The sequence below is a fragment of the Panicum virgatum genome, chromosome 6N, assembly GCF_016808335.1.
Source record: "Panicum virgatum strain AP13 chromosome 6N, P.virgatum_v5, whole genome shotgun sequence".
Classification (NCBI taxonomy): Eukaryota; Viridiplantae; Streptophyta; class Magnoliopsida; order Poales; family Poaceae; genus Panicum; species Panicum virgatum.
In genome coordinates, this window is record NC_053150.1 from 16,306,551 (window position 1) to 16,376,777 (window position 70,227).

Here is a 70,227-nt window from a genome sequence, read left to right on the forward strand (position 1 = left end):
ACAGTGCAGTCCCACAAACGGTCACCAGGAAGTAGACGAAGTAGTCGTTCTGGTCGCCGGGATATAGACGATGTAGTCGTTCACACCGGGATGTAGACGAAGTAGTCGTTCTGGGAACGAGCAGTCGCGTCAAGACGCTCCCCAAAAATCTGATTGCCCGCTATCCCGTGCAGGACCTTCAGCGAGCAGAGGTTCCGGAGGCCTACTCTCGCTAGAGCTGTGCGCGCAGAGCTAGCGATGGAGATTGCAGAAAGCAGCTGAGGGAGAAGGGAGAGGTCTCCTAAGCAGGAGTATCTGAAGCAAGTGCTGATGGCGTGAGGATAAGTGGAGGAGGAGTGGTTTATATAGGCATGTAGGTGCCTCAGATTCAACGAAGCTGGACGTTATAATGGATTTTGATTAGCAGGCAATTGAATCACAGGAATCTCATTAACCGCCAAGGTTTTATTCTGTGTCATTATTCACTTATAACTGTCAACGTTTTATTGTCTCTGATTTATTGCATTCAACAGCAAAACGTTCTCTCATCTCATCACATCGCGCCGCACGTCACGTCACGTCCGGCCGTGCCGCGCCATGCCCACGGCCCGGCAAGCGAGCGCGCGCGCGTGGTTCACCGACCTCCTCTTACCGGTTTCACAAGTAGTATACACAGAGTCAACCATTTAAGTCGGTTGAGATCCTCCTCAATTTCCGATATAGAATTAAGCGATTGATTCCCTAATATTTTAATAGACTTTGCATTTTTTTATTTACATTGAATAGAATAAATGGACCAAGCTCATAATTTCAACACATTCTGTACTACCCCGACGGATACGCCCAGGACAACATGGACTACGTCGCCGTCTACCTCGAGATCATCAGCGAAAACGAGGCGAGCGTACACTGCAACTTCAAGCTGGTTCACCAGGACACCGGCCGGTCATTGTCCGTGTCCTCACCACAGATGGTGTTCAATGAGAAGTTCACCTACTGGGGCCTCCCAGAGTTCATGAAGAAGAGCGATCTCGTCGCCCGGGGCTACCTCAAGGACGACTGCCTCGAGATCGAGTGCGACCTCACCGTGATCAAGGTGGGTGAGATCGACGTGCCGCCGCCGGACCTGCTGCGGAATCTCGGGGACCTTCTGGAGTCGCAGGTGGGCGTCGACGTCACGTTCAACGTCAAGGAAGAGGCTTTCCACGCCCACAGGATCGTGCTCGCGGCGAGGTCGCCAGTGCTCATGGCGCAGCTCTACGGGCCCTTGGATGACAAGAGGAAGCGGAGCGTAGTGGTCGAGGACATGGCGCCTCGTGTTTTCAAGACGCTGCGCATGCTGCACTTCGTCTACAAGGATTGCCTGCCCGCCATGGACGACCTCGATGGCAGCGAGTATGAAGAGATGGGGAAGCATCTGCTTGTCGCTGCGGATAGGTACGGCATGGAGAGGATGAAGCTCATGTGCGAGAGCATCCTCTGCAACAGGCTATCTGTCGAGACAGTGGCCGCCACTCTAGTTCTTGCCGATCAGCATCACTGCGGCAAGCTCAAAGATGCTTGCATTCGATTCATCGAATCCTCGAATAGAATGGATAATGTGGCAGCAAGTCAAGGCTACGAGAACCTCAAAAGGGCATGTCCTGTTCTTACAGCTGAATTGTGGGAGAAATCCGCAAAATCTCGCAAGCTGTAGTTTTTGCTTCAGTCGTTCAAGGTTAACATACAAATGTTTGTTCTGTTAAATTCCCATCAGAATAGTCTTTTTTAAGAGATATTATTTTAATTTTGATGGTATTACATTTATGCAAAAGTTATGTCTGTTATGTGATGGTACCTGACGGCCACACTACTGCTGTTTCAATATACAGGCCATGCAAAATGCTTTTAATGCTTTCATTTCAATTATGAAAATAAAAGGTAATTTGCTGTTTAAATATATACCTGGTCGATGGCCAAATTCATTGTGATGTGATGAAACAATACCACATAGAAAGATTTAGTGGTCTCCAAAAGGAAGTTGTGTCAAAATTTGACATTATTATAAATGAGGTTTCAGAACAAACATGTGCAACTTTTAACACAATTTAATCTAGTCTCATTGAGCCCCATTATTCTACATTGCTGTTGTGAAGAGTACCTATGTAATTTTTTGCAGTACGTATTACAACTTTGAGATGAAGTGCATCATTCTAAGTTGACAAGATAGTAGTATATGTTTGTTATCCAGCCGTCCTATTTTCTGCATCTTATGTTCTGTTCTTTATCCAATGGCTAGAACAAAGGTGAATCAGTTTGGTTCTTAATGCAGAGGATTCTGGAGAAAGGAGAGAGATGCTTATTGCATTTAAAATAAGAAAATTGTATAACCAATTACTTTCTAGTAACGGCAACCACATAGGCTGCTTAGGTCCATGTTGCAGTATTATTAGTATAACGGGCAATAGATAGGGTGATCAGTCTACGCACAACATGGCATTTGTCCATTTAGTTTCTTTCTTGAGGAGATGTTGTAATACGAGGTAATCTTTTTCTATTAATCATGTGTTCATTGCGGTTCATTAGGTTTCTTATAATTTCCATGATGGCGAAAGCTGACTAATCACTAAAATTGGCTAAGACATTTTAGTTTGCTTGCATGACATATATTATTTTTCACAATATCAATATTTTGTTTTCATATTTTTCTGAATATATGTTTCCACTATTTTTTAGAAGATTTTATTTGCACAATATTTTTCACAACATATACCATATATTTGGTGCCACATATATTCTTTGTAGACATGGAGGCAAGTAAACTTTGTATCTATAGGACTCAGTTCTGGGAAAACAGAGCTTTTGGAGTCTGCAGTTTTTACAACCACTGCATTCAGTCGGCTTCATTTGCTGTATTTCCATTTGGTAATATCTTTATCATATTACCTTCCCAAACTTAGATTTGTAAAACTAATTAGCATCGTTAGTAAAGTCTAGGGTTCAGCCAAAACAGCAAATTTCGGCACACAGCCACACAGGTCTGTAGTCCTTTCGGTAGAGTTTGAAAAATTCAGCAACCAACGAATACAGGACCTGCTCCAAACATAGCCAGACCTCAACAAAAGACATTCAGCAAAGCTATTAACGTGTTGTTGTACATATCTACTACAGAATCAGAATACCCTCAGTTTGATCAAGATTTAAAATTGAGCAGATTGCACTCCAGGTCCCAAACTTGTCCCGCATATTCACCTAGGTCCCCAAACTCTCAAATTATCCATTTGGGTCCATAAACCATGTTAAGTGATCCATCTAAGGTCCCAAACACGCCACGCGAGCTTCCGACACTGACGTGGCATGCCATGTGGTGCCATGCGGGTTTTTTAATGTTTGCTAGCATGGCACCATGTGGCATGCCATGTTAGCGTCGGAAGCTCATGTGGCGCGTCTGGGACCTCAGATGGACCACATGGTTTAGGGAAACAAATAGACGATTTGAGAGTTTAGGGACTTACGTGAAATTGCAGGACAAGTTGGGGGACTTGGAGTGCAATTTACTCTTTAAAGTTTAAGCATTACCAAGACTGCCTGCATGCCTCTACTGCTGAACTGAAGATTAAGACTGGGTTTTGAAAATTCAGATCGCTTCTAATACGGCTACATGGCGAGTAAAAGGAGAGAATGATTCAGGATGCTGGATCTGGACGCCTCCCCAGCTGGAGCCCGTCCACCTGCATATCCATGAAATGTGTGTGGTGGCGGTGGCGGCATTCCGTGACATGCTCCGGGTCATCCTCCCAGACACACTATTTTTTCCAGGAGGTCCTCGTTGAATACTCGTGTATGGCCAAAAGTCTCCTGTTCTTCAGAACGTTGTAGGCTTGGAGCTCTTTGTCTCCTCAGAGCTTGATGTGGGAATCATCAGGTGCCTCCTCCACTTGTGCCTCCACGGGCTCCTCCTCTTGTGGATGCGAATCGGCCTGCTCGTTGTAGGATTTATCCGGTCCTCTGGTGGAACTCGGAACGGGTCCTGACGAGCGGTGCGAGCTTGAGCTCCCATGAGATCGTCCCGAGCTCGAGCCAATCACTTTCTTGAGCACGCCTATAAAACTCCTCTTCATGGCTGCAATCAACAAACACAAGGACACACAACAAAACTCAAAACGATTACATGAGTGTTAGCAAAATAAGGGTCAGCCGTCCGCGAGTTAGTAGTCCTTGCGGGGTTGGTTGCCTCTCACAAAATCGTCTTTGTGAGTGATAACACTTCCACAAAAATCAGCCGTCCGCGAGTTAGTAGTCCTTGCGGGGTTGGTTGCCTCTCACAAAATCATCTTTGTGGGTGATAACACTTCCACAAAAATCATTCTTGTGGGCAAGAACACAACACGAACCCATTCTTGCGGGGTAGTAGTACCACCACAAACACGTTCTTGCAGCGAAATTGGAAGGAAACACGAAATGCAATTGAGATGAAAAAATGAGAGACATATTTTTTCATTTTCTTATGAACTTGGAGCAAGAATTAGAGCAAATGGAGCACATGGAGATAAGAACAACAGCAATCACTTACATCTTGGTTTGGGGTAGCATGAGAAAGCACTGTTGTTTGGTATTTTAGAGTGTCACGAAAGAATCCGCAAGCGCACAGATACCTCTATAGCTTTCACCTAGGAGTATTCTAGGATATCATATCCACTGAGGAACGTAAGTATATTATCTGAGGTTTAGGTTCATCCATGGACACGCCACCGGATATGAATAAGGGTATAGAGGATTTCTTAAGGTTGAGAAATTTAGATAAGATAGAACTAGTTCAGCTATTTACTTCGGGCTACCAACATCCTTTGGATAAGACCACAAAGCTCTGGTAATACGGCTACTACAATATACCTGAACGGGGAGAATTACGCTGAGTAAACAGGGCTGTCACCATGGGTAAAGTCTTGTCTAGACACCATGTCTACACCGTCTTTTACTAACTCTAGCCTCGGCCAAGAACATCCGTCTATATCAAGAGTCTTAGACTAGAGTAACCCACTATATATTAGTGAACAATCATCCCATAAACAACTAAAGACTAGAACTAAGTTTAACTTAAATAACTAAAGCACAAAAGAAGTCACAAACACTTACTATAATTGATAAACATCCGTCGAGGTACAAACTGGAGAAGAGTTCCGACAAATCCGGCACTTCCCCGACTTCCTCTTACTCTCTCCCTATTTTCTACACTCCTAGGCAGCCTAAGCTCCTAAGGAGAGCTCTCAAGCTCAATGTGAGAAGAGATGGTGAACCCAATTCTCACCCCCTCCCCTCATATTTATACGACAGGGCCATGGCATGCTCTACCGCGAGTTGGAGCTCCAGCACCTCAAAGTGCCTTTGTACACCAATGGAGGGATGCCACGTGGAAGAGGAAAGGTGGTGGCGCCAATGCTAGGTTGGCCGACCGAGTTTGGTCACTAACCGACCTCCCATTTGGTCTGGTGACTATCCAATGGGCCCTCATGTTAGTTGCCTGTGCCCCGGCTGTTCTATGTCGGTATGCTAGCTCTTCTAGGCCCATGGATTCTCGTGCTCGCACCAGATTGGTCGAGAAGGTGTTGCCACGGATTAATGATGTGTTTCATGCTCATGGGCTTTGTTTCCTTCTCATGTAAGGCTGCCAACTGGGCCCTTTGATCCTTTGCTTTCTTGTCATTGTCTGGGAATTTATGCCTTGGATTATTCTTGGTAGTTTCTTACGTTCTTTTGGCCCAAATTCACCCGCGCATATTTTCAGACCAATATATGTGGAATTCATCAATAAATCATCCTATGCTAAGATATTACATAAAAGAGAAGATACAAAACCATACCAACTCTTCATGAAGACCCTAAGACATTGAAGAACTACTCAACATCTGAACTCTACTAGCTTCTAAACCTTTACAAGTGATGAGAGGACTACATCTTGGTGTGTCTCATTTGGAGCCTCTCCCCTCATATTTATAGAGGGGAGCCATCATGTTCTCACCCGGGAATTGAGTGGAAGCACCCCAAACCGACATAGTCATCAATGGAAGAGTGACACTTGATGGCTAGAGATGAGAGGAGCCAAGGTCGGCTCAGCCGACTAGGGAGGTCGGTCAACAAGACCTTGGTCCCAACCGACATCCCCTTTGGCTGGGTCACTGGTAAGTGGGCTTTGATGCTTCTAGTTGGTGCTCAGTTTGAGATAGATCGGTTCACTTCACTGGTGGACCCTCCAATCCATGTGATGCTTGCGTGGCAGCATGTGATTGAATGGGGTTTTGCTCCTTGGATTGAAGGGTGAGATTGCACATCATTTTTAGCCAAAAACATGCACTCATAAGTTTCTACAAGGACATGTGGAACTCGGTCATTAATTTGCATCATGCGTGTAAGAAATGCATGTTCATCCATTTATTTGCATCATGCTCAAAAATGGTCCGTAGTGATCGTCAACAGCCACATCTCAGAGCCGGTGAATAAGCAGGCTACTAGGAAGAATCTTGAAGCTCCAGGTAATCAAAATTCCTCTCTGCAGGCTACTATGAAAACAAATCTTTTCTATATTCCATTGCAAAAAAATAGGGGTGTCAACCTAGGAAAAAATCAACCTGAAATTAATAATAACCTTTCTCTGATGAGAGACAAAGAGATAGCTCAAAAGGCTTTATATGATGGTGCTCACAGAGAAAAGGATCTAAAGAAAGATGAGGTTGTGGTAGATGAAGGGGAGAAGCTTCCCAATGTGGTGCTTGAGGAGATGAGGAAGAAAGTAGTAGAGGGTGGTGATAAAAGTGCAGACAAAGGTGCCCTCCAAGAAGAAGGGGAGGGCATCCAAGAAAACAACTAAATAATGAAATTCTTGCTCCGGAACATTAGGGGTCTAGGTGGTGGATCCAGAAGAAAATAGTAGGTGGACTTGTGCCAACAATATAAGTTTGACGTCATATGTCTACACGAGAGCATAAAAGATTCTTTCATCAGAAGAGAGTTGGGCCGTTTTAGTAGAGGGATGGACTTTCAATGGCACTGGGTCCCACCAAGAGGGCATTCGGGTGGTTTACTGATGGGCACATCCAAAGGGGTTGTTGCAATTCTAGGGGTTAGACCAAGGTGAATTTTTCCCTAGAGTGACCGTATTGAGCCTTAAAGACAAATTTGTTTGGGCTTTGCTCAATGTTTATGGGCCAGTCCAAGATGACAGGAAGTTGTAGTTCTTGGCTGAACTTAAATTAAAACTACAGAATTGTGGTGACCCACTGATAGTGGGAGGAGACTTTAACTTGGTTAGGAGATTATCAGATAAATCCATAGAAAATTCGATTTTAGGTTTATGGATGCTTTCAATGACATGATAGACACTACTGAGTTGAGAGAACTACATAGGAGTGGCAGTAGATATACTTGGTCCAACAAACGGAAGATACCAGTGTTTTAGATAGAGTTTTTGTAAATAATGGGTGGGAAGATAAGTTTAGTTTGGTTACTGTACATGCTCCTACAAGGATAGGCTCAGACCACAACCCCCTCATTGTGAATACGGGAGAAGAAAGGAAAGATGTTGTTAGATATTTCAGGTTTGACCCAAGCTGAATAAGTCAAGATGGATTTAAACAATGGGTAGAAGATAGATGGCCTAACAGATTCATACACAATTGTCTGGACCATTGGCATATCACTTCTGGACCTGACCATATGTCAGGTCGGGATGGGTTCGGGCTAGGCCAAAAATTTTGCCCCATGCCCGCACGACACCTGGTGCGACGGCCCACAGGCTGACCCGAGGGCTCAAGTACTTAGATCAAAACTAACGATCATCCCACCACGCCCATCTAGCCTCCGCGCCTAGCCGGGCCCTTGCCGTCGGTGCTTCTAGCAGAGGAGATGGGAGGGGAGGAGTTGGAGACGGGCCATTCAGATGGGGCTGCCGGGGGAGATGTATTTTACATGGGGTGGCCATTCTTCAAAAAGTGTTACACGAGTTGAGACTTGAGAATGAGAAAACAGAGTGGGATGATTTTAAAGTTGGATTTTGTGAAAGCATATGACAAAGTCAGCTGGACTTTCTTAGAAGAGGTGCTGAGAGGTAAAGGTTTTGATGACAAATGGATTAATTGGACTATCCAGGCTGTCAAGAGGTGTAGACTGTAGAGTGGCGGTGGACATTAATGTTTTCTGTTCAGGTTGCTCTGGCTAAGTTTGGACTAGGCCTACAATTGTTGGTTGCTGAATTTTTCCGTTTGCAGAAGCAGACTTAAGGTGAATTTGCTCGGCCGAAAGGACTACAGAGTACAGAGCTGTGTGACTCTGTGCTGAAATTTGCTGTTTTGGATGAATCCTAGACTTTACTGACGATGCTAATGACTTTTACAAATCTTAGTTGGGAAGGTTATAATGGTAAAGATATTACCAAATGGAAATACAACAGTGAAGGATCCAGTGGTTTTGAAAACTGCAGACTTTGCTCCAAAAGATCAGTTTCCCCAGAACTGAGTCCTACAGATACAAAGTTTAGTTGCCTCGGCTCCATGTGCACAAGGAATATATGTGGCACCAAATATATGGTGTATACACCTTGTGAAAAATATTGTGCAAATAAAATCTACTGAAAATAGTGGAAATGTATTACTGTTATAAAAAGGTGCAAACAAAATCTTGTTATTGTGAAAAAACTTCATGCAAGCAACCTAAAATGCCTTGGCCAATCTTAGTGATCAGTCAGCTTTCCCCATCATGGAAGTTTTAAGAAACCTAGTGAACCTCTAGGGACACATAAATCAAACTAATCAACCGAAGAAGAGTATCTCATCTTACAACATCTCCGTAAGAAAGAATTCGACAAATCCCCTTATCGCCCAATGTTTCTATATAGTTCAAGTCGTCCCGCTGCTAACAAATAACATAAAGACAAATTACCATATGTCGTCTGCTGTACCAATAATACCGCAACAAGGACATAAGAAGATTATCTGGTTGCCGTACAAAAGTTAGAAATACTGTAGAGACGACAGTAGTGAGGCACCAAAGATCCATAAATGATGTGGCCGTCAGCCTAACTTTTGCACAAATGTAATACCATCCAAATTAAAAGACTAATCTGATGAGAATTTAACAGCACTAACATTTGAATGCTAACCTTGAACGACTGAAGCAAAAACTACAGCTTGCGAGATTTTGCCGATTTCTCCCACAGTTCTGCAGTAAGAACAGGACATGCTCTTTTGAGGCTCTCGTAGCCTTGACTTGCTGCCACATCATCCATTCTATTCGAGGAGTCGATGAATCGAATGCAAGCATCTTTGAGCTTGGCGCAGTGATGCTGATCGGCAAGAACTAGAGTGGCGGCCACTGTCTCGACAGAAAGCCTGTTGCAAAGGATGCTCTCGCACACGAGCTTCATCCTCTCCATGCCATACCTATCAGCAGCCACAAGAAGATGCTTCCCCATCTCTTCATACTCGCTGCCATCGAGGTCGTCCATGGCGGGCAGGCAATCCTTGTAGACGAAGTGCAGCAGCGTGTTGAAAACACGAGGCGCCATGTCCTCGACCACTATGCTCCGCTTCCCCTTGTCACTCAAGGGCCCGTAGAGCTCCGCCTTCAACACCGGCGACCTCGCCGCGAGCACGATCCTGTGGGCGTGGAAAGCCTCTTCCTTGACCTTGAACGTGACGTCCACGCCCACCTTCGACTCCAGCAGGTCCCCGACATTCTGCAGCAGCGGCGTCACGTCGATCTCTCCCACTTTGATCACGGTGAGGTCGCACTCGATCTCGAGGCAGTCGTCCTTGAGGTAACCCTGGGCAACGAGATCGCTCTTCTTCCTGAACTTTGGGAGGCCCCAGTAGGTGTTCTCATTGAACACCTTGTGTAGTGAGGACACGGACACTGACCGGCCGGTGTCCTGGTGGACCTGCCTGAAGTTGAAGTGTACGCTCGCCTCGTTGCTTTTGCTCATGATCTCGAGGAAGACGGAGACGTAGTCCATGGTGTCCTGGGTGTATCCGTCGGGGTAGTACCGGATGTACCACTGGTGGCCGCCGGCGGCGAAGGGGGCGGACCGGACGAAGTTGCCGACGCCGAAGCCCCTGTGCAGGACGCCGCCGACGACCTTGAACGAGTGCGTGACTCCTTATCCTAGCTTTATTGGGCCTAATTGCCGCGGAGCGGACTACAGCCCATTGTATGGTTTGATTGAAAGAAATAACTAGGAAAAAACTAACCGACGTCGTACTTCGGCCCTAGCGTGCGACCGCGTGTCAGCCCACCTCTGCGCGTCCGCGGCCCAGCAGCACATGTGCTATCCTTATCTAATTTGGTCTGGCTTCTAAAGTAACAAACGGGGCGGGGAGGCTCGGGGCAGCCCGGCCACGTCGCCCAAAAAAAATCGTTGGCCCTACGATGCCGATCGTCTGGCTGGCGGCAGCCTAGAGCATGCGGCCCTTGCGGTGGCCCCGCATGCGGCCGGCTACGCACGCAGCTGCCTGCCTGCACAATAATTGTTGCAAGTATCTTGCTTTCCTGATCTAATTCAGTGGTATAAATGATTAAATTGAATAGACAAGAATAAAACTTTGGATGCTATTTTAAATTTAAATAATTACATTTGCAAATCACAAAGTGGGTACTTTCCATGGGAGAGAATCGAAAAAGGGCACAAGAATAAAACTGGTCAATCTAAAAAGGCCCTCCGTTCTACCAATAACCGTGTGACAATGTTTTTAGGAGTAATCAAATAGAGTGTTTGCCTCAATGTGTTATGGTGTCACACTAATATGCACAATTAGAGGGAGCTACAAGGTTTGGATTAATGCATATCACCGTCCCAACATTCATATAATCCAAAAAGGATATAATTGTAATCTTCGGTTAAATTTCATAGATTTTGGTCATATGCACATTAATTTGTGCTGATACCTTTAGTTCATAATCATTATATTTCTAATTTCACAGAGAGATAGATGCAGAACCAAGAAAGCCAAGAGATGACAGCTTTTGTGGTTGTGAACCTGGCAGATGAAGGCGGCATCAACAAATTCGTACAAAGAACAGTGGCAACATAACAAATGGGGTATTGAGTTATACCGTTATGTTATAGATAAAATAACAATAACGACTATGCTATTGAGCAGCCATTTCATATGAGTGTATATGCATTATTTGCTCAACCGAAAAATTCTGTTCAGTAGACATTATCTAAGAAATCCAGGACGCTAACTAAAGGTTATGTCCCTACTAAGGAAAGGCAACACGCGCATAGGCGCGCACAAATCACTAGTACATGTACTGTCTAGCAACTCTATGCCTGCGCATGCAGCACGCGTAGAAGAGGAAATGGACTTTTTTATAAGAAGCTATCTAAAAAAATATTTTATCTACTTTATACTACCTCCATTTTCTAAACTTGGTGCATGAGACAAGATACTCTGCTTTGTTTCTTGGTGAGGACCAATGGTGGTCACCTTTGGATGAGGAGTGATTGACAACGTTGTGTATATTTGATGTATCTCTTGGCTCGTGATGTACAGGCGTATGATGCGAAGTGGCAGTTGACTGCATGTGGTGAAAGTCAAGCGAAAGGATCATGTCAATGGACCAAGGGCGGTGACGGGTGAACGCGAGTAGGCTTAGACTGAGGGATTCGAGGAATCCAGGTGGAGTCACGGGCGGTCCACGTCCTTCTCGCCAAGTCAAGGAAGAAGGCGATGGCAAGTTTAAGTAGGCTGCCCGTGCGTCGGGAGCGCGAAAGATCTTGAAGGCATCGTGGCACTTGGTGGGAGGTCGGACAAGCGTCGACATCAGAGGTGGTAGGTTTACTGGTTTAGGCCTCAAAACCGTGCGGAGACAGGTTTACAGGTTTGGGCCTCAAAACCAAGAGATGCATTCGGTGCGGCCGGATGGCAGTTACAGAGGGCACATGGCGTCATCGCAAAGCTTGCGTCGAGACGATGTGAAGTCGTGAAGGCGGCGTGTCCGTCTGGTGCCCCAGTAAAAAGTTGGATGAAAATGCCCCTGAGCGTGTAATAGGCATAATTAGAGTGTAGGGGCAAAACTGTCTTTCGGTGGAGGTTCGGTGGTACGTAAGAGAAGCGGGGGGCAGTCGTCCCGTGCTTTCCCATTCTCTCTCATTCTTCCCCTTCCCTATTTCTGGTTAGGTGTACTGGATGAGGAGGTGACCCCGGTGTCAGTATGCATGTTTACGTACGGCACACTATGACACCAGTGTTAACGTATTCCGTTGGACAACTGGCTCATTGTTGGACCCGAGAAGAGTTAAAATTTCTTGGTTTTGGTCGTCATCCCTCCGCCAAATACCTCGCCGCAGCGCAAGCCCAGGGCCGGTTCTATTTCTATATAATGGTGCTAGTCCACCCCCCCCCCCCCCACCCCTGTCCCGTTTTTGCTTCCTCGTAGGCAGCAAGGCATCAGGGCCTCCTCCCTGCCTGAGCCTGACTTCCTGCTCGATCGTCCGGGTTCGGTTCTTGGTTGCGGCGTTGCGCCGACGAGGTATTCGATCAATTGTCTGCCTGGTGCCACGTGCTCCCCGGCTGCGGTCCACCGAGATGGAGGGCAAGATGCCAGCGGCCGGCCCGTCCCCAGCGTCGGCGGAGAGGAGGAGGGCGGCGCCCTATGACGACGACGACGACGCTCGAGGTGGGTTGGTGTGGGTGGGCCGGCGGTGCCCAAGAAAACTCTGTCCGCCTCGCTTTTGTTCTCGACTGCGTTTCTTGGTTACATCTTCTTCTCATGAGGCGATGTGTGTTCTCTCATGAACGGTTTCTTCCAGACGGCGAGAACGCCATGCGGGACGCGGTGGTGCCGCCGCAAGAAGAGGAACCGGACCACCAGGTTCCGGGCCGCAGCAACGGCGGCGTCGACGGCCTCGGGACTTGGCCGGTTCGTCAGGACTCGATCCCTCTGCAGAACAAGAACCAAGGTGCGTGGGTGCCCAAGAAATGCCTGCTCTTCTCGATTTCAACTTCATCTGCAGGGAATGACCGTGTCACGGATCGCCCGGTTTCTCGCAGCCACGCACGGCGTGAGCGACGTTAGTGAGGAGGTGGCGCCGCCGCAAGCAGAGCAACTGGTGCTGGGGCATGGCAATGGCGGCGAGAGCGGCATCAGCATCCCACAGCAGCCGCAGACCAGATACTACTTGGTGCCTGTGAGTAATTTTGCTACCCTCCCGTCGCCATTGCAGATCAAGCTATTTGGGATCTTCTTCTTGGCCTGATGATTGATGGCAATGGCATCTATGCAGGACGAGGACTTCCATCAGGGCTGGAACAAGCTGGTGGATGTGACCTGCGAGAACGTGGAACTGCGAAGCCAGCTCGCGGCTTCCCAGGAGAAACACGCGAGCCTCCGCGAGGAGCTCCGGCAGGCGAAGGAGTGGGCTCTCACATCGCAGGCTGCTGTGGCGCTCGTCCTGTTGGCGCCCCTCAGTGAGCGACGCCGCGCTGGCCTGGATGAGGAGGTGACCCCGGTGTGCCTGCTCTGCCGGCTCAGCCCGGCGACCGTGGTGCTCCGGCCGTGCGAGCACAGCTGCCTGTGCAGGCCCTGCTCGATGGCCCGCCGCATGTGCCCGTACTGCCATGCTTCGACTACCAATTGATCGATCTCTGGTCTAGTTGGACTCTGATTTCGTTGTGTAAGGCTGTAAGCTGATTAGGCTCATGGATTATTCCTATATTTTCAGTGCTTCTTTGACAGTGCTGGAATGTTTGGTCTGATTGTTACCTGGGCTTCAATATAATTGTATTCAGAAAGCATGCATACCATTGGCATGCTCAATGCTGAAATGTTTGGTCTGATTTTTACCCGGTCTTGTTGTTGTGATTGTTTCCTGGGATTCAATATAATGCTTGTTGTTCTGATTGTTACGTCACCTTCAGTCAAATATGATCTAAGAAGCATAGCTTTGGTGAAATGACAGCTTTGGTGCACAAAAGAAGCAGAGCTTGTTATGCATCGGACGCACAGAAAGTCTGAACTCTGAAGCAACAAGGTTGAATGCTTCAGATTTCAGAAAGAGAATAAATCAGAATACCCATCTTGCCATTCCACATTCAGTTATAAACATGAGTAGTACATGATTAATTTTGTTTTCAGATAATTCTGAGACTTCGGTGCAAAAGCACATAGGATATTTGCACCTGCATGAGTAACTGTACTATCACTGATAATGGTAACTTGGGCTTAGACTGATTACATCATGTTATCTTCAGTTCAAGTCATTCACGCGTTAACGTCGAAGCAAGTTTGCATCTATCTGTTACCGTTTCCACGGCAATGCAACAAAATAAAACACTCTGCATATATGTTCAATTTGTACACATTTAGACATTCCAGACATGCATGTGTTTTCAAGTGGTCTTCATGCCCGTGAGTGGATCATCTCAACATTGCCAGATATATCTGAAGTAAGTTGAAGTCATTGAAACTGAATTCAGGGTTGCAAAACATGCGTAGGCCCCATTGGTAAAATCATATTCATATATATGGGCCAACAAAAAACACAATTCTTGTCAAACCAAAATTGGCTGCCCAGGCTTGCCCATCAGAGGATATTCCAGGCCTGGGCTGTACGTTATCATTTTACAATATATGAAAAATCTCCATGGGTTTGCCAGGCCTGCTGACCAATAATTACCTAAGACCCTTGTAGAGTTGTAGTAGTAAATTGGGCTAGATCAGGGCACAAATGCTCATGTATTCCAGTGTAGGTCTCTATTCAAAATCTGAAAGAAGGAACCTCCTGAGCTATATATGTAGGGTAGTAGAAAATACTATGCCAAGCTTTATTCTTTACTCGTTAGCCTTAGAAGGACAAGGATTTCGAAATCTACACTGTGCTTGTTCAACCTTTCAAAAGAAAATAATTACATTATCATATAAAGTTTCATCAAAATTATCTTTACAACGGAAATAATCAAAAAGAGTAAATGAACTAGCTTTGAAGTCAATACTGTACTTAATTATATATTCAACCTTTCAGACACATAATTCATTGATCACTCTTGAGAGATGCTCTCTCTACACTTTGCGAAACTTACTTGACTTCTCCAACACCTCCACCAAAATCAAAGGGCGTTTGCTGCGAAGTTGCTGGTAGCCTTGACTTGCCACCACTTCCTTCATCTTCTCCGAATCCACCATAAACTCGATACAAGCATCTTTGAGGGTGCTGCAGTGCTGATCATCTGCGAAGGCCAGCAAATCCGCCACGTTACACGCATTGAGCACCTTGCAGAGTCTGTGCTCGCACAAGAGCCTCAGCCTCTCCACGCCATACCGGTCCGCAGCCATGAGTAGGCCGCAGAGCATTTCGTTTGCATCATCTCCATCAGCAGCAGCCAGGTCGTCTCCGGAGGTAGGCCAAGAGTCGGTGTACATGTAGCGCAGAAGGGCCTCGAAAACATCGTGCTTCATGTCCTGGACATGGATGAGCTCGGCGTAGAAGACCGGTGACCGCATGGCGAGTATGATCTTGTGGGCACGGAAAAGCTCCCCCTCAACGGAGTAGGTGACATCGGATCCATCCTTGGTCGCGTATATCTTGCCAAGATTGTCCATCAGGTCGGAGGCCGGGACCTTTGGGTTTGGAGGCCGTGGGCATCTCCGCCGCCGCCACCGGAGCCTTTGCGAAGACGGTGATGGTGCATTGTAACAGAAGGCCACCTCGCGTGAGGTAGCCTGTCCCCGGAGGCGCGTTCAGCTTACTCTTGGGTACCCACTGGGTCAGCTTCGCGTAGTCCTTGCTGTCGGCGGGGTTAGTAAACTCCACCGGCGTTGCCTTGGTGGTCCGCTTCCACGGCGGCATGGCGGCCGTCGGGTCGAGGAGGCTGAAGCTGATGGACGCCGTGACCGTGACGCCCCTGGTCTCGAGCTGCAGGCAGAGGTCCACGCTGTTGGCGTCGTAGGCGCTGTAGTGGTAGTACAGGATGGACCAGGTGTAGCCGCCGGCGGCGAAGGGCGCGGACCGGCGCATGATGGGCTCCGCGTAGAGGATGTCGTTCGGTCTGACCTCTGACGTACCCAAGGACCTCGAAAGTCCTTGTCACCGTCACAGGCTCCATGGACGGTGGCTTGATGAAAACCAAGGCTTCACCGGTGGCCGGCCTGGGCGTAACCCGGGGCCGTGGAGGCGGCGATGGAGAGAGATCTAGAGAAAGGATGTGCCCCTGCTATGCTCGATGCGATGCGAGACGGCGGCACATGTGACGACAGAACATGTAGGACAAGGATAGGCGTAGCCGTAGCACACCCAGAGAAGAGTTCGATTCCGCCCTGTGCTTGATGTTCTCTTGCGTCTGGTTTGGGCTCGACATGATTTGCGAGTAGTATGGCACCTCGGTCCATTGTGCCTGAGTGTCCTGGTCAACATGCGAGACAATGTGGTCATGCTTTGACGATTTGTGGGCCCACCTGTCAGCGATATTTGGCCCGTGTCGCTGGATGGTGACCCAAGCTGAAAAGACTCTGGTACCCTGGTGGCCTGGTGCCCTCCCCTTCGCCGCCGCCGCCAACTGCTACACAAACGTTAATTTGTACCGGTTGCAAAACTTTTGTTGTCCCGATTATCTAATTGAGATCGTGAATGCAGGACAAAAGCCTCCACCTTTTAGTTCCGGGTTGACCAACCGGAACTAAAAATAACTTTTGATCCCGGTTGGTTACGACCAAACACTACCAAAAAATAAAAAAAAAACTAAAACCCCACGCCGTGGCTTGCCACCGCCTAGCCACCTTGCCGTCGCTCCCAATTTCCTCTCCTGTTTGTCCTCGCCACCATGGCAATTCCACGGAACTCAACCGAAAACAAAGAAATCATACAAGTATTGCCACATTCATCATTAAGAAAATACATGTGCGTCTCTTTTTTCACTCAAACTCAAACTCAAACTCAAACTTTATAGCTAGTGCTACTCCTCCTTTGACTTGAAAAAAGAATAAAAAACCAGATCTTCAATGAAACAAAACACATCACATACGCCACACCAACTTGCGCTCAGTCGAGTGGCCGCTGCTCGCTGCCGTCCTGAATCGTCACCGCCGCATCTCAGCACTGCCGCTCGCCAGGCCCGTTCCGCCCAGCAGCACCGCCCGTAGCCCTGCAGCTCCACGGCTAGCCGCTGCTGCTCTCTAGCCCACTGCTCCGGCCGGAAGCGCCGCGCCGCCCTTAGCCTGCCACTACCGCCGGCCGTGCCACGCAGCGTCGTGCCACCCCGGGCCCGCCGCTCCAGGCGGCCGTGCCTTGCAGGGGCCATTATTCTTCAATACCATCCCCTATCTAGAGGAAGAAAAGAGAGGGAGAGGTGGACAAGAGGGAAGAGGATAAGGTGGTAGGAGGGGATGGCTGTTGGGGAGGTGAATCCACCAAGACAGCCGAGAGGAGAGGAAATAAAAGAGGGAGTGATAAATATTCAAGAGGGAGAGCCCGCCCCCTTGATGCCGGCGACCCCAACACCGACGATGGCTTCTCCGATGAGGACGCCGCCCTCTCCGCCCATCAGACGCTCCTCCTCCACGAAGCTGTCGTGCTCGCAAACCTCCACGCCTAGGCGGTGGCCGTTCAGAACATCCGGGCCCTCGTCCCGGTCGTTCTCAACCTCACCACCGGCAACTACAACCGGTGGCGCACCCAGTTTCTCCTCACCGTCGGAAAGTATTCTCTGCAAGATCACGTCTTGTAGGATGACTCGGCACCCTCCTTCCCTGACTGGTAGCGCATGGACTGCGTTGTCAAGTCATGGATCTTCGGCACCATCATCGACGGTCTTGTTGCCTCCATCTCTGCACGAGACTCCATCTCCAGGCTCGCCGTGGAATGCCAATTCCTCAACAAGGAGACGCACGCCCTACTTCTCGAGGCGAAGTTCCGCAACTTTGTTCAGGGCGATGTGTCGATCGCCGAGTACTGCAAGGAGATGAAGCGCATGGCGGACATGCTTGCAAACTTGGGCGAGATCATCACCAACCGCACCCTCATCCTCAACGTCATCTGCGGCCTGAACGAGCGGTTCAAGACCATTGGGATGCATCTTTGGCGGGGATGTCCCTTCCCCTCCTTCGTCGACGCAAAGGCCGATCTCCTCCTCAAGGAGATGACGATGGAGCACCAGACGATGTAGGCGGCGGCCCTTCGGCCTCCACCACCTCCTCCCGGGCCCCTGCTTCAGCAACCAGCGAGTCGGGCTCTGGGGGCATCGCGACGCAGGGCGCCACCTCTGCCCCGCCGGCCAAGAGCCCCAGCAGCCGCGGCGGCGGCAAGGGCTCTGACAGTCAGGGCTGCACCAGCCAGGGCTTTGGGGCCAAGGCGCCCAACCTGGCGTCTCCTCCAGCAGCGGCCAGAATCGTTCCAGCATTTCCTGGCCGTCCTTCTACAACCCGTGGACTGGCACCTTCCAAATGTGGGCCGGTCTGTGGCCTCTACTAGCGCCCCTGCCTACGCGCCCTCCCCACCAGGCTCTGCTAGTGTAGCAGCACCGTCAGCAGCCGGCGATGCCCCGTGCGCCCATGGAGCCTGCTGGACAGTGGTCTGCATCGCCCCCTGGCTTCTTCCCTTCCCCGGTTGGTCTCCCGTCCTGGGACCAACAATCCCTAGCATCGACATTCAGCACCATGACGCTGAATCAGCCCCTACAGACCAACGAGTGGTACTTTGATTCAGGTGCAACCTCTCACTTGTCTCCCTCCTCCCGTTCCCTTTAACAATTTGTTCCATCATGGTATCCTACTCCTTTTTCAATTGTTGTCGGTAACAGCTCCTTGCTACTTGTTACATCCACTGGTAATGCTAATCTCACTCCGAATCTCCACTTAATAAATATTTTGGTTTCACCTCAACTTATTAAGAATCTTATTTCCGTTCAATAGTTTACCATCGATAACAATTGTTCGGTTGAGTTTGACCCGTCTGTTTGTTCTGTGAAGGACCTTCTATCTCGGAAACTGATCGTCAATTGCAATAGCTCCGGCCCGTTGTACCCCCTCCGTCTACCGGCCGCCTACTCCCTCTTCGTCACTACTGAGTCTACCCTCTAGCATCGCCGTCTTGGTCACCCTGGGCAAGAAGCGCTCTCCCAGCTTGATTTGTCGGGGCTCGCTGCCTATCGTCACGACACTAGCTCCTCGCTATGCCATGCTTGTCATCTAAGGCGTCATTTGCATCTTCCTTTTCCCATGTCAACATCAAGAGGTACAAATAATTTTGATATCATACATTGTGATTTGTGGACTTTCCCTATTCTTAGTGTCTTGGGCTTTAAATACTAATTAGTAATTCTTGATGATTGTTCACACTACTTATGGACGTTTCCTTTGAAACTTAAATATGACGCTTTCTCGACGATTGCTCACTTCTTTGCCTATATGTCTACTCAGTTCGACAGCATCGTGAAAGTAGTCCAGTGTGACAACGCAAAAGAGTTTGATAACTCTAGCTCCCGCACGTTCTTCCTCACTCACAGCGTCCACCTTCGCATGTCATGCCCATACACTTCCTCCAGAAGGGTAAAGCTGAGCGCATCATTCGTTCCACTAACAACGTTGTGCGCTCCCTTCTGTTCCAGGCTTCCCTTCTGGCCTACTTCTGGGTTGAAGTGCTGCAGACAGCCACCCACCTCCTTAACATCTCACGTCCAGCACGCCGCATGCCGCCCTCTTCGGCACTACGCCTGCCTATGACCATCTTCGTGTTTTTGGTTGAAAGTGTTATCCTAACATGTCTGTCACTGCTCCTCACAAGCTGTCCCCTCGGTCTGCCCTTTGTGTCTTCCCGGGTTACTCTGCTCAGCATAAAGGATACCACTGCCTTGATGTCTCTTCTAGTAGAGTCAACATCTCCTGACACATTATCTTCGATGAGTCCTCGTTTCCTTATGCCGAGCATGGTTCCTCTCCCTCACTGGCCGATTTTGATTTTCTGGACACTACTGACTATGTGCCAGCGCCTATCAGCCCTATGCACAAACTTTTGCCTGCAGGTTCTGATGCACCACACCACGAACAACCACGTGTGGCTGCGCTCGATGCTTCTCCAGCTAGTTCAACAGCGCTTGATGCGCTCCCAGCCAGCTCCTCCTCGCCCGGCGCGCCCCTGGTTGACCCGGGGGCTGCATCCTCACCCGCACTGCCACGTGCGGCTCCTGCCTCCTCCGCATGGCCACGCACAACTCGTGGACCTCCTCCAGGTTTTCCAACCCGATTGATGTCGACACCGGTGCTTGGCGCGGCACCGAAGGCTTCTTTGCCTCGGCCGACACCGGCGCCCGCGCGGCGCTGGCCGCTTCATTGCCTCGACTGGCTGCCTCGTTGCCTGTGTGCGCTCCACTGCCGCCCCAGTCGGTCACGGTGCCCTCTGCATGCCCTGACCGGCTCTTCCAGCAGGTGTAGTCCCACCGGGAGCGCCTTGCCATGATGCCATCCAGCATGTCCATGCCCCTGCCAGCAGGTGCAGTTGCCATAACATGTGTGAAGAGCGGCTTCCAAGTACTGTCTCAGTTCATCGCCGCCCCGCTGTCTCCAGTGCCCAAGACCTTCCGTAGCGAGCTCGCCGACCCCAACTGGCACGCGGCTATGGAAGAGGAACATGCTGCCCTTTTGAAGAACCACACCTGGGATCTCATGCCACGTCCCCCACGGGCCAATGTGGTCACCCACAAGGTCTTCAAGCACAAGTTCAATGCTGATGGGTCTCTGGACAAGGCCCATTGGGTACTTCATGGGTTCACTCAGTGACCGGACGTGGATTACTTAGAGATGTTCAGCCACATCGTCAAGCTTGCTACTGTCCGCACTATGCTCTCCCTGACTCTCTCTAGTCTCTAGCCCATTCACCAGCTCGATGTGAAGAATTCTTTTCTGCACGGCACCTTGACAGAGACGGTCTACTCCATGCAGTCAACATGGTTTCGAGGACTTTGCTTATCCGGACTTTGTTTGTCAGCTCAACAAGTCCCTCTATGGATTGAAGCAAGCCCCGCGCACCTGGTACAGCCGATTTGCTACTTATCTACTATATGTGGGATTCACTAAAGCTAAGTCAGATATGTCACTGTTAGTCTACAAGCATGGTTCTGATGTCGTCTATCTACTGCTCTACGTTGATGATATCATCCTTACCGCCTCCTCCACTAGGCTCCTTGATCGGATTATCACTACTCTTCAGCACGAGTTCTCCATGAAGGATCTTGGTGAGCTGCATTACTTCCTTGGTATGCAGGTTCAGCACCGCGGTGATGGCTTATTTCTCTCCCAGCAGCAATACAAGGTTGACATCCTGGATCGTGCTCACATGGCGAATTGCAAGCCTTGTTCGACTCCAGTGGACATGAATCCCAAGGTTTCTGCTGCAGATGGTGCTCCAGTTGCTAATGTTTCTGAGGTTCGCAGTCTTGCTGACGCTCTCCAGTACTTGACCTTCACACGGCCTGACATTGCTTACGCCGTCCAGCAAGTCTGTCTTCATATGCATGATCCTCGGGAGCCACACCTTCAAGCTCTGAAGCGCATTCTCCGCTACGTCAAGGGCACTCTTCATTTGGGTGTTATGCTACGACCGTCTTCTTCCACTGATCTTGCGGTCTACACTGACGTCAATGGGGCCGGCTGTCCTAATACACGCAAGTCCACCTCGGGCTATGCTGTGTTCCTTGGTGACAGTCTCATCTCATGGTCCTCCAAGCACCAGTCCACCGTGTCCAGATTCAGTGCCAAAGCCGAGTATCGCGCAGTGGCGAATGGTGTTGCCGAAGCATCATGGTTGCGCCAGCTTCTACAGGAGCTCCATGCTCCCCTGCGCCGTGCCATGTTGGTCTACTGTGACAACATTAGTCAATCTACATGTCTTCCAACCGAGTCCAGCATCAGCACACCAAACACATTGATATTGATCTCCACTTTGTCCGAGAACGAGTTGTTGTTGGTGATGTTCGTGTTATGCATGTGCTGACGTCCTCCCAGTACGCCGACATCTTCACAAAAGGACTCCCTTCTTTGGACTTCACGGAGTTTCGGTCCAGTCTGAACATGTGCAGTGGCTAACGATCAGACTGCGGGGGCGTGCTAGAATGGAGTATTGGTCCTGTAGGACCGGCCCATGCCGGCTGTGGCGCCCCGGCCTGTTTTGCCGTGGTTTGCGCCATAGGGTTTTATGGTATTGATGATAGATTAGGCAAGGATCCCTTGATTGATGCTGTTCTATAAACCATCCCTAGGGTTTCCTTGCCTATATTGTACACCTTGTACTCCCTATCAATCAATTCAGTTTTGCCTCCCTAATCTCGCTTTCACTTGATATAGCTTATTTTCTATTCTTTCTGGTTCATGCCTAGAGTTTAATTAATTATGCTGGTTGTAGAGAACTTAAAAATTAGAGGGATGATCAATATTACAGGAAGAATCTAGGACCTGCATACAATATTATTGTCGTGATAATATGAAATTTAGGACCCTTTTATATGTGACTGCAAAGGATGTAAGTTCAAACAGTACAGACTCAGTTTGAAGAATGTAGTTGCTGAGTTTACTAGCTACATTATATGGTTCAGGTCTGGGAGAGGAACACTTGTGACGTAAGGGGGTATTTTGTTTGCTCTTTTCTGAATGCACATGTGGAAGTCATGGAGAGTCCTTTTGGAGTTGTCCAGTGGTCTGTTTCAAGCTGAGCACTGTTTTTTTTTTTCTGAAAGAAGCTGATGACCTTGTTTTTGTGTAGTCATTGGATGAACTCTTTGAAAATGTTTGGTTTATTCGGTTACTGGAAGTGCAAAGAGGTATTTTGCTCGAATTAGGACCACTCTTACTAAGCAGATGAATGGGGATGACAAAGTTCATTTTTGATGTATCAAATGGTGATGTAAAATTCATGGACATGTTTTTTTTCAAACAATTTTACCTTTCATATCATAAAATTCTGGCATCTCACAATATTGTTGTGCACCTCCACTTGATGCAGCTTCCACTAAATGGTACGTATGCAAATGCAGCCTTACTCCCCCCGAAAGATGGCTGTTGGTTGTCACCCTCTAGCAACAATTCAAGATTTATATGTTGTTTGTAGTAAATAATAGTAAAAATGCATATGCTTCTTGCACCCAAGATACTGAAAGCTATGACTTGCATGTATAGTGTTGGATTGGATAGCTATTTGTTCATGCTTAATTTGATCCTGTTATATGAACTTGATGCTTGAAAATTTTTAGACCCGTGGCAACGCACGGGCACGGACCTAGTGAAAACAAAAAGTAATTTGCTACTCTAATATATCCATGAACGGTGGCCAAATTCATTGTGATATGATGAAAAACTAGAACATAGCAACATTTAGGGGTCCTACAACAGGAAGTTGTATAAAAAATAATTCATCATAAAAGTGAGCGTAGAAGTTTCGAGGCATGTAGTATCTGGACCCTTACTAGGACTGACTTTTCAGAAAAACATGAGCTTTCAGAACAAACATGTGCATCATTGAACACGGCTTTATCTAGTCTGAATTTAGCCACATTATTCTACATTGCTGTTGCGAAGAGTAATATGTAATCTTTTGCAGTACGTACTTGTTATACCCTTTGAGATCAAATACAGCATTCTTACTTGATAAGATGTAGTATATATTTGTTATCCGGCTGTCCTATTGTTGTGGTAGAACTAAGGATAGCACGAAGAACCTGTTCGTCGCCCTCCTTTTGGAGGCTCTGATTACTTTTAGGGTTCTTCTTGCTTGCCTCTAACCGATACATGATAGTCTCTTTTATAGAGATAACTAACTTGACTCCTAAGCAATATCCTAACTGAATCAATCTAACTTATCTCTTTCCTAACAAACCAACCAATCCTATTCACGGCACTGTTCACGTGCTACAGTACTCGTGGGCCAAGGCCTGTGGCTGGCCCACTTACCATAACACTACTTCACCCCTTCAAGACAGCTCATCCTCGAGCTGTGAACGCAGAGGCGGAGGCCATCCACTCGCCACAGATGGTGATATGTGGCTTGATTGGAGGCGACGGCGAAGAGGACGGCGTAGGCTCAGGTGTCGCAGGGGTGCCCCAGGTTGTAGAGGTATTACTGGGCTGGAGCAACAGCCATGGCCCCAGCAGTGCTGCTGACGAAGCCACCGATGAGGGTGTTGTGGTCATCAGAGCTCCTGTAAGCAGGCCGCAATGGGCGATGAAGAGCTGCCGGCCGGCGACAGCAGGCGGACGGGCGGTCGTGGATAGGTGGAGGCGCGCACAGACGCGTGGGCGGCCGCAGACGAGCGGAGGTGCGCGCGGATGGCGTGCTGGCGGCCACGGACGGAGGTGCGCGAATGACGCGCGAGTGGCCACGGATGGAGGTGCGCGGACAGCCATGGATGGGGGCGCGACGGTGGGGGTGGATCCATCGTGATGGAGGATGGATGCCGCGATGGACGGGGATGCCACCGACGAGGATCTGTGTCGTCGAGGACCGCGGCAACTGGCGGCGACGGATCCAGGATGGGCAGGGGCTGCTGCTTCCCTCCCACAAGCGGATCGACGGCGGCGGCCGACGTTGGTGTAGGCGTCAGTGGTGGCATCATCGGCGGGGCCCCTGGTGGAGATGGGGCCGGCGCTGACGTTGTGGGTGCCACCGGTGCAAACGGAGAAGGTGCGGCCTACACTACTACAAGTCTGGATTTTGCGAGATACTTAAAAATGGCCTCTGAGGCGTTCATATTGGCCAAACGCCTCTATTAATACCCATTATTAACAGAGGCAGTCATTTTCTATTAACTGAGGCATTTAACAAAACCGCCTTTGAAAATAGATTAATAGAGGGGGTCACTTGTAACGTGACCGCCGTTAATGCCCCTATTTTTAGAGGCGAGCACATTATATATGTCCGCCATAGTTAATGATCCAAACCCAATAAAGAAACCCTAACCCGTTGGCCCACTGCAACCCAATTTCTCTCCCCACCCTCCCATCTCCTACTCACTCTCTTTCTCTCCCTCACGTAGTGGACGGAGCACAGCGGCCCTCTGCCTCCCACATCGAAGCGGCGGCCGAGCGAAGGGCAGCGACCGGATCCGGCGCCGCCAGGCCCCAATCCGGCTGCCTTGGGCGAGGACGGCGGCCATCGCGGGCGAGGGCGGCATTCAAACTACGGCCGCGCGGCAGGCGGTGGCCGGATCCGGTGGCGCCGGGCCCGGATCCAGCGACTGCGGGCGGGTGACGGCCATCACCAGAGGGCGTGCGGCGGCGGGCACACGGCGGCCCCGGCGGGGCGAGTGGCGCCGCCGGGCGGCGGCCCCGGCGGGCCTGGCAGCACGCACAGGCGGCCGTGCAGGGCCTGTGCCAGCAGCTCGTGCAGGCGGCGACCGCAGCGAGCGGCGCAGTGGCTAGCAGCACGCAGGGGTGCTTCGTGCGCAGGGGTACCGGCGGCATCAGAGCAGCGGTGGCGGCGTTGCTCCTCCGTGCTCAGCACTGGCTCTGCTTCCTGGGCGAGGTCGACGAAGGCGGCGACGGCGAGCGGTGCGGGGCCGGCCTTCGGCGCACGCAACCCGGCGTCCAGCGGCGTGGCGAGTGGCAGCCGGTGGCGGCCGGGGCGGCGGGAGGCGGTTGGGCTCAGATGGGCTTTGGCGGGTTTTTCTTTTTTTTCTTTTTTTATTTGATTGACAGAGGCATGCGCACAAATGCCTCTGAAAATCCTGATTTTCAGTAACCCTAGCTCAGAGGCGTTTCAAAAAAACACCTCTAAAAATCAAATATGCATGCCTCAGAAAAGATTTTTTGTAGTAGTGCGGCTGCAGGACAAGATGAGACTCTGGCAGTGCAGCTGATGTCGCCGGTGGCTGCGGCGTGGGAGGAGATGCCAGCAGGGCTCCTAGCGTCGCTTGCAGGGGCGGAGTAGACGGCACCGGCGGGTCAGCAGGCGGCCGCGGTAGGGGAGGTGCAGTCGCTGTTGTCGGGGCAGAGAACATCAGGGGCGAAGAGGTCGGTGTGTCGTGGCTGCCATTGGTGAAGCAGGCTTGTTTGGCGATGTTGCTGTTGGTGACCCGGCCCTGTCAGGGCTATAGATGCAGCTGCAACCCCTGCCGTCTTTGCTGCTGTTGGTGGTGAAGATGGCGATGTCGTGGTGGTTGACACTCCCCCTGATGTCAATGAAGGGGGTGATATCGCGGTCATCATGGCCGGGGACGTCGAGGCCGGAGGTGCTGGTGGCAGTGTCGTGGGGGCCTTCACCAGTGCTGGTGCTTTTGGTGAGGCCACTAGTGGAGAAGATGCAGCAGCCAGGATCTGGGACGGCGACTGTGGTAGAGATGGCGCCGCTGCTGATGGTGCTGCAGATGCGGGTGCCGGTGGGACTGCTGGCGACAACAATTGAATTAAGGTATCCCGCAGCCTCCTTGCAGATGCATCCATGGTAGACCCAAATTCGAATTGAAGGTACTTCACGAATCCCGGCCACCCTTGTAAACCCCAGGATTCCAGCATCACGGTGTACCACTCGTTGGCATACCCAGTCAAATGATACACGGCAATCCACTCTTTATTCTCCTCCTCTATCTGGTTGTCTTGGAAAAATTGCTCGCTCCTCTTTCCATCAAAGAATGGGATCTGTGCAGCCTTGATTATGGGAAGGTCGGCTTGCAGCTTGCTGCTGGCTCGCCACTCCTGGAGATCAAAGTACCTGTTGTCAGCCATTGGTTAAGGGCTTTGGCTAGCAGATGCGATCAGGGTGGATCTTGGGGTGGAAATTGGGTGGGAGAACAGGAACAAAATCAATCTAATCCTGTGGTACTGTTCACGCGCTACAGTACCACATTGCTGCTCTGGTGGGATTTTGAAAGGAATCAGGTGCTCGTAGCCTAAGAGGGGGAGGGGGTGAATTAGGCCAACTAAAAACCTTAACCTCAAGTTCCAACTATTTGCACAGATATACTATCTAGATGTGCAACTAAGGTTCATCTAATGAGAAAACCCTCATCCCAAAAGAGTTATGCAACCTATAGCCAATCCTATCAAGATTCTACTCTATGAAAATAAAGGCACACAAGATTGCAATAAGTAAATGCGGAAGCTTAAAGGAGGGATGAGAGAAAACAAACTCTTTGACATGAGGATTTATCCTGTGGTTCGGTTAGCCACAAAGGCACACCTACATGCACGTTGTTGAAGCACTCACAAAGAGTATTGCTTCTCGGCCACCAAGTCTCTTGGCCCCGGGTTCCACTAAGGAGCTTCACCAAGAAGGGTGGGGGTCTCCACGTCCCCCGCACAAAGATGTCGTCGCCGCTCCACACCAAGCCGGAGAGTCGATGACGTTGCCGGCGAGTCACCAAGACTCCAAGGATGGCCGGCTCACCGAGTACAAGTGGTGGTTCTCTCCTAGAACCAAAGCACAAAGCACACAACCTTGCTCACTCACTCACTCAAGAGCTAAACTAGTACTAAACCTAAGGATGTGATCAATTTGCTCTTTGGTTGGCTTGAAGATGTTCTTCAATGTGTCTAGGGTCTCTCTAAACTCCAGCAACACCAAAATGGCCGGGGTGAGGCGCTTATATAGGCCACCAAGTCGAACTAGCAGTTTTGAGCCGTTACAGCCTTTTCTGCGTAGGCGTCGAATAATCCGACCCTATCCTGATCAGGGCGTCGGATCATCCGACCCCATTGAGTTTTCCACCGTAGCTGTTGCAGTTTAAACTTTGCTACTGACGTCATTTATCCGACGCGTTAGTCCGATCTGTTCTAAGTCCTGCGTCGGATCATCCGGTGTTGAAGGCTTGATTTGAATTCCAAGACAACGTCTTTGATCATTGATCCGACCATTATTCCGACGCTCCATAAATGCCACGTCGGATTATCCGACCCTGAAGGATATTTTCCATCTCTAGAAAACAGGCTCTCTGGTGAATGCTCCGAGCATTAGTCCGACGCTCAAAATCCATGCGTCGGATCATCCGATCCCATATGCAATTTTCTAGAGTGTTAAATAGGCTCTCTGAAGAATGACCCGAGCCTTTGTCTGACCCTTATTCTAGTGCGTCGGATTAACCGAGTTCTTTGGTAGGATAGTCCGACCCTGTGGTGTTAGGATTATCCGAGCCAACTGCCATTTTCTGTTTTCATGTTGCACTTGTCCAACTTGTCGCAGCAGTCATTTGGACACTCCAAATATATTCTCTCTGCTTTTTCACTGCGACTTGATATCTCTGCAGTGGGTTGGACACCTCGTCTCGACAGTGCATTGGACACTTCGTCTCGACGGTGCATTAGACACGTCGTCTTGACGGTGCATTGGACGTCTCGAATATTGCTTGGACTCTATCCATGGGACCTAAAAAATCCAACAAATACGATCTTGCAAACTCGTAGTCCCATTGATTGTGTTGTCACTCGATCACCAAAATAACTCGAAATGGCCTAAACGGGGCCATGTTCGTTACAGATTTGCGGCGGCGGCGGAAGCAGAGTCGCATTAACAAAGGCTTTGATACCAAATGTTATGGTAGAACTAGGGATAGCACGAAGAACCTGTTCGTCGCCCTCTCTTTGGAGGCTCTAACCGATACATATAGTCTTTTTTATAGAGACAACTGACTTGACCCCTAAGCAATATCCTTACCGAATCAATCTAACTTATCTCTTTCCTACCAAACCAACTAATCCTATTCGCGGCACTGTTCACGCGCTACAGTACTCGTGGCCTAGGCTTGTGGACGGCCCACTTACCATAACACCTATTTTCTGCATCTTATGTTTATTGGTTCTTAATGCAGAGAGATTCTGGAAGGAAGGATATGCTTATTGTATTTAAAATAAACAAAATTGCATAACTATTACTACTACAACAAAAGGCGTCATGGAGATCATTTTGCCAAAATGGCTTCACATGGAAGTATTATTTAAATGTTGTTATAACGGCAACCAGATAGGCTGCTTAGGTCCTTGTTGCAGTATTATTAGTACAGCAGGCGATAGACATGTGCTAATTTGTCTCTACATTATTTGTTAGTGGATGACTTAAACTATATAAAAACATGGGGTGATCAGTCTACGCATAAGATGGCATTTCTTCATTTCTTTCTTGAGGAGATAGGAGGCTGTATTGGCGAGATCCAAGGGTTCACAGCAGCCCAAAAGAAAAACTGCCTGGAACCGACATAGGTGAACATGTAGAGTATACTAGGGCGCGTCGAGAGAACCATGTCGAAGGAACTCAGCAAAATGACCCCGTAACTTCGGGAGAAGGGGTGCTCTCCTATCTTTTGATTAGGAAAGCGGCACATACCAGGGGTTAGCGATTGTTTATTAAAAACACAGGACTCTACTAAGTGGTAACATGATGTATAGAGTCTGACACTTGCCCGGTGCTGGAAGGTCGGAAGGAGAAGTGTGATAAGCTTTGAATGGAAGCCCCGGTAAACGGCGGCAGTAACTCTAATTGTCCTAAGGTAGCGAAATTCCTTGTCGCATAAGTAGCGACCTGCACGAATGGTGTAACAACTACTCCACTGTCTCCGACATGGACCCGGTGAAATTGAATTCTCTGTGAAGATGCGGAGTACCAATGGCTAGACAGTAAGACCCTGTGCACCTTGACTATAGCTTCGCAGTGACAACCTTGATCGAATGTGTAGGATAGGTGGGAGGTGGTGACATACAACGACCAATCCTAAGCGAAGCGCCTCGCTATGAGAATGACGCTTCGCTAACGCTCGGCTAAGTAGTCGAACCCTCGCTGACCATTCGCTTTGTCAGTAGCGAAAGCACTTCTCTTTGCCCCTTAACTTAATCTTAATAAAGTATTTGGAAGAGAAAGAGATTCTTGGTTTTATTGCTCCCGCTTCCTCATCTGCGCTCGTCAAGCCACTTAGCTTTCTGGGAGGTGAAAGAGGAAGCGGACATTGAAGATATCTATATACACAGGAACGCTTATTCCGGACTGCGTTCCGGAAAAAAATAGCCAACTTGACAGAAAGGGCAGGCACTCTCGACTCAGAGGTAGGCACTCTTGTCTTTCAACCCCACCGTCACTTTAAATTTGTTGTAAGATACTCCCGTCACTTTAAATTTGTTGTAAGATACTCTTCTTGTGTTGATTAGCTTGACATATGCATCCATATCTGTTCCGTTTGTTTCTTAAAATTTCCATTGTGTCGAATGCTGACCAATCACTAAGATTGGCTAAGATATTTTCACTACTCCAGCGTCCACTATCACCGCTGGTTCAGAATAGTCATCACCGCCGATTTGAGGGGGGGGGGGTGCGTTGGATTTAAGGCAGTGGTGATGGAAGGGGCCATCACCGCCGGTTCCCAACTCGGCGCGGTGATGTTCCAAAACTATCACCGCCGGTTCAACAACCTGTGTTGACCCAATACAAAATAAAAAAAAGTTGCCCTTGCTGCTGCTCCGCATCAGCTCCACGCTGCTGTGCCGCTAGCTCCTATGCCGAGGAAGAAGGGTGGAGAGGGGGCGGCGGTGGAAGGCCCCGGCGCCTGCCACGGCTGCGCCACCCGCGCAACTAGCACCCACACCAACTCGCTATCAAGCACTTGCGGCAGTAGGCCATGCGCATGTGGATCTGGCCGCCGGCGGTCGAGCTCCCGCACCAAGCTCCCACGCCAGCCCATAGTCGTGCTCCCGCGGCGGCCGCAGTCGAGCTCCCGTGATGAGCTCCCATGGCGGCTCACGGTCGAGCTCCCACGCGTGGACCTCCCCGCCGCTAGGGAGAGAAGGGAGGGGAGGGGAGGGGAGAGGGAGTGGGATGGCGGTGGGAGGGGAGCTGCGCTGTCGCGTCGGCGGTGGGAAGAATGGAGGGGAGAGGTGAGAAGAAGAGAGGGAGCGTCGATGGAGAGGAGGGAGAAGGTCCGAGAGAGAGAGAGGAAAAAATCTAAGGGAGAAGCGAGATGAAGGGAAAATATTTAAAATAGGTGAAGAACGCATCGGCGCCAGATCATATTACCACCCAGCGAGAGCATCACCTCCAGATCCATTTACAACAGGTGGTAATAGACTAATAGTCTATCACCGCTGGTTTGATTTGAACCGGTTGTGATGGGGCGTTTGTCCGTAGTAGTGTTTAGACTGCTTGCAAGACATTTGTCACATCATCAAGATTTTTTTCATCTTTTTTTGAATATTAAATTTCCACTATTTTTAGAAGATCCTTTCGGCAGAGCAATTTCACCTTAAGTCTGCTGCTGGTGCAGCAAACGGAAAAATTGAGCAACCAACGAACATAGGGCTGCTCCGAAGTTAGCAAAAGTAATCCGAACAAAAAAAATTCAGCAAAGCTGATAGTGTTGTTGTACATATGTACTAAAGAATCAGACACCCTTGGTTGGCTCAAGATTTAGAATTTTAGCCCTTGTTTAGATGCAAAATTCAACATTCCAAATCTATCACATCGAAAGAGAATCTTACATGCATGGAGTATTAAATCTAGACAAAATAAAAAATAAATTACATAGTTTGCTTGTAAATTGCGAAACGAATCTAATGAGCCTAATTAGGATGTGATTAGACACTAAATTGCTACATTAATTGCTATAGTACACATGCTTTAATGATAGATTAATTAGACTCATTAGATTCGTCTCGTAGTTTACAGATGAGTTCTATAATTAATTTTTTGATTAGTCTATGTTTAATACTTCAAATATGTAAAAAATTTATTTCAAAATCTTTACTGACGCAACTAAACAAGGCCTTAAGAACTATCAAGCCTACCTTCATGCCTCTACAGCTGAACTGAAGATTCAGACTGAAGAACAGTACTGAAAATTCAGATCGCTTCTGATACTGCTACACGCACATTGAGTGGAAGGCGACAATGATTCGGGAATGTTGAACAATCACTGGCATCTCCAAAAATGTCCAAACAATAGAGTCCTAAAAAACCAAGTTTTAGGATCTTGCCGAAGATTACTGGGAGTAAAAAAGATTACTTCAGCAAATAGTTCCCAAAAACCTATCTCAAAAAAGTTTAAATGGTGCTACGTCATCAAGATGTCAGCCCTATACTACTAAAAAAATAATTTGTAGCAACACCTTCCTTTTTAAGGATGGACCAAAATATCACCTATTCGTGCAAAGGAAACGGATCTACTGTAACATTTTATCCACCCCTTTAAAGGATGCGCTCGCATACCAATTTCAATCTTTATTCCCATTCTGTATCGGTCTGCAGCCAAGAGCATGTGCCGGAGTGAGCTCGCCCGGGAGGAAGTAATTAAGGACTATAGTGGCTGGGATAAATATACAGGAGCGTAGCGGCCATGGAGCGGAGGAGCTTCGTCGGTTGCGATTAGTGATTTGGAGCGGAGGCCAAGGTTTTGTTTCCTTCTTTGGAAATGTCTAATTTACAATTTCAAACTATAACAATAAATTAGATTTCAACCTTAAATTATACAATTGGATAACGAATGTCATCAAACTTTCAAAACCGGGCAAGTTTAGCATTTTGGGTGATTTCAAATGTGATTCTTCATTCGATGAGAATTAGAAATATTCAAATTTAAACTAAAATATCATAAGCAATCTATTTTAAATCAATGAAATATGAAACTAGTATCAAAATTTTTCTAGAAATATAACTGATCTATTGGCACTATACTTCTCGGTTATTCATATATAAAGGAAAACCTGTTTTTTCATATTCCTAGTATCTATTTGCTTGTACTTATCTCAATTAATAAATCAGATTCAAATAGGTTATTACTTAAGCTACATTTTTAGAAAAAAATGGTACCTATTTCATATTTTTTCTGATTTATGAAATAATTTTAATTTTTAGATCTAATTATAATTTTCTAATTAAAGGTCCGATTTCAAGGGTCAAAGTTGTCTGATTTCGATAGTTGGATGGTCCTTGTTACCCGATTTTATAATAAAAGATTAAATTCGAACTTTTACGATGGTTCGAAGGTGTAAACTGAATTCACTACTAAAAAACATTAATCATGATCTTTAAAAAAGCCTTTGGAGGCTGACATGATTTCGAACCTCCTCGGTTAATGCCTGCGATTAACAGACGCTCATTTTTCATTAACCAAGGCGGTTAAAAAAAGCCACCTCGTAAAATCTATTAACTGAGGCATGCGCTTTAAAATGTCCGCCTCGGTTAATTGACATAAACCGAGACGGTTGTTCTTATGTAAACACCTCGGTTAATACATTAACCAACGCGGGCAAGCTATAAGGCCGGCCTCGGATAATACTAGCCCATATTAGAGCCCAGACAGCCCAACTCGACATGATATATCGCTCGGAGTATATGCAAGAGTTAGGGTTTCCCTCTCCCCTCACTCCTCCCTCTCTCAGCCGCGCCCCTCTCCCTTCTCCTCTCTGTCTAGGCCAGCGGCGGCCCTCCTTCGGCGCCCCCCCTCCCCAGACTCCCTCGCTGCGGCCTCCTTTGCTCGCTGCGCCGGCCCTCCTCTGCTTGCGGCAGCCGGCCTCCCCCTCTCCCTGCTCTCCCTCCTTTTAGGAGCTCCCTCGCCGGCGCGTCTGTACAACACAGGGAGGGATGGTGGAGGAGGCCTGCACGAGCGGCGAGATCCAGCGGCAGATGTCCGCACGTCGGTCGGATCGATGCACAACGGAGGTTGTGCGCGCAACGATGGGTGCATCGGCTTGCGCGTGGCGACGCGGGGTGCAGCTGCGGCGCCGGGAGGGAGGGAGGTGCAGGGCGGACCGGATCGGGCGCCAGCGCGGGGCGGCGGCGGCAGTAGCGTGGCTGAGCATGGGGCGGTACGGTGGCCCGTGGCTGGGCTCGGCAAGCCTATTGATGGGCATGGCGGGTAGGCAAATGCCTCGGAAAATGGTCATTTACCGTGACCTTTGTTCTGAGGCGGCTGTGAAAAACGCCTCGGTTAATAGTTTTTGCCCACCTCACATCAGTTAATAGTTATTAGTTATTGTAGTAGTTATTTTTCTTTTTTTTTTGCTGCAGAAGAAACAAAGCTTTTCACCATCCGTTTGGCTCCCCTATTCGCCAGCCGTACGTACGAGCCAGTACTAACTAACAGGTAGGCCCACCAACCATGTGGGCTTAAATATTTATAGTCACGCTACAAGTGGGTTCACCGATAATGGCAGCTCCACCTCCACCTCCGGTTCTCTCAGAGCAAGAGCAATAAGAGGGGTTTTAAGCCCCTTCCATGTCATCTAGAGACATCACTTGAAGACATATGCTACAATAATGTGTCTCTTAGATTGTCTTTTGTGAGGTATAGAAATATTAAATTTTTACATATAAAAATAAATTAAAGTTCATGAAATACGTGCGCAAGAGACAGGGTGGGCTCCAAAATCGACTCTTTTGTTTTGTTTCTCGTATTGGAGGCGTCTCTTATGCAAAAGCTCATAGCACTCTCTCACCTATTTCTCTCTCATCCACGTAGGACTGTTGCTGACATGAATGGACTAATAAACCCTTATTGTACCTGCTCTCAGTGGAATCGAGAAGCACTGGGAGTGGGAGAGGTTAGTTCTTCCTGTCCCTACAACTAGCATGCGTGCACACAGCTGTAGGCCTGTAGCTACTTTGCTCACGTACTGTTGCCTCCTGCAGCTCATATCGTCATACTACTTACTAACTAACAACATTAATGCCACGCAACACTTCCACATGCATGGGACTCCATCCAAGCTGCCAACACGTACATGCATGTTGCATCGATATGGATCACCGAGAGCACACACGTTACGCGCACCTTGCCAAAGACTCCTATCTCGGCAGTCACGCGCTTGCATCAGTCTTCGTCTTCCTTGCGACACAGCAAGGTGCAAGCTCTGCCATCAACAGCCCAGCAAGACGCCTCCGCACATTCACCCGCGAACTTTTAGTACCAGGTGGTAACACCATCCGCTACCTATATCTAACCTTCGGTACCTAAAGGTTATGGAACTTTTCCATCCACCTCAAAAGTACCAGGAGGTTGATGATCTGGTACTAATGCTAGAATTCGTACCGATTCGTCCTCGTGCTGGTACTTTTAGCTTGGACTTTTGGTGTGTTGTCTAGTAGTAAGATTTCTCGAAATCAAACTTCTGCAAAGATATTGTGGAAAATATACTGCAAGACATGACAAAAGTATTAAGAAAACAACAAATTCTATCATACAAATATAATACAATCCACTATATAGGTAAGAAAACCCCAATAGTGATGGGCATTATCTCTCTAAGTGGACGGGCTTTGTGCCCGTCACTTCTACTATGTAACTGTTCAAAACAGACATGTGACGGTCGTCTGCTCGTCACCTATGTGACCTATGTGACGTAATAAGTGATGGACTTCACTAAAGAACCGTCACCTTTCTTGTTGACCAGGCCCCCCGTATGAAGTCTACGCCCGTCACCTTTGTCAAATACGGATGATGGGTAAAATACAACGCCCGTCACCTATGATTCGAGCATAAGTGACGGAGATAGGGCATCACCCGTCACTTTTCAATTTTTGAAGGTGACGGGCTGTACTTCCAGGCGCCGTCACCTGTTGAATACTAAAGGTGACGGGCTTTGGTTGTTGCCCGTTACTTTGGAACTACACCCCTGCAAGGTCCTTTTTTTTTTTGCTTCGGCTGCACCCTGGAGCACAGCTAGGATTTGGCAGCCATTTTGCTCCAGCAAACACACAAAATAGGGAACATATACTGTATATGAATGGAGACATGTAATTAAACATCCACCAAGTTACATCAGAAATAGAGAACATATACTGTATATAAATGGAAACATATAATTTAAACATCCACCAAGTTACATAAAAAATGTTACACATATATCACAAAGGTTCATATATCACAAATGTTACATCAAAAACAACCACCAAGTGTACATGACTGCGTGCAGTGATCCTGCAAAAATAGGCAACAAATCACTATTTCAACATGAGCAACAAGTATATAACCATCAAAAGAAGCATCAGAATAATATTTAGCATTTTCAAAAAGGCATCAGAACAATATTTACCATTCCAAAAAGGCATCAGAATTGGGTGAGATATATTTGGATTATATAAAAATCCATGAAGACCTTTATGCCTTTTGAGGCTGAGGTGTATATGTGCAAGTACACAATAGCTTATAAAAACAATCTGCTTTAATTTTTATGTCTCTCAATCTATCTTGGTGACAATCCATAAAGACCTCGGCCTCAAAAGGCATATACAGATGCGTACTTTCCATAAACACTTCAGGCTTGACTGCGGCATTTGTTTCATGCCCTTTGAGGCTGAGGTAATTATGTATTATTCTCACAATCTCTCTTGGTGAGCAACAAGTATATCTCTCAAAATCTCTTGGTGACCACTGAGGTCAATCTATCTCTCATATGTTTGGATTATGTAACCATCCATAAAAGCCCTCAGCCTTGAAAGGCATAAACAAATGCGTACTTGTCATAAACACCTCAGGCTTGACTGCGACATCTATTTCATACCTTTCGAGGCTGAGGTATGTATGTATTTGTTTTCACAATAGCTTTCATTTGTACTCTCGCATCGATCTCTCAATCATTCTTGCTGAGCACTAAGGTCAATCTATCTCCCATGTCATCATTTGCCAAAAATGCCCACGAATGAACAAAAAAAAAATGAAAGAAGGTGTCAAGTATATATGACAACAAGTATTCATGAATATTTAGCACTTCAGAAATGGTCATGAATGAACATAAAAAAAGAAAAAGAAAAGAAAGAAGGCTTCAGGTAATTACCGAGAGCTGAGTAGGTGGAGCTCGGGGCTGGTGACGATGGGCGCGACGAGAGGGCGGGCAGCATCACCGGAGACTGGAGAGGAGGCGATGGCGTGACCGGAGACCGGAGAGGAGGAGGTGGCGTGACCGGAGACTGGAGAGGAGGCGGCAAGAGCGACCGGCGGGCGAGTGCCTGGTGGTGCGAAGAGGAGGCGCGACGGCGTGCCCGGATCTCCTCCTTGCCTACGAGCAGCGGCTCAGCGCCGGCAGGCGGGCGTAGGGTGGCGCAACGAGGAGGTGACGAAGAAGGCGGAGCGACCAGAGGAGGTGAGGTGGTGGGTAGTGCGGCGGCGAAGAGGGCGGCGCGATCGGAGAAGGCGAGGGAGGATAAGCTCTAACCTTGAACGACTCCATCTTTCGCTTAAATACTAGGTTAAGATCAAAGGTAACGGGCGTCATCATGGGTCGTCACCTATGTATCAGTTCAAGGTGACGGTAATAATCATAGCTCGTCACATATGTATCAGTTCAAGGTGACGGGTGTCATCATAGCCCGTCACCTTTATGTTTACATAAGTGACTCGCGATATATGTAGCACGTCACCTATGTCATGTGCCGCTCTAGGAATCGTATCCGCTGGTGCCCTCTCGCGCACACCCTCTCGGCACCCACCCTCCCTCTCGGCAACCATGCCTGCCCTCTTGGCTCCCGCCGGTGCCCTCTCAGCTCCCGCCGGTGCCCTCTCGGCTCCCGCCCTCCCTCTTGGCAACTGCGCCCACCGTCTTGGCTCCCGCCGGTACCCTCTCGGCAACCGCGCCTGCCCTCTCGGCTCTTGCCCTGCCGCACATTATATACTGCCTCCCGGGCGCTCTTGGCTCCCATCTTCTTCGCCGTAGCACACACGCTCTCACTACTATAGCCATCCAATCACACCCTCGCGCACCGACGCTCTCGTCATTGTCGTCATCGACAATGTCGGGTTCCGGTTCCCACACCCAGCCGCCACCGCCGCGCGCCCAGCAACTCATCGTTGTCGCCATCTTCCTCCCCCACCCCGCCTCGCCACCATCACCGTCGCCTTCTTCCTCCGTCATCTCCTTGTTGACACTCATTAATGACCAATTCTGAGCGTCAATAATGACAAAATTAATGGATGAGTTTGTATTTCTTACACTCATGTTGCTAATAAATCACCAAATTCCACGTCTTCGTAGAACTTTATGAGTGCAGGTTTTTGGCTGAAAATGAAGGGCAATCATACCGTTTGATCCAAGGAGCAAAAGTGTCGTCCAATCACACATCGCCATGTAGTCATTATATGGATTGAAGGGCCCGCCAGTGAAGAAAACCGATATTACAAAGGCTCTGGCACGTGGCAATGCAGTAAGAAGCTTTGTGGAAGATCACTTGCCAAAGGCGGTAGCTAGTGGCCAGTGGCCAGGCCCACTAGTCGGCCGACCAGTGAGGAAGGCCACCGACCTTCCCATTTGGAAGGAAGCTTCCTGGAGACATCCTTAAGGTGGTTCAAGGTGCCACCAGGGTTAACTTTATTGGTAAGGAAAAAAACCGGAGGTGGTCGATAAACGTGTGTATCGGATTTCTCAAAAATTTATCGAATTTGCTGTTTCTCTTTCGGACAAAATTTATAAAAAAATTCCTCAAACTGTACATAAAATAATCTAGATGATCTCCAAATCTAATTTGAAAAACAAGATATCACAATGCTTAGAAATGAGATGATATGTAGCTTAGGGGGTAAGGGTTAAGTACGAATTCAAAATTACTGAGAATTTTTATCAAACCGGTTTACACTGATAAATGTGATTATCGGTTTTCTCGAAAACTTTTTGCCGAGAAAATTTTCCTTGGGTGCCACAGGCGCAGAATTAAGTCCGAGCTGCTGGTTTCACCCCTCTATAAATATGAGAGGGATGCTCCTAATAGAGACAAGCACAAGATGTAGCCATTCCTCACTTGTAAAGCTTTAGGGGGTAGAATTCAGGTTTGGAGTTGTAATTCAAGGAGTTAAAGTATTCATGGAGAGTTGGTATATCTTGTATCTTCTCTTTTTGTAATGCCTTGACTTTGTTCTATATGTTTATTTTATTCAACTTTGTATGTTTTGGTTCATATGCTTAGTTATGTATGTGATCCTTTTATGATGAAAATTTGAGTAGTTTATCTTGCATGTCAACTTCAGTTAGTAAGATCACAACACCATTTTGGTTTCATCTCCCTTAATTGGGTGCTCTAGAACTAAGTCTCCCGATAAAGACGGATGTCCTTGCGCAAGACTAGAGTAGTAATTGTTAATGCAGGCGTGGTGTCTGGGTTAAAGTTTACGTCTGAATGCCGCTCTTTCCAATGGTTTGTAGAGGTAGCCTACAGGTGGTGAAAGACCTGTTTAGTACCATCGTAATCCTCCATGTTAGGTTAGGGGGGTAGGAAGTGCATAAATGACCATGATGGCTAGATAGTCATATCTGTCTGGCATGCGTGGTTCTCCCCCGTTGTGTCATGAATCTTTAGTCCTTCTTGGCAATGATCTGGATAAACAACTCTGATATGTCTCATGCTTGCTAAAGTTGATGAAATGTTTCTAGTACACTTGTCTTGCTTTTCATTCCTCTACTACCCATAAATGTTATATCTTTATAAGCTTGTTCTTTCTTTATTGCCTCTCTCTTGTCTTGGGCGAATCGTCGGAGGCGCTGCTTCTTAGGAGTATCTTTGGGGTTAACCTTCAAGGCGTGCTCGATCAATTCCCTTGGTATACCTAGCATGTCCGTGGTTTCTAGGCGAAGATATCTCAGCTTGCCCCAAGGAAACTGACGAGAGCACTTTCCTATTTGTCATCCAACCCTGCTCCTATCAGGGCTATACTTTATGAGTCGCCCTCTTGGAGCTGTATCGTTTTCATGCCGACCTTTGTAGGCAGCTTGATGTGACCAGATTTCTTGGTGTAAATTTCCATCCTGGACTCTGAAAGTTGTTGAGCAGTGGTGAGTACTTCGCCTGCTGTGTCAGGCACTCGGCTGCTTGTCGCTCACTGGATTGCCTTTTGGTCACAATTGAAGGACTTCATCAAGTCACCATGCAGGGATAACACCCCAGCTGGTCCTAGCATCTTGAGTAGTAGGTACACATAATGAGGTACTGCCATGAATTTGGCCATGGCAGGTCGGCCTAGGATGGCGTGATAGGACGTGTCAAAATCTGTGACCTCAAATGTTATGTATTTTGTGCGATAATTTTTGGGGGTTCCAAAGGTAACTAGCAAAGAGATGGCTTCCAGTGGAATTGTCGTGTTCCCTGGAACCATTCCATAGAATGGCGACTTGGTTGGCCTTATTTTGCTAAATTCAAGTCCCATATGGCGTAGAGTACTTGCAAACAGGATGTTGAGCCCACTACCACCATCTATGAGTACTTTAGTAAGTCTCACGCCTACGACCACGGGATCAAGGACTAGTGGTAGTTTCCCTAGTTCGGAAAAGCTGGTCCACTAATCTTCCCTTGAAAAGGAAATTGGTACCTCGCTAGCTTGAGATATCTTGGTCTGGCCAGTTCCACTAATAATATCTCTCAGGGAGTTAATTTTGCCAACTGTTTTGAAAGGCAGCTGTCACCTCCAAAGATGACGTTTATTGTTCTGCTTGGGTCTTGGGAGCCCATGGTTTTCTCTCCATCCTCCTTGTCCTTTTTCTTTTTGTTTTTGTCTTCGTGGAAGAAGCTGCTGACGGTTTGTTGCAAGTCTCGGCAGTCTTTTACTGAGTGCTTGCCATCTGGGTGAAAAAGGCACCTTTTTAGCAGGAGCTTTTCTAACCGCTCTTGTGCGGATAATTTCTTTCCACGTTGAGAGCGATCGAGCGCCACAACGTGATCGTTTGGCCTTCGCTTTCCGCCTTGTTCTGATTGGTCCCTCGGGCCCTTGCCTCAATTGTCGTTGGACCTCTTGTTGCCATTGTTGTCATCGGCGCGCTTCGTGAAGCGGTCGTTTTCTTTTTCTTCATTTTCAGCCCACTTGATCATCATGTCGTGGAGTTCCGCAATGGATCTGGGTCGTTGGCGGCCGAAATCCTTGAAGATGTAGATGTGGAAGAGGCCTTGACGGTAGCGATCGATGACGTCTTTAGTGATGTTGGCGATGGTGGCGCAATTCTCCAAGAAATGCTTCGTGTAATCTCGCAAGGACTCATTCTTGGTCTGTTTGCATTGGGACATATCATGACGAGTACCTACGCAAGTCAAGACTCCTTGGAAGTTGTTGATGAAGAGTCGGCAGAGAGTCGCCCAGGAGTCGATGATGTTATCTAGCAAGGAGTCTAGCCACAGGAGCTGTGTAGGCTCCAGGGCTAGCGGGAAGTAGGCGAGTTTTGTAGTGTCGGTCCCGCCAGCTACATCGATTGTCGGGGAGTAGATCCGAAGCCATTGGTGTGGTGGGGTTTTGCTGTCGTACTTGTTGAAGCTGACTGGTTTGAAGCCTTCCGGGTAGACGTAGAGGCTGAACTCTCGTCTGAATGTTGGAAAATAGTCAACGTCGGTTGGAGCCTTGAATCCTTCCTGGAGGGCATGGGCCTCTTGCCGGGTGTTGATGGTCTGCCTAGAGTCATACCCTGCAGCCGCAAAATTGTGAAGCTCAATGAAAGGGGCGTCTTGTAGATGTTGATAGTTACCTCGGTTGGTTCCTCCACCGCCAGTTGTTGAGTGAGCCTAGGGTACTGGAGGTGCCTCTTCGTTGGCGGCGGCGATCTGCAGGTCTTGGTTGTTCTGGCCTCCTTCCTGTCTTCTGTGCCTTCCTCCCGGTGTTCGGTTAGATCCCGCGTGGCCATGGCTCTTGGACAAGCTTGGCATCTTGTGTTTTTTGTTGAGTTGTAAGGCAGCGTGTTGTAGAAGGTGGATGCTCTGTTGGACTGCTAGATCATTGATGTAATCCAGGAGTCTTGTAGCATGCATGATATTTGCCCACGGGGTGTGGAAACCCTGTTCAACGGCTCTTTCAAACTCATTTTCGAGATTGTGCTGAGGTCAATGATGCTGGCATTGCCGCACATCTTCTCTCTATTGTGCACGCATACGATTTTTCTCTCGTCTTGCATCGCGTTCAGTGTCATTTTTGTTACCGGCATTTGCAGTGAGATCATCCACCGAGATATCCTCTAGCAGTTCATTATCTCTCCTGTCATTAGCTAGGTCTGCCATGTAGACATGATTATTGTTGTAGGAATCATCAGAGTAATCTGTGACTAGCATTGTGAATCCTGATCTCTCCTCTTGGATTGGAGGAAACTGTTTTCCTTCCTGATATGGGAGGTTAGGGATGTACGGCACTAGTCGGGCGTCCAATCCGAGTAGTTCTGGAGGCTCTAAGCCCTTCCAATACATAATTGGCCTTGTGCGTAGATGTAATTGTGAGATCCAGATGATAACCAATAATGGATATCGGTTTGTTGTCCAGAATCTCATAGTGTGTCAATGCCTTCCCAGTGTTGGTGGGATCTATACCGAGCGTAATTTCTGAAACTTTTTCTACGTTGAAAAAGTTTTTAGATTGGATCTTCTCTAGATCGTTACGGGATGATTCCTTGATCTGATCGGAGAGTTGGATTTTGCTGAGATGGTCGGCAAGCCTAGTAGTGTTATCAATAGCTCTGGGTTGAACGATCTCTGGTTCCTCAGAGTTGAATATGTAGCTATGAAAACCTCCCTGAGCATCGGCCACACAGACCCATGATCTGAAGATGAAAGGAGTACCTTCTTCGGGCATGGCGATGAGGAATTTGAAGATGCCCATTGCATTTATCGGAGGATCATCGGAGACCGGCCCCATGGTAGGTGCTAGTTGTTGGTGTTTTACTGTCACGCCTACCTAGGGATAACCTTGAGTAGAGATATGGTCGTGGGAAGTCGCCGAGATCAAGAACACGATGGTACGAGCAACACAAGGGTTAGATAGGTTCAGGCCGCAGATTTTGTAATACCCTACATCCTGTTGGGTGGTTTGTATTGCGTCAGATGGATGTGGTATGTGTGTGTCTGTTGGTGGAGTCCCTGCTCGCCCTTTTATAGACTAAGGGAGCAGGGTTACAGGGAAACCCTAAGTCGGTGTGGGCCTAGCAACTTATTCGAGTACTACCCAGGTGGTTCCTATCCATTCCGACTAGTTTTGAGCCTATATGACTTGTTACATGATGCATGGGTATGAGACAAGCCCAATCCCATTCATGGTACTGATCCGCACCACATCAGGTACCCTGTATCCTAGGGTCTGACATGGCACTTCCAGGATAAGCTGTGCTTCTCGGCCCACTCCTTGCTTATTCACTTTTGTCCACCATCATAGCCCAGCACGCGCTGTTGCCGGCACACCAGTTCAGAGGCACCTACATGTAATCAAGTGTATGACATATTGGAAGATCAAATTCAAGAGAAATGAGTAGAGATGTTCCTCATTTACCTTCAAGTATTAATCCAGTGTGAGGAAGACATTCCTTGCTTCTTCTGAATTGGGCGGCGCCGAAGGGGGTAATTTGTTGGGGGTGCTCGGTTAGTGCCGGCTAGTATTACCAGCCGGCACTAACGTGCCCCCGTGACATCAGATGGGACACGTTACTGCCGGCTGGTAGTTCTAGCCGGCACTAACGTTCTCACGTTAGTGCCGGCTAGAACTACCAGCCGGCACTAACGTGTCCCATCTGGCAGGAATTATAAATTCGACATGCCAGTTCCCATTTACAATAAATTTTTAATATTCATAAATTTATTTATAATAAGCTTTATAATTAAAATAATAAAACAAAAATTTATATCTTAATTTTTTAGCTACACAATAATTATAGTAATTATATCTACACAATAATAATAGCAATTGAAGTAAATTAACAAATATGCTACTATTATCAATTATGTGTAGCTTATAGGGTTTATATGTTAGTATGCTTCTATTATTCGTAATAAATCGAAAAAATTTCAGATTGATCCATGCAAAAATATTCAAAAGTCTTTTCAGTAATAGCCTATACAATGATGTAATCAATTTGCAAATTACTTGATTATTTGTTTGTAATTTAATGTTTCAACACTCCTAGTAATGCAAAATTAGCGAAAGTAAATAATATTTATACCATGCAAAAATATAATATTATCTGAAGATGATATTGTGTCCTAATTGGACGAATAGTATCGAGAATTGAGACAAATACGACGCGGTGCGTTACATTACATCACTTAATGAGAAAATACAATATATAATTTATATAAAAGTACTACTCATCATCATTATCTACTGGAACACTGATAATCTTCCTTTTGATGAAAGTGCCTTGGACGTGATCACGGCGTAAGTAAGGCGTGTCCTCTTTGGATAAGAGGATGCTGGGGTCAACGTCAACTGAGAATGGAGGAAGGTCATCAATCTGGTCATAATCTTCCGAATTGTCCGAAATATTCTCGACTCCAACAACTTTTCTTTTACCTGGAAGAACTATGTGCCGTTTCGGCTCATTTCCAGCCTTGTCTGCTTGAGACATCTTATCCGACTTTTTCTTCGGTTTGCTCGACATGTCCTTCACATAGAACACTTGTGTCACATCCTTGGCTAGAACGAATGGCTCATCTTTATATCCAATCTTTTTAAAATCGACTATGGTCATCCCATACCGGTCCTTCGTTATGCCTCCTCCAGCCACCCATTCGCAACGAAACAGAGGGACAACTATGGGTCCATATTCAAGTTCCCATATCTCCACTATGACACCATAGTAGTTGTTCTTTTCTGCATTACTGTTTACTATACACATATGGACACCACTTTTTTGGTTGGTGCTTTTTTTTATCTTGAGCTCTCGTGTAAAATGTATACCCATTGATTTCGTACCCTTGGTATTGCTGGACGGTTATTGATGGTCCCCTGGCCAGCCATTGAAGTTCTTGATCTACTGTGTTGTTGCCCAATAATTTTCGTCTGAACCAGCCATCAAAAGTTTTTATATGTTGGCGTGTAATCCAAGCAAAATTCTTCTGTGGATTTTCGGACCGTATAATATTCATGTGCTCATCAATATAGGGAGCCACCTTGGATGAATTCTGAAGAACCGTGAAGTTTGCTTGGCTGAATTCACTACAAGAGATGTTCATATTACATTTCTTTCCTTGTGTGCCTTTTCCCTTTAGTCGCCCCTCATGGTGTGACACGGGGAGCCCAATCGGATTGAGATCAGGAAGATAGTCAACGCAAAACTCAATGACCTCCTCTGTTCCATAGCCCTTAGCAATGCATCCTTCTGGGCGAGAACGTTTGCGCATGTACTTCTTCAATACGGCCATGAACCTCTCGAAAGGGAACATATAGTGTAGAAAAACAGGACCCAGGATAGTTATTTCTGTCACAATATGAACTAGAAGGTGTGTCATAATATTGAAGAAGGAAGGTGGGAAGACCATCTCGAAGCTGACAAGACATTCGACAATGTCTTTCTGCAGCTTTATTAGATTATTTGGATTAATTGCTTTTTGCGAAATTTCATTCATGAACGCACAAAGCTTTACAACTGCCAATCTCACATCTTCCGGTAGAACACCCCTCAGTATAACCGGAAGTAGTTGTGTCATCAGGACGTGGCAGTCATGTGACTTCAAGTTTTGGATTTTCTTCTCTTTCACATTTATTATGCCCTGTATATTTGAGGAGTACCCAGACAGGACCTTGATACTGTTCAAGCAATCGAACATACTTTCATTCTCCTCTTTGCTCAGATTATAGCTGGCAGGTTTTAAATAGTGGCATCCTTTGTCTCTCTTCTCGGGTTGCAAGCCTTGTCGTCCAGCTAGCTGTTGCATGTCGCGTCTTGCTTCCAATGTGTCTTTTGACTTACCATACACTCCCAGAAAGCCTAGTAGGTTCACGCAAAGATTCTTCGACAGATGCATCACATCAATTGCGTTGCGAACATGTAAGACTTGCCAATAAGGTAGGTTCCACAATATAGACTTCTTCTTCCACATTGGAACATGTCCCTGGTCATCCTTGGGAACAGGTTGGCTACCGGGACCCTTTCCAAATACTACATTCACATCCTTGATCATCGAGAACACACGCTTTCCATTACGGAATAGAGGCTTAGGACGAGTTTCGGGCTCTCCTTTGAAATGCTTCCCTTCGGTTCTTAGGGGGTGATCGGTAGGAAGAAATCGATGATGGCCCATGTATACGCACTTCTTACAGTGTTTCAAATAAATGCTATCGATCTCATCATAACAGTGGGTGCAGGCCATGTATCCCATGTTCGACTGTCCCGAAAGTTTTGCAAGTGCAGGCCAATCATTGATGCATACAAAAAGCAAAGTTCGGAGGTTGAAGGACTCCTGTTTATACTCATCCCACACACATACACCTTCTTCTTTCCAGAGTAGTAATAGATCATCCATCAAGGGTTGCAGGAACACATCAATGTCGTTGCCAGGTTCTTTTGGCCCTTCTATAAGCACCGGCATCATGATGAACTTACGCTTCAGGCACAACCAAGGAGGAAGGTTGAACATACATAGGGTCACAGGCCATGTACTATGAGTGTTGCCAAACTCACCGTACGGATTCATTCCATCAGTACTTAGAGAAAATCTTATATTCCTTGGGTCGTTGTCAAATTGAGGATACTCTCGGTTAAGATTTCTCCACTGGGACCCATCTGCTGGGTGTCTGATCATGTGATCCTCCTTACGGTCTTCTTTGTGCCACCGCATCAACTTAGCATTATCCTTGTTTTTGAAAAAGCGCTTCAGACGTGGTATTATAGGGAAGTACCACACCAACTTTGCGGGAACTCTCTTCTTTACCGGCTGCCCATCAACATCACCTGGATCATCTCGCCTAATCTTATACCGCAATGCGCTGCAAACAGGACAAGCTTCCAAGTTCTCGTATTCACCGCGATACAGGATGCAGTCGTTAGGACATGCGTGAATCTTCTGCACGTCCAATCCAAGAGGGCAAACCATCTTTTTAGCTTCGTATGTTATTGACGGCAGTTCATTACCCTCAGAAAGCATGTTCTTTACAATCTTTAATAGCTCACCAAATCCCTTATCGGTGACACCATTAGTTGCCTTCCATTTCAGCATCTCCAGCGTGGTACCCAACTTCTTTTGTGCCGGTTTGCAACTAGGGAACAACGGCCTTTTGTGATCCTCCAACATCTTCTCGAACTTTAATGCCTCCTTCACAGTCTCACTGTCTTTCTGTGCATCAAGTAACGCCTGACCTAGCTCGTCAGGTGGCTCCTCTTGTGCAACATTTGCTTCACCCCGTCCATTGGTTCTTCTTGAAACCACCTGCTTCATGAACCCATGCCCAATCTGGAAGGTTGTTATCATCATCGGCATTTTCTTCATTATCTTCCATCATAACTCCAACTTCGCCGTGCTTGGTCCAAAGGGTATAGTTACTCATGAATCCATTCAGGCCAGGTGATTCCATAGAGTATCTCTTTTCCGGAATTCCTTTTTATTTTCACAAATACTGCAGGACAACACATTAAACCCTTTGGCGACCTATTTGCCATTGCCGCCTTGAGAAAGAATCTAAACCCTGAATCCACGCCGAGGTGCTCCGGCTGCCGTGCATCCATTGCCGGTCCATCTGTAATTAATTACCGTATAAAAACAAAAATCAATTCTACATATATCAAAACAAGTTACTATGAAGTATTTCGAAAACAAATTGTAAATGTGTCATAGGCCACCTATCTAGTAAACCTAAAGTATGCAACTAGGGAACGGCCTTTTGTGATCCTCCAACATCTTCTCGAACTTTAATGCCTCCTTCACAGTCTCACTGTCTTTCTGTGCATCAAGTAACGCCTGACCTAGCTCGTCAGGTGGCTCCTCTTGTGCAATATTTGCTTCACCCTCGTCCATTGGTTCTTCTTGAAACCACCTGCTTCATGAACCCATGCCCAATCTGGAAGGTTGTTATCATCATCGGCATTTTCTTCATTATCTTCCATCATAACTCCAACTTCGCCGTGCTTGGTCCAAAGGGTATAGTTACTCATGAATCCATTCAAGGCCAGGTGATTCCATAGAGTATCTCTTTTCCGGAATTCCTTTTTATTTTCACAAATACTGCATGGACAACACATTAAACCCTTTGGCGACCTATTTGCCATTGCCGCCTTGAGAAAAGAATCTAAACCCTGAATCCACGCCGAGGTGCTCCGGCTGCCGTGCATCCATTGCCGGTCCATCTGTAATTAATTACCGTATAAAAACAAAAATCAATTCTACATATATCAAAACAAGTTACTATGAAGTATTTCGAAAACAAATTGTAAATGTGTCATAGGCCACCTATCTAGTAAACCTAAAGTAAATAGCAAAATAAATTGACACAATAACATATACACATGTCACCATGAAATAATTCAAAAAAATCATTCTAAATATGTGATAGTCAAACTATATAGTTAACTTTCTCTAAAAAACAACAAATAATTCTACCTTGCTCAAATTAATGAACAAATTGATAAATCATGTTCATTTTCCCTCATCCTTAAAATTTTGCATAATAACATATAGACATGTCCCCATGAAATAATTCAAAAAAATAATCTAAATGTGTCATACTCAAACTATATAGTAATCCTTCTCTAAAAAACAATAAATCAATTCTATTTTGTTCAAATTAATGAACAAATTGAAAAATTATGCTCATTGTTCCTCAACCTTAAAATCACTATTTTCTTTACCTAGAAAGCATGAAACAAAAGAATAAACACTGTGAAAGAAGAGTGGAAGAAGCTGCTAACCTTTAATGCACTTGGATGGGCGAAATCCTCACAAATTTTGGAGAAAATGGGCAGCACCTCCCCTCTAACACGCCATGGTTGAGAGGAGAAGCTCGGCCAAATGGATGGGTCGGGCTGGGGAAGAAGGAGGGGGCAGTATATACGGGGCAACTTAGTGCCGGTTAGTGAATTCAGCTGGCACAAATCTGTAGACAGTTAGTGCCGGCTGGACCCTTAAGCCGGCACTAACCTGCACCGTGCCAAGTTAGTGCCGGCTGGAGGCTCCAGCCGGCACTAAATTGGCTCTGACCGTTAGGGTGCAAGCTACTGACCGTTGGGGGTGACACTTTAGTGCCGGCTGTAGAGAATAGCCGGTACTAAAGTGACTGTGGTGTACTGTAGATACACGTTAGTGCCGGCTCCTTTGTGACCGGCACTAACGTGCTGGTACCGATAAGCGTTTCTCCAACAGTGGTAGCATCTCCGGCCTTCTTCCATCCCCCGGTAAACCGTTGGCAAGATCAGCCAGAACGATTGGGCCGTCAGGAACATCCATACAAGAAACGTGGCCACGGGCCGTGGCGGCGGCGGCCACCCCCTCGCCGTCCACCGCCGCACGCACCGCTCCTCTGCCACGCGGCACATGCCGTGGAGCAGGAAAAACGCGGTCATCTCTCCGGTGGAGCGCCGCAGGGTGAGGTAGCACACGAGAGCCTCGTGCATTAGCCCCGACACGAGGAACGTGGCCAGGATGCCCGCCTCCTTTCCGGCCCGTGCGCGCAGGGGGTCGTACACCGACGCCCGGAGGATGGCCGACACGGCGAGGTTCCACCGGCGGCCCCAGAAGTCGCGCAGCGACGTAGCGAGGTTCGGCCTGTCGAACGCCGGCTTCACCTCCATGCCCAGCGCGCGGCAGGCGGCCGCGATGGAGGCGAACAGGAGCTCCATGGTGCACCAGATGTTAAATCCGTACAGAAGAAGGCGCATGCTGGGGTGCATCTTTTTAGAGTACTGGTGGAGATGGACGATGGCGGCTGTGGTGGCGACCTTGAACGTGTAAGAAGCGAGAGACGCCGACTCGGCCGCTTCGGGTCGTTCTTCGTCAGGATGAATGAGCTCGATAGGGAGGGCTGCGGCGAAGAGGAACCGGAGCACGGGGAGGCCGGGGTCCAGCGGCCCGCGACCCAGGGCCAGGAGGGCGACCTTAAACGTGCCCAGCCACGCCAGGTACAGGCCGGCGACGCAGCGGACGACGGCGGAAGAGAAGCCCAAGGGAGCCGCGATGAAGAAGACGACCACCGGGAGCAGCATGGCGAGACGCCGGAGGCCGGGCCTTACGAGTGAGGACACGGCGCGCGCGTACAGCGCGGCGGCAGACACAGCAAGGGAGACCCGAGGGAGGCTGTCCCGCAGCAGCAGCTCCATGGTTGTGGCTCGCGACTGTACGCCGCTCTCTCCAGGCTACGGCCTGCACATTATATCCTCGGCAAACAATTACTGATGGATGGGTGCTGACCAACAACGTGTCCCAAATCCGAATCGTAGTTACTCCGATCCCTCCGTTCAATAAAATAAATTATTTTTATTTAGCATTCAAATTTTATTCTAAAAAATATTTTTTAGCGTACTGAGTACATCTAACTAAAACAATGTATAGACAGGTTATGCAGCCAATGATATATTTAGCAGATGCCTTTTTTATCCAATGCATTCTTATTTACCGAGGATCTAGAGAGCCAAATAAATAGCGTGATTTCCAATCACAAACGGCTATAAGTAGAGAGAACATATCAGATACAAACCGTGCAAACTCCAATCTTGACCACCGGATCAACATCCAAAGGGGGCGTCGGCAGAGTTGGAGGGGGGATTTGCAAAAGTGTGATTACCCAATCCAAGAGCAGGCAGTTAATTGTAAAATTACACGATCCCCTCATACCCTTCGATGTTGATCCGGTGGCCCAAATTGGAGTTTGCACGGTTTGCACGAAAAGATTGGTTTACATGCCCAATAATTTAGTGTGGTCATGTATTATTAAACAATTACTCCCTCTACTTTTATTTACATGTCATATTAGGTTTACCCTAATTCAAAGTTAGCTAACTTCCACTAAATTTTAGAAAAATATAGCAATAACTATTCTTATGATGGATTTAGTGAAACAAATTTGTTATTGTAAATGTTATTATTTTTTCTATAAATTTTGCCAAATTGGCTAAGTTTGACTTAGGACCCACCTGACACGATATATAAATAAAAATAGATGGAGTACTTAAACAACAGTTCGAGTGGACAGATGATGATGCATACGTAGTTAGCCTCCTATTAATTAGGGTTGACCAATTACCATCACGCCCAAACCTTTTTGTTTGCAGGTACCATCACGCCCATACCTAATGCTACCTATAGCATCCCACGTTTTCAAAACTTTTGACCTACAATTAATCTTGTATAATGTATTTGTCTTACAGAAGTTATATTGGATTTGTGTTAGATTATAATATTATTGCTATAGATATTATATTAACTATGTAAGAAGTTGTCAAAGAAGATATCATCATAGGAGATACAGTTTCTAGTTTCTAGACGTGTCTCTATGACTCATTGGAAACACGTGTTAACAACCTGCGTCACCTATGAGTCTGTCGAAAACTCCCATAAATAACCCGCATCTCCTATGTACTGCACGGGAGACACGTACTATAAACCCACATCTCCAATAAGTTTGTCATTCATAGGAGACGCGAGTACCACTACTACAATAATCGTCTCTGAGGCGGTTGAAAATGATTTTCAGAGGCGGGCAAACCCAACTGCCTCTGAGAAAACATCACTATAAATGACACATTTTCAAAGGCGGTTGTCCGCCTACCTCTGTTAATCAAATTTAAAAAAATGGAAAAGCCCATCGGGCCCGCCGAGCCCATCACACGCCACCACCGTCCCGCCGCCGCCACCACGTCCGTTCCGCCACCCGCCATCGGAGAGAGTGGGAAGGGAGGAGAGGGGGAGGGAGGCCTCCGAGCGGTTGGGAGGGAGGGATGGGGAGGTGAGTGATGAAGAAACCCTAATTGTAGCATATGTACTTGGAGCCATCTATCGAGCCGAGTTGGGCTTGAGTGGGCTTGGTCTTTTAACTGAGGCGGGCTTCTTACAAATAACCGCCTCCGAAAATTGAACGATTAACCGAGGCCGTCATCTTAATTTTGACTGTCTCGATCAATTTGTTTTGCGAGATGGTTTTCTTGACCGCCTCGGTAATACAAAATGACCACCTCGGCTAGTGCCCAGCATTAACAGAGGCGGTCATTTTTTTTTTGCTCATCTCAGAGGGGTTTTCTAAAGGCCTCTGTTAGTGCTTTTTGTAGTAGTGTACTGAACACACATCTCCTTTATGGGGCACAAATGGAGACACGCTGTTGAAAAAACTTGTCTCCTTTGTAGGGTAGGTTCGGATCTCAACATTTTATGCAAACTAATTGAACCTCTCGCGTCCGCTAATCTCTCCGTTTCTCTATTATCTCTCTCCCTCCAGAGTCCCTCTTGGCCACCAACAAACCCTAGCCACTCTCCCCCTCTAGAGTCCCTCTTGGCCGCCGACAAAACCCTAGCCACCGACCCTCTAGAGTCCCTCTTGGCTGCCGACAAAACCCTATCCACCCACCCACCATGGCTCTCGAGCTCCGCCTGTGCCTTCGGTGGGCTCTCTCCGCCGCCTCGACCACGGTGCCCCTCTTCCGCTCATCCGCTTACCTCACCCATCGCCTCCCCCTCGAACCTCCCTCAGCCTCCCCGACGATGACGTCGTAGGTCAACGGCCGTCGCAGCGGCGTGCGGTGGGGTGGATGTCTCCCGCCAGTGAGCGCCTCCCCTCCCCTCCCCTCCTCCTTCCCCATCCCCTTGGAGCTCCAGCTCACCGCCGCATCCGCCATTGGAGCTCATCCTCACCTCCGTCTCCCTGCCTCCAGCTGGATCCCCACCACCCCAAGCTAAGCTACTCCCTCAGCTCTTAGGTGCCCTGACGTCGGGCTCCTCCCTCGCTGCGCTGCAGCAAGGCCGTTAAGGTATTGAACTTCTCTTTTAAAAGAATTTGGATGTCAACTTGAACTTAGTATGTGTCCTACACTATAATAGGAGCTCCACTGTTGGGTGCTCTTCTCAACCATTCATTGATGCGCATGAAGCTACTGATTGAGGCTAGTACCTGATTCTATTTGACATATTGCTGATATGTTTCTATTTTGACTATCTGTGCTATTTTTTTAAATGAATTTTATGCACAATCCTTTCCACAGCCTGGTGGAGATGTTACTAGCAAAGGTATTTGGGGCACTGAAGCATGTTTATCTTTAGCAAATATTGGATCCATTGATTATGAATGCTGAGCTCCTGTCTTGAGGATGTGATTAAAAATACATGCTTCATTCATCATGAGTAGTGTGCAGTAGCATATGGTGATTAGCACACTATTGAGTAATATTCTAGTTTAGTTTAAGTATGTTGTGATTAAAAATAATTATGTTTTGGTGCTTCTGTATCTTGTGATTGATTTCTCCTGCAAGCATATCGGCATTTAGATCCCAATTATGCTCCATAGCCAATGCAAGTCACGGCCATCGTCTATTGGGTTCGACTTTGAGCTTTACGGCCACCTATGGAATGGAGATCGCTGGTGTATAGCTATTCGGAGGTGTTATTGTTCAGTGATTTGTGACATACCTCTACTTTTGGAGGAGTAACCCTTGGCCTATCTATGTGGTGTATGTTGTATCATCTTCCTTCTTGGGTGTGTTGTGTCAGCTTTGGTTGTATATCTACAGAACCTTATGTTTTATTAAGCTTGCAAGAAGTTCCATCTATGAAATTAGGTGGGACACCCCTCTCCTAAAAAAAAAACTGATAGTACACTTTTCCATGTTGGGAGATTTCCTCCTCATTTTGCTTTGGAACTGTACAAATAGTTCATTATAGAAAACCAACAGCACATGACTCCGAAGTTTCATTTTGATCATTGCTATGAAATTTCATTCAGCTAGTGGTATGACACCCCAAAGCAATAAACTTCAGTATTAGTGCAACCTTATTTTTCAGGCAAGAACCAAAACCCTTACTTATCTGTTGAGATTTTATTTCGCTAGAGATTAGCACTCAACAGCCCATCAAATTCAGGGCTCTCTACTCCTATGTTTTTTTGTTCAAGATTCAATTGAGCACGGACGGGGATGGTATTATAAGGCCCAGCACGGACGGGGATGGTATTATAAGCCCTCCACAATGTGTGCCTATGATGATGATGCCCCAAAGATGAGAGAGAGAATTTGGGTAGGGTTAGTGTCTCTTTCCCTCCTCAATCCTGCTCTTATTGACTGGCGATTTCCCCTCCAACTTCTTGCATCACCCACACATCGGCACCTTAGCTTGATCTGGTGGTCATCTACAGCATCTCCAACGAAGTTAGTGATTTCCTCCACCAACGCCCACCCAAAAATCCCCCCTCGTCATTTTTCCGTCTGTTTTCTGATGTGCTCTGTTTTTTGTGCAATTCATCACATCAGCGAGGGGGTTCAGCGGTGGCCATCAGGGGGAGGTGTGGAAGCACAGATCAGCACAAGGTGTGTTCTCTCCCTCTACCCTGTTTCCGCGCACATTGAAATCCCATGCTTCCCTGTTTTCTAATTGAGGTTTTGACTTGGGGCTTTTTGTGTGGTATTGATTTTAGAGATGCTCGTGGGGCAGGGAGGGCACTCATGCTCATCCCCAGGTGATTTTCGCAGAGATCAGCAGAGCAAGTCACAGGAATAGTTGGGTCAAGCCGCTGGAGCAGCTGGATCTCTGCTCGTGATTTGGATTTTGTTAGATTTAATTTTGCTGAACTCGAGACCATGGTCGAACCCTTATTTTTTCTGCAGTCAGTAAGGTGTGTGGGTGAACGCGGAAGCATGAAAAAGGTTAGCCCAGCCATGCACAATCCTCATGACGCATCCCTAAATAATTGGGGCTTGTATTCGGCCTGTACATGGTCCGGTTTCACCGGTTATTGGTTATAAACCAACCCAGATCGATTGGGAGCTCCTTTGATGGTTTAGGAACCCATGGGTTAGACGGTTTCCTGTTTAAACCGGCAACTAGTTTAAAGCGCGCCCAGCAGAAGCAAATCTACGCGGCCGCTACCGCCCACTTGCTCTTCCACCACCTCCTCCATGAATCAGACCAGCACCGGTGGCACAGCGAGCGGTCGAGCGCATAGCATGGAGCTGCGAGTGGAGCGCACAGCATGGAGGGAGGGGGTGCAGGGGTGGGGCGAGGCCACGAGGGGCTGGCTGGCGTCGGCTAGGGTTTCGCTTGTGGCTCCTGGCCGGCCGGCGGGGCGTCTGGCGAAGGTGCGGAGCAGAGGGATCGAGGATGGGATGTGGGCGTCAAGCCGCCAGGGGCTCTTCATTTAGCATGCCAGTGGGCCAAAAACTAAACTAAATGGGCCATCTTAACTAGCCACCAGCCCAAAAAGGAAAGGCCACGCCTTCTTCTTCCTCCGGCAGATGGACAGATCGCCGCCGTCATCTGGAATGCCATGGGAGGAGCCAAGCCAAAGGGAGGGGTCAGGTTCTGCTCCACCTTCCATCAACGATGTTGTCGCCTTGGCGTCTTTCCAAGCACTCTACGTTGACTACCTCGCGCGCGTCGTCCCCTACGTCGGCGGCTGCTCCACGCGGCCACGGGACTAGCTCGAGCTTGCATGTCAGATTAACTCTAATTAAGACGGTTATGCATGGGGCTAGCTCGAGCTCCCATGGAATGGTTTCTTCGCTGGGTAGGTGCGCCATGCGTGGATGGGTGCGAATGCAAGTCATGGACACGGGTTACGCGGTTCAAGCCGGACTCAAACCAACCCGTACATGGTCTCGAGGAGCGGTTTCATATGGTTTGGTTACACGGGTTGCCCGGTTTGAAACCGGACCATGTACACAGGGCGGGTTTGTATATATTTGTGTAAAATAGATAGCCTTCTGTGTATGCTTTGTGTGTCCTTCACTTCTCAACTAGGGTTTGTAGGTTGTAGATTTTGAGGGATTTCTTTAGATTGGGAATAACCCAATGAGGTCTGGCGGCGGCTCTGGTGGCGGCGGGAGGTGGGATTGGGGTCTCCGGGCGGAGCCGGGGAGGCGGCGGGGAGTGGGGATTAGGGGGAGGCGGCAGGGAGCGGGGGATTCTGGGGACGGCGGCGGGGAGCGGGAGTCAGGAGGGGTGCCCGGGTGGATAAGGCAAGCGCCAAGCAGGGTGGTGGAAGCTAGGGTTTTTGTGAGCTGGACCGTTTCAATATAATTTATTGGGCCTTCTACATATTTCGGGTACCCGATAGGTTACCCGCGGGTAAGGATTTTTACCCGTATTCTACCCGCGGATAAAATTCTATACCCATACCCTTACCTATCGGGTCGGGTACCCACACCCATGGGTAAAATTGCCATCTCTAAACCTGGGGGACTGCTTCCTGCTACAACTAACTTGCAACGGCACAAGCGGTATTTTGGGTAGCAAATAAACTGACATGCATGGGTACCAAGGAATCGACTCAAATCACAACTGTAGAGCTTATTTCAATTCTCAAAGAAATTAAGAGACTCCTATAATCCCTAATCCTATGATCCTATCAATAATTCCTATGTACTACGCTTTGCGAAACATGAGCGACTTCTCGAGCACATCTACCAAAATCAGGGGGTGTCTCAAGCGGAGTTGCTGGTATCCGTAGCTCGCCACCACCCTCTCCATCCTCTCCGGCGAGGCCACCATGAACCCGAAGGAGGCGTCCTTAAGCGTGCTGCAGTACTGATCATCCGCGAAGGCCAGCATCTCTGCCACGTTACCCTCGCCGAGGGTCTTGGCGAGCTCCCCCTCGCACAGGAGCTTTTGCCCCTCCAAGCCGTACCGGTCCGCAGCGACGAGCAGGTGGCACGTCATCTGGCTCCTCGCCTCCTCGTCATCACCGGCTTCTCCCTCCGTGGCCGGCAGGGTGTCCGTGTACATATAGTGCAGAAGGGTCTTGAACACATCAGGCCTCATGTCATCGACCTCGACGGCCGCCGCCGGAGCTTGGCTCGCCTCCGCCGTCGACGTCGGCCCTCCGAACGCTCCGCCTCGAAAACCGGCGACCGTGTGGCGAGTACAACCTTGTGGGTGTGGAAAAGCTCTCCCTCGACCGAGCAAGGTTTTCTCTACCTGTATTTTTAAAATCTCGGTGGTCACCGGTAAACGAGAATATCGGATATATCGGAAATTTATCGGCGATAGGAAAAAACTTTCGGACAAAATTTACAAAAAAATATTCTTTTTGTTCAGAAAATCATGTACATCAGTTCTATATCATTTTTGATAAAAAAGCAAATGTACACATACTATAAACTACCGATTCAATGATATTTATATAAATAGTCCAGTCCTAAATATTACAAAGTTCACCATAGTGCCAAATATTACATAATATCAATGCACAATCCAAAATACAACAAGCAGCACCATAATGGGTTAGGAACGGGTTTTTATTGGGTTCCAATTGCTTGGCGGGCTCGCACAACATTTGGGTCCAATTTTTATCGCGCACAGTTTCAAAATGCCGAACATTTTGGACGGTACCAGCAAAATATTTACCGGGCCCCACTGGTAGACGGGAGATTTCGAAAATTTCGGATAATCTCGGCCGGTAGAGAAAACCCTACGACCGAGTATGTCACGTCTGTCACCAGGACCTTGCCTGCCGGCGCCACATCTGTCATTGTCCTTGTCGCTAGGACTGGGGACGGCGCCGCCATGTCTTCCGCTGGGACCTCGGGCATCGCCGCCATCTTCGGCTCCGACTCCGGCTCCGGCTCCGACAGCGGCAGCGGCATCAGCTCCGGCTCCGGCACCGGCACCGGCACCGGCATTGGCGTCTGTGTTAGGATGGTGATGGCCCAAACGAAAATAAGGCTGTCTCGGTCACCCACTGGGGCACTCAGCTTGCTCTTTGGCACCCAGTGGGTGACCGTGCTCCTACTCGCGATGGCCTGATCGAGCTCCATCGGCGGCGATTCTCCACCAGCGTGGACAGCGGCTGGCTAGGCATGGGGTCGAGGAGGGCGAGGCTGGACGATATCGTCACCTCGGCGCCCTCAGACTCCAGCTGCAGGCAGAGGTCGATGCTGTAGCGGTCGTAGATGCTTTTGGGGTAGTAGCTGATCGACCACTCGTAGCCGCCGGCGGTGAAGACCGGCGACCGGTGGAAGCAGGGCCATTTGCGAAGGGTGCCATCGGCGGCGTTGAACGCAGGGACCTCGAAAATCCTCTTGATCGTCTGGTTCCCGGCCATGCTGGCGCTCAAATCGGTAATGGCGCGGCCGGCCGGCGGCAGTCGATCGTCGGTGGCCGTCCGATCGATGGAGCGACGGCGGGTGCGTCGATGGTTGGGAGGCCGGGCGTGGGAAGGTATGTAGACGTTATTGATTGATTGGTGATGAGTTCGACCATGGGTGAGCAGAACCCATGTATATATGAACCGAGTATCTTGGCCGTAGCATCGACGACTGCCATGGACGTATCCGACTTGGAGTCCATAGGATTTCATGGCAAGTATGGCTACAACTGAAACTCTTTTACTACAAATCAGATGGATGGAAACTTCTCATCGTAGTATAGCAAAGGGAACGAAGGTATAATATGTAGTATTTGGGAAAGTATGCTGATTGGGAATTGGGATCATTAATAATCACTTTCGTTATATCAATCTCTGTGCACAATTTTATGGCACAATGTCCAAGATGAGAACTAGATAACTGCGTCAGGTAAGTCTTATGGAGATGAAACTCCTCTCCCATCCTATGAAAATCCCTTTTTCACTCTCCTCGCCATGTCTGCAAAATTTTACCCTAAAGCAACATTGAGAGACCCCTCGATTTAAGCTAAAGGGAGAGCCCCTCCCATTCTTATTGGGGACAGCAGAAAAAACAGAGGGGAAGGAGAAGAAGGTAATAGCGCGGCAACTCCAACGATGGACGGTGCTCCGACATTATTAGGATTTGGGTTCGGGATTAGAGGTTCGGGATTTGGTGATCCAGGGTTACCTATGTGTTCCGAGGTCTAGAGGGAGCTTTGGGAGTCGGGCGGCCTGGCGGTGGAGGCAGGCGGCAAGGCAAGGTGGTGATGGTGCCGCCGGGCGGGGCCATGGATGACAACCAGTCGACAGTGTCGGAGGTCAGGCATTCGCTTGAGACACATACGATGGCCATGATTATGGCAGATGCGTGGTTCCCGCCGAATGAGGTGGTAAGGGAGGATCAGATGAAAGGGAGCACTACACCACAACACCGAATTAACGACGGGAGTCTGTCGGTAAAAGTGCAATATTACCGATGGATAGTCCGTGGGTAAAGCAAACCAATGGATGGTCCGTCGGTGATTCTTGTTTCACAGAGGAACCATCCGTCGGTAAATGTATATATATTTACCCTCGAATGGTCAGTCGGCAAATCTTTATACTACGTCGAATAGTCCGTTGGTAAAATTGCTGGCCCCTAAGCCCACCAAGCCCATCAGGCCGGATATATGCACATGTACAAACCCTAACTCACACAGCCTGAGACCCAGCACCCGCCCAACACAGGAGCGTCGCCACCCCCATTTCTTCTCGCGCGTGGTGCCCCGAGCCCTCTCTCATGCGCCGCCCCCATCATCCTCGCTGAGCGCCGCCCCCATCCTCCTCGCCGCGCGCCGCCCCATCCCCCTCCCAACAGGACCTCCGCCGCACCCCAACTCCTCTCTTGCTCGCCGCCCCCATCCTCCTCACTGCACGCCGGATCCATGGCGGCGCCACCTTCTCTGACCTCGGGTGGATCTGCCCCGACGCCACCGCATCCTCCTCCCTAACCTTGGGCCGGCGCTACTCGTCCCCGACCTCGGCACCAGCGCTGCTCATCCCCGACCTCGGCACCGGCCCTGCTCCTCCCAGACCTCAAGCTGGGGGACGGAGCTCTCCCGTCCAGCCTGGATTTCGTGGCCACGGTCTCTTCACACCAGCGGTTCAGATCCCCTTTCCTCTTGCTTGATTTTTTCTGATTCATTCATGGGCGATGCAGCTTGAGGTCAAGAGAAGGATGGGATGAGGAAATAAGAAGCTAATCTTTTTTATCTTTGCTCAAGAAAGTTCCCCTGATATGGTTACAAATTAAACATCTATTTATTTTATTCAGTGGATATGAATGGTTTTGTCAGGTTTTTTAGAAGCTCAGGCCAAGCTCGTATGTTTTTCTAAAGCGAAATAGATACCAACCTTTCCCTGTGGAACTTGTGCGGGAGTGTAACATCCCGTATTTTTGTACTGAATGTTAAGTCAAAAAAAGCAGATTTTCAATAAGAAATCGTGAAAGTACAACTAGTTAGGATCAAACATAAGGATGTCTTCATCCTCTCGCAAATTCCTAGAAAATAAACCCTCATATAATCTAAGGAATATTTTGAGTTATTTGGATTTAATTGAATCTTCCTTGGTACAGATTTGTTTGAATGGTTTTTGTTTGAAATTGTGCGGAGACTAATATGAGTTAAGCAACTCAAATTAATCTCAAATGGAAACTAAACCCTAATTCTAACTAGCCTAAAACCTCCCAGCTAAACCTACACGGCTCAACAGCAACCCACCTGCTTACCCCACCGGCACAGCCCAACCCAGCAATAGCTTGCTGATCAGCCAAAAGTCGATCTGCCCCGCTAAGCCCTGCACGCACCTTGGACGGTCCTCCTAATAATGGTTGGCCTAGCACCGGCCCGAAGCGTTGCCCACCCCGCACGGCCCGTAATCGACCCAGCTCGCGCTCGGTCCATCCCACCACCACCTCACCCGCACACGAGCTGCTGATAGCCCGACCCCACCTGACAGCCCCACTATACCCTTTTCCCCTTACTCCAAACGTCGCCTTGCCTCGCCCGCATGCGCGCAACGACTCGACGTTTGGGACCCTCCGAAGCCTGGCTCCCCTACCATGCCCGCACTAGCCGACAACCTAGCGAAACTGCCCGGCTAGAGCCATGAACGCGCAATCGCCATGCATCCCAGCCCGAACGCAAACTCTAGCCTTTAGGGTCTCTCCCACGAGGTGGATGAGTGGCCCCCCCCCCGAAGAAGTAAGGATGGAATCGGATCGAATGCGCATGGAATCGGATTCGGATAGCACTTTTTACCACATTTTAACTCGGATATGGATACGGATTTGAATGTTATCGGATACGATACAAAATAGATGTCTCGAATTCGGATATGAATTCGGATATTTACTTGATTTGGAACATAGTTATATTCGTTTGTTTTATTCATTATAAATATATTTCGAAGATATTGCTAAGTCATTATATAATAAGAATTAAAATATGTAACCATTGTAGTTAAGAAAAAGACATCTCATCACAACATATTTATCCATAAATATTTAAATAGTTAATAATATAAAAATATAAAATGCAAATGAATAAATATTTTAATGGAAATATAGATAGTTATAAAGAATATATGGAATAAAGTATATTTACGATTTTATCAATAAGTGGATAAACCAATGTAAATTAAAATCAATATGATTATCCATATCAAAATATAGTTAATTAAATTGAAATTAGTTAAACTTTATCTTTATATATCATTAGTAATATTAAACCTAGTAGCACATGTCATTTATTCATGAGTTCCACTAAATACATTATATTAATACTAAAACTAATATATCACTAATCATTAGTTATATATATGATTTTTAATAGTTTCCTATGTGCTCATTCTTATTTGAATACGGATGTTGCGGATATTGTCGAATACGGATGTAGAATCGGATAGAGAAAAATGAGGAAAAACGAATTCGGATATATCCACTTTAGTACCACATTACAATCGAATACGGATATCTATATTAGGTGTGGATACGGATACGGATGCAAAAAATTCGGATAACCATTTTCACATTCCCACCCTTACGAAGGAGGATGAGTGCCGCCAACTCAGTGCCCCAATCATCTACACCACTGTTTTTTTTCGAAAGATCCTGAACCTTACGGTTCGGCGTTCATTAATAAGGAGAAGATAATTGACCCTGTTTATAGGTAAATCGGGCCCAAAAACCGAACAACTACAACTAGTACACCTACAACTAAACAACAACCGGTTGGATTGGGACATCAACCGGTACTCACTCAAAGTTGGCCGGTCGGATTGGGACATCGACACGAGCCTTCCGTCGGGTCTGATTGGGACATCGACCCGAGCCACCGCCAAAACTCTGCCCGGTCAGATTGGGACATCGACACTAGCCACCATAACCAACACCCCAACGCCGCCTGAGGCTACCACCGCCCGATCGGATTGGGACATCGACACGAGCTCTCCATTCACGGCCATCGCCTCCAGCCAAGCTCAACGACCAGCAGCACAAGAAGCAGCCAGGAGCCTCCAGCCGCGCAACCATGGCGCCACTGGCACCCCTGCTTGGTTACTGCCAGCCAAGCAACCATGGCATCACTGCCAATTACCGAAGCAAACTGATGCCGGCCATGCCGCCACGACGTTTCCGACGCACCCTCGCAGCTGGCCGGAGTGGGAAGACACCGTGACAACGCCTCCAAGAAGGTAAACGACGCCCGAGGGCGTCGGCGTTGTCTTGCCGGCAGAGCCGACATGGCTTTCGCCTGTGCTTGCCCAACGCCCAACTGAGCAAAACAGGGAGCCCCCGCTATGGCGCCTCGCCAGGCGCGTGCGCCGCCTCCTCCTGCGACAGCCACGCGTGATCAGAACAACCAGGGTCAAGCACTGCCATGACCTGATCCTCCACCTCCGCCTCATGGTGATGCCGACCACGGCCGCCTGGTGGGGTGCCCGCCACCAGCAACCAACCGCCGCCCCCTGCCTCCGCCCGCTGCACACGTACCTAGGCAGCGCCACCGACCCGCCGCAGCCTCACACGACGCGCCACCCGCCTCGTTCGCCGCCTTCCACCGGGACTCCCCCGGCCTTTCCCGAAGTCGCCACTCGCCCGCCGAGACGCCGAGATCCGGTGGCCTCGGAGGAAGCCGCACGCGCTGCACCCCGCAAGACGCCATCACGCCTCCCTGCCGACACACCTAGACACGCGGCATGGCCACAGGCGGCGTCGGCCGCCACCCGCGGAGCCCCGCCAGATCCACGCGCATGCGGCCCCAGATACCGGAAAATGCCCCGCTGCCACCATCCCAGGGGCCGCACGGGCTTTCGGCGGCGGCGAGGTGAGCTGGAGGGAAGGGGGAGGTGGCGGCGGCTAAAGTTTGGGCCGCCGCCCGAGTCGCCCGAGCGGGAGGGCGACGCGGGGGCCGGGTTCTTCTTTTAGTAAGCCCTCCTTCTACACCACTGTTGCTCTGCAGCACTGCGCAGCCACGACCCTACAGATTCGCTACTGCACGGACCCTATCTTCTTCAGCCCCGCCGGTAGGTCACCGCCGCCCAACGCCACCATTGTCCTGCTGGCCATGGCCTTTGAGCCCTTCTTACAAAACCCTATGTCCTCGTCCCCTTTGTTTTGCCTCGTCTACAGGAGCCCAACACACCACTGTGACGCGCATTCTTTCTGTCAAGTCACCACGCCATCTTGTCATATCATGGACCTGGATTGTTGGTGCCCCGCACGCTCGGTGAGGCCATGACGTGTTCCTAGGTTTCTAGGTGGACGCGCATGAGAGCGAGACTAGTTCGCAGAGCCGAGCCCCTATGTTTCCCTGTCAGACCGTCACCTCCACACCTTGTCGGCATCGTGCCACGACCCTAGGTGGCTGAGTTGCCATGGGCATGCGTGCACACACCCCACTAGTCGAAAGGTCGTACCTTTGGCCCTTCCCCGCGTGCACTAAGCCACCTCGCCCCGACGTGCTTCACGACCGCTGCACCGACACCGCAACATCATGAGCACATCATGGTCAAGTCCTTAAGGACCTTCGGCCAAACACCCTAGGGCGCACCACATGCACTGCCGCACCCACATCTCTAACTCACACATGCAACACACACAAATGAGATCCATAGAGGATTGATCTCACCACGCCAGGTCCACCCTATGACCGACAAGCAGACCTTGCTTGTTGGTGAAGGGAAGAAGAGGCTGACTCATGGGCCAGACGCCTGGTAGTGAGAGAGAGAGAATGAACGAGACGGGCGGAATGGGCTGAAAGCCAGCCTGTAGCCAAGCTAGCCCACTAAATCGTAGACTGAGCCGACCCTTGAAGCAGAGCAAGGCAGAGTTGGATCAGCTGAGCCGGGCCAATGAATTTGGCCAGTTACTCTGAGCCACCCCATTCCCTTTCTTTTTCTATTTTTACCGCTGGCCTGAAGGGCCCATCTATCAGTGAGAGCATCAAACTCCGGCGATGTCCGATACCTCTAGCGAGACGCCCGAAGATTCGGCCAATATAGCCTAAGTAAGTATGTTAGTACTTCTTTATTATGCACTACATATGATTAAAATCACAATACTAACTAAAATTTTATCTTAAACACTCTTGCAGGGGGTGGATTTTTGTGCAGCCTGGTGAGCACAAAAGGAAGCCCAATGGTATCTTGGGTCTTCTGTGCAGGCAGCACTTCCCCGGGCTCGTGATGCATGCTGGGGTCCTAGAGCCAGCATACACGTGGGACCACTACATGGCCAGCCCGGACGCTACTGATCGCGAAGGAAGGAACTTCACCACCAAAGCGAGGCGGGTGGTCGGGGAGTTGTGGGTAAGCCATCCTCGAACTAAAATGGTAAAAATATCGCATTCTATTTCAATTTTTGGAATGATGGTTGCAATTATCTTATGGGTATATATGCAGGATTTCTACAGGTGCGAGGAAGGCTATGAGGCCCGGGCGAACGAGCAGGCTCACCAGGCTTGCTACAAGCTAGTGAAAGACAAGCACTACGAGGCGTGTGTCCATGCCGTCATTGTGTACTGCGCCGAATTCGAGAAGAGAAGTGTCAAGAAACCAGCCGCAAGGGACATCTTCCTCACGCGAGACCAGTACTTAAGGGTAAATAAATGCCATCTCTACTCATTTATCTTGTATTTGATATTACAATATGTCATGCACTTCATTACGTTTAGGTGCCTCCGAATTGGTGCGCAAACAAGGCTGAGTGCTGGTCTATGATGGTGGACAAGTGGATCAGCGAGGACTGGGCCCGCCAGCACGCCTTATGCCGGGAGCGTCGCTTGATGATGCCAGGTCCGACACATCATCAAGGGAGCCGTAGCCTCGCCGAGTACAAGGAAACATGGGTAAGTTCAATAATTTCTTCATTCTTTCTAAAGCTATATTTTGAATTCTTACTAATCATCTTGTTGATTTCTTGGCAGCCGGAGTCTCATTCAGGCCAGTCTTGCAACGACTTCACGGCGTACGCCATGTCTCACATGGGAAGGGCGACGTCGGACGTGGCCTACAACCCAGCGGCTCCACCAGAGGCCTACACAAACCCCAGCATCCCGGCGCGCCTCAATGAGTACACGGAGGTGGGAAGGGCGCTCCACTGGGAGACTTGGGATCCGACCACCGCGCCACTCTCCGGAGAAGCCATCATAAGGGCGGGAGGCGGGAAGAAGCATGGGCGGTACTTGATCGCCAATAGCTTGGTCCACATGGCGAGTACACCCAGCCTCTCGCAGCTTAGGGCAAGTACCACCGACTCGACCCCGCCCATACGCCCACGGCCTGAGACTTCAGTGGCCAGCGTGCACCAGAGACACGTTAGTTCAGATTTAGTTGTCGTTCTATGATTTTTATGCAACTTTGCTTCGTATTGTAACATGGATGTTAAAATTTTGCAGACCGAGATGGAGGCAAAGTTTGAGGAGGAGAGGAGGTGCCGATTGGATATGCAGGCCAAGCTGGAGGAGGAGCGGAAGCTGAGGGAGGAGCAGTCGGCGGTGTTGTAGAGCATGGTCACCTGGATGCAAGGACTTGGCGCGTCGATGAACTATGCGGCGCCGCCTCCTCGCTTCGCCTTTCCAGCTCAGCCTTACCTTCCTCCGGGACCTTCTAGCACTCCCATGAGTATGCTTTGTTAGTAGCTATTATTATATCTTTGTTATTCTTACTTAATTTATGTGTTTGTATTTGCAGAATCAGTCGTGGTACACTTTGAATGACCCTCCTCCAGACCAGAACTCGCCGGCGGCCCCGTGGCAAACTTGGCCCTCCCCACCTGACCGTGAGTGACTTGTAGTACTAGATCTTGTGGTATTAATTCTGGACTCGTTCTATGTATCAGACTTGTTTTATGTATCAGACATACTTGAGATGGCAGATGTATCGTACTTGTGATATGTATGGGACATGTGATATATGTGATGGATTTGTGTTGTTTGTATCGGTGTTATTATCGTATTTATCAATTATATATTTGTTATAATAACTACATGTAATGTCCCTGTAATCAGATATATTTTTGTTGTATTTATATCAAAAAATAGAGAAAAGAGAAAAAAACAATTTTGGTCACTTTGCTGAGTGCATAAGCCAAAACACTCGGCAAAGTGGCCTTCCAGGGTATGCAGAAAAGCTGCTTTGCCGAGTGCTTGACCCTGGCACTCGGCAAAGATTCGAAACTTTGCCGAGTGCCGCCGTTAGGCACTCGGCGAAGTCGCCGTCAACGGCCACCCCCACGTGGCAACTTTGCCGAGTATCGCGGCTCTCGACAACCTCTTTGCCGAGTGCCCGAAAAAGGACACTCGGCAAAGCCCCTTTGCCGAGTGGTCTTTGCCGAGTGTTACACTCGGCAAAGACTTCGCCGAGTGTATAGCTGCCTTAGCCGAGTGTACCTGACACTCGGCAAAACCCTGAATCCGGTAGTGTGCCGCTCTCTGCAGGCTACGGCCTGCACATTATATCCTCGGCAAACAATTACTGATGGATGGGTGCTGACCAACAACGTGTCCCAAATCCGAATCGTAGTTACTCCGATCCCTCCGTTCAACAAAATAAATTATTTTTATTTAGCATTCAAATTTTATTCTAAAAAATATTTTTTTAGCGTATCGCTTTTATGCCGACCTTTGTACTTGGGATCCAACCCTGCTCCTATCAGGGCTATACTTTATGAGTCGCCCTCTTGGAGCTGTATCGCTTTCATGCCGACCTTTGTAGGCAGCTTGATCTGACCAGATTTCTTGGTGTAAATTTCCAACCTGGACTCTGAAAGTTGTTGAGCAGTGGTGAGTACTTCGCCTGCTGTGTCAGGCACTCGACTGCTTGTCGCTCACTGGATTGCCTTTTGGTCACAATTGAAGGACTTCATCAAGTCACCATGCAGGGATAACACCCCAGCTGGTCCTAGCATCTTGAGTAGTAGGTACACATAATGAGGTACTGTCATGAATTTGGCCATGGCAGGTCGGCCTAGGATGGCGTGATAGGACGTGTCAAAATCCGTGACCTCAAATGTTATGTATTTTGTGCGATAATTTTTGGGGGTTCCAAAGGTAACTAGCAAAGAGATGGCTTCCAGTGGAATTGTCGTGTTCCCTGGAACCATTCCATAGAAAGGCGACTTGGTTGGCCTTATTTTGCTAAACTCAAGTCCCATATGGCGTAGAGTACTTGCAAACAGGATGTTGAGCCCACTACCACCATCTATGAGTACTTTAGTAAGTCTCACGCCTACGACCACGGGATCAAGGACTAGTGGTAGTTTCCCTAGTTCGGAAAAGCTGGTCCACTAATCTTCCCTTGAAAAGGAAATTGGTACCTCGCTAGCATGAGATATCTTGGTCTGGCCAGTTCCACTAATAATATCTCTCAGGGAGTTAATTTTGCCAACCATTTTGAAAGGCAGCTGTCACCTCCAAAGATGACGTTTATTGTTCTGCTTGGGTCTAGGGAGCCCATGGTTTTCTCTCCGTCCTCCTTGTCCTTTTTCTTTTTGTTTTTGTCTTCGTGGAAGAAGCTGCTGATGGTTTGTTGCAAGTCTCGGCAGTCTTTTACTGAGTGCTTGCCATCTGGGTGAAAAAGGCACCTTTTTAGCAGGAGCTTTTCTAACCGCTCTTGTGCGGATAATTTCTTTCCACGCTGAGAGCGATCGAGCGCCACGACGTGATCGTTTGGCCTTCGCTTTCCGCCTTGTTCTGATTGGTCCCTCGGGCCCTTTCCTCAATTGTCGTTTGACCTCTTGTTGCCATTGTTGTCATCGGCGCGCTTCGTGAAGTGGTCGTTTTCTTTTTCTTCATTTTCAGCCCACTTGATCATCATGTCGCGGAGTTCCGCAATGGATCTGGGTCGTTGGCGGCCGAAATCCTTGAAGATGTAGATGTGGAAGAGGCCTTGATGGTAGCGGTCGATGACGTCGTCTTTAGTGATGTTGGCGATGGTGGCGCAATTCTCCAAGAAATGCTTCGTGTAATCTCGCAAGGACTCATTCTTGGTCTGTTTGCATTGGGACATATCATGACGAGTACCTACGCAAGTCAAGACTCCTTGGAAGTTGTTGATGAAGAGTCGGCAGAGAGTCGCCCAGGAGTCGATGATGTTATCTTGCAAGGAGTCTAGCCACAGGAGCTGTGCAGGCTCCAGGGCTAGCGGGAAGTAGGCGAGTTTTGTAGTGTCGGTCCCGCCAGCTACATCGATTGTCGGGGAGTAGATCCGAAGCCATTGGTGTGGTGGGGTTTTCCTGTCGTACTTGTTGAAGCTGACTGGTTTGAAGCCTTCCGGGTAGACGTAGAGGCTGAACTCTCGTCTGAATGTTGGAAAATAGTCAACGTCGGTTGGAGCCTGGAATCCTTCCTGGAGGGCATGGGCCTCTTGCCGGGTGTTGATGGTCTGCCTAGAGTCATACCCTGCAGCCGCAAAATTGTGAAGCTCAATGAAAGCGGCGTCTTGTAGATGTTGATAGTTACCTCGGTTGGTTCCTCCACCACCAGTTGTTGAGAGCCTAGGGTACTGGAGGTGCCTCTTCGTTGGCGGCGGTGATCTGCAGGTCTTGGTTGTTCTGGCCTCCTTCCTGTCTTCTGTGCCTTCCTCCCGGTGTTCGGTTAGATCCCGCGTGGCCATGGCTCTTGGACAAGCTAGGCATCTTGTCTTTTTTGTTGAGTTGTAAGGCAGCGTGTTGTAGAAGGTGGATGCTCTGTTGGACTGCTAGATCATTGATGTGATCCAGGAGTCTTGTAGCATGCATGATATTTGCCCACGGTGTGTGGAAACCCTGTTCAACGGCTCGTTCGAACTCGTTTTGGAGATTGTGCTGAGGTCAATGATGCTGGCATTGCTGCGCATCTTCTCTCTATTGTGCACGCAGACGATTTTTCTCTCGTCTTGCGTCGCGTTCAGTGTCATTTTTGTTACCGGCATTTGCAGTGAGATCATCCATCGAGATAACCTCTAGCAGTTCGTTATCTCTCCTGCCATTAGCTAGGTCTGCCATGTAGACATGATGATTGTTGTAGGAATCATCAGAGTAATCTGTGACTAGCATTGTGAATCCTAATCTCTCCTCTTGGATTGGAGGAAACTGTTTTCCTTCCTGATATGGGAGGTTAGGGATGTACGGCACTAGTCGGGCAGTCCAATCCGAGTAGTTCTGGGGGCTATAAGCCCTTCCAATACATAATTGGCCTTGTGCGTAGATGTAATTGTGAGATCCAGATGATAACCAATAATGGATATCGGTTTGTTGTCCAGAATCTCATAGTGTGTCAATGCCTTCCCAGTGTTGGTGGGATCTATACCGAGCGTAATTTCTGAAACTTTTTCTACGTTGAAAAAGATTTTAGATTGGATCTTCTCTAGATCGTTACGGGATGATTCCTTGATCTGATCGGAGAGTTGGATTTTGCTGAGATGGTCGGCAAGCCCAGTAGTGTTATCAATAGCTCTGGGTTGAACGATCTCTGGTTCCTCAGAGTTGAATATGTAGCTATGAAAACCTCCCTGAGCATCGGCCACACAGACCCATGATCCGAAGATGAAAGGAGTACCTTCTTCGGGCATGGCGATGAGGAATTTGAAGATGCCCATTGCATTTATCGGAGGATCATCGGAGACCGGCCCCACGGTAGGTGCTAGTTGTTGGTGTTTTACTGTCACGCCTACCTAGGGATAACCTTGAGTAGAGATATGGTCGTGGGAAGTCGCCGAGATCAAGAACACGATGGTACGAGCAACACAAGGGTTAGATAGGTTCGGGCCGCAGATTTTGTAATACCCTACGTCCTGTTGGGTGGTTTGTATTGCGTCAGATGGATGTGGTATGTGTGTGTCTGTTGGTGGAGTCCCTGCTCGCCCTTTTATAGACTAAGGGAGCAGGGTTACAGGGAAACCCTAAGTCGGTGTGTGCCTAGCAACTTATTCGAGTACTACCCAGGTGGTTCCTATCCATTCCGACTAGTTTTGAGCCTATATGACTTGTTACATGATGCATGGGTATGAGACAAGCTCAATCCCATTCATGGTACTGATCCGCGCCACATCAGGTACCCTGTATCCAAGGGTCTGACATGGCGCTTCCAGGATAAGCTGTGCTTCTCGGCCCACTCCTTGCTTATTCACTTTTGTCCACCATCATAGCCCAGCACACACTGTTGCCGGCACACCAGTTCAGAGGCACCTACATGTAATCAAGTGTATGACATATTGGAAGATCAAATTCAAGAGAAATGAGTAGAGATGTTCCTCATTTACCTTCAAGTATTAATCCAGTGTGAGGAAGACATTCCTTGCTTCTTCTTTCTTGACCTTCCTCATTTCGTACGTGGCGCAATACGAATCAATGACCTAAACATGCATCTTGTAG

General features: G+C 48.4%; 7 protein-coding genes and 1 long non-coding RNA gene across 8 annotated transcripts in view; 2 read left to right on the forward strand and 6 right to left on the reverse strand.

The window, feature by feature from the left end:
• The first annotated feature begins 832 nt into the window (after positions 1-832).
• On the forward strand, positions 833-1,675 carry LOC120677966 (BTB/POZ and MATH domain-containing protein 1-like). The gene has a single exon (XM_039959143.1). The coding sequence runs from the start codon at positions 833-835 to the stop codon at positions 1,673-1,675; it is 843 nt and encodes a 280-aa protein (XP_039815077.1).
• A 7,455-nt stretch (positions 1,676-9,130) lies between these two features.
• LOC120677967 (BTB/POZ and MATH domain-containing protein 1-like) lies at positions 9,131-10,270 on the reverse strand. The gene is made up of 2 exons (XM_039959144.1): positions 10,208-10,270; positions 9,131-10,084 (listed from the first exon to the last, which is right to left on the reverse strand). Exons 1-2 carry the CDS (start codon positions 10,268-10,270, stop codon positions 9,131-9,133), a joined length of 1,017 nt encoding a protein of 338 aa, XP_039815078.1.
• A 1,852-nt stretch (positions 10,271-12,122) lies between these two features.
• LOC120679928 lies at positions 12,123-13,803 on the forward strand. Its single transcript, XM_039961586.1, has 4 exons — positions 12,123-12,627; positions 12,761-12,910; positions 13,002-13,138; positions 13,235-13,803. Exons 1-4 carry the CDS (start codon positions 12,537-12,539, stop codon positions 13,586-13,588), a joined length of 732 nt encoding a protein of 243 aa, XP_039817520.1. The 5' UTR covers positions 12,123-12,536; the 3' UTR covers positions 13,589-13,803.
• Positions 13,804-15,009: 1,206 nt separating this feature from the next.
• On the reverse strand, positions 15,010-15,964 carry LOC120677968 (BTB/POZ and MATH domain-containing protein 2-like). The gene is made up of 2 exons (XM_039959145.1): positions 15,711-15,964; positions 15,010-15,613 (listed from the first exon to the last, which is right to left on the reverse strand). The coding sequence occupies exons 1-2, from the start codon at positions 15,962-15,964 to the stop codon at positions 15,010-15,012; spliced, it is 858 nt and encodes a 285-aa protein (XP_039815079.1).
• A 26,719-nt stretch (positions 15,965-42,683) lies between these two features.
• Positions 42,684-43,149, reverse strand: LOC120679373. Its single transcript, XR_005677163.1, has 2 exons — positions 43,104-43,149; positions 42,684-43,029 (listed from the first exon to the last, which is right to left on the reverse strand). It is a non-coding gene; the product is annotated as an uncharacterized LOC120679373 (long non-coding RNA).
• Positions 43,150-48,325: 5,176 nt separating this feature from the next.
• On the reverse strand, positions 48,326-49,874 carry LOC120679371 (probable long-chain-alcohol O-fatty-acyltransferase 4). The gene has a single exon (XM_039960949.1). The coding sequence runs from the start codon at positions 49,852-49,854 to the stop codon at positions 48,778-48,780; it is 1,077 nt and encodes a 358-aa protein (XP_039816883.1). The 5' UTR covers positions 49,855-49,874; the 3' UTR covers positions 48,326-48,777.
• Positions 49,875-56,095: 6,221 nt separating this feature from the next.
• On the reverse strand, positions 56,096-56,491 carry LOC120677969 (BTB/POZ and MATH domain-containing protein 1-like). Its single transcript, XM_039959146.1, has one exon. It carries the CDS (start codon positions 56,489-56,491, stop codon positions 56,096-56,098), a length of 396 nt encoding a protein of 131 aa, XP_039815080.1.
• A 10,877-nt stretch (positions 56,492-67,368) lies between these two features.
• The window catches only part of LOC120677970 (probable long-chain-alcohol O-fatty-acyltransferase 4), a 7,720-nt gene continuing 4,861 nt past the window's right edge, over positions 67,369-70,227 (reverse strand). The window contains exon 6 of the mRNA XM_039959147.1: positions 67,369-67,441. The gene's annotated coding sequence lies outside the window, so the exon portion shown is untranslated. The remainder of the gene's footprint in view (positions 67,442-70,227) is intronic.

Coding starts and splice junctions, on each gene's coding strand:
- LOC120679928 (XM_039961586.1), top strand. CDS start 12,537: ATGGAGGGCAAGATGCCAGCGGCCGGCCCGTCCCCAGCGTCGGCGGAG. Junction 12,628..12,760: donor CGACGACGACGACGCTCGAG/GTGGGTTGGTGT, acceptor GGTTTCTTCCAG/ACGGCGAGAACGCCATGCGG. Junction 12,911..13,001: donor TCTGCAGAACAAGAACCAAG/GTGCGTGGGTGC, acceptor GGTTTCTCGCAG/CCACGCACGGCGTGAGCGAC.
- LOC120677967 (XM_039959144.1), bottom strand. CDS start 10,270: ATGTGCTGCTGGGCCGCGGACGCGCAGAGGTGGGCTGACACGCGGTCG. Junction 10,085..10,207: donor GGTCGCACGCTAGGGCCGAA/GTACGACGTCGG, acceptor CACTCGTTCAAG/GTCGTCGGCGGCGTCCTGCA.
- LOC120677966 (XM_039959143.1), top strand. CDS start 833: ATGGACTACGTCGCCGTCTACCTCGAGATCATCAGCGAAAACGAGGCG.
- LOC120677969 (XM_039959146.1), bottom strand. CDS start 56,491: ATGAGGCCTGATGTGTTCAAGACCCTTCTGCACTATATGTACACGGAC.
- LOC120677968 (XM_039959145.1), bottom strand. CDS start 15,964: ATGCGCCGGTCCGCGCCCTTCGCCGCCGGCGGCTACACCTGGTCCATC. Junction 15,614..15,710: donor GACTACGCGAAGCTGACCCA/GTGGGTACCCAA, acceptor GTCTTCGCAAAG/GCTCCGGTGGCGGCGGCGGA.
- LOC120679371 (XM_039960949.1), bottom strand. CDS start 49,854: ATGGAGCTGCTGCTGCGGGACAGCCTCCCTCGGGTCTCCCTTGCTGTG.